At 37.2% G+C, this 72,089-nt stretch overlaps 2 protein-coding genes across 7 annotated transcripts; one reads left to right on the forward strand and one right to left on the reverse strand.

Moving 5' to 3' along the window:
• Nucleotides 1-23,154: 23,154 nt before the first annotated feature.
• LOC143735461 (CD48 antigen-like) lies at nucleotides 23,155-27,041 on the reverse strand. The gene is made up of 4 exons (XM_077225646.1): nucleotides 26,845-27,041; nucleotides 26,403-26,711; nucleotides 23,609-23,911; nucleotides 23,155-23,489 (listed from the first exon to the last, which is right to left on the reverse strand). The coding sequence occupies exons 1-4, from the start codon at nucleotides 26,885-26,887 to the stop codon at nucleotides 23,311-23,313; spliced, it is 834 nt and encodes a 277-aa protein (XP_077081761.1). The 5' UTR covers nucleotides 26,888-27,041; the 3' UTR covers nucleotides 23,155-23,310.
• A 1,514-nt stretch (nucleotides 27,042-28,555) lies between these two features.
• Nucleotides 28,556-54,851, forward strand: LOC143735425 (T-lymphocyte surface antigen Ly-9-like). Of its 6 annotated transcripts, XR_013203172.1 has the most exons (9): nucleotides 28,556-28,706; nucleotides 30,528-30,830; nucleotides 37,893-38,204; nucleotides 40,220-40,543; nucleotides 46,389-46,700; nucleotides 50,365-50,505; nucleotides 53,084-53,163; nucleotides 53,248-53,278; nucleotides 54,045-54,851. XR_013203172.1 is itself a non-coding variant. In XM_077225574.1 (8 exons), the coding sequence occupies exons 1-7, from the start codon at nucleotides 28,658-28,660 to the stop codon at nucleotides 53,140-53,142; spliced, it is 1,500 nt and encodes a 499-aa protein (XP_077081689.1). In that variant the 5' UTR covers nucleotides 28,556-28,657; the 3' UTR covers nucleotides 53,143-53,163; nucleotides 54,045-54,851. The 6 variants fall into 6 exon arrangements, 5 of the variants coding, with proteins under 5 accessions (XP_077081689.1, XP_077081690.1, XP_077081691.1 ...); XM_077225574.1 differs by lacking the exon at nucleotides 53,248-53,278; XM_077225575.1 differs by lacking the exon at nucleotides 53,084-53,163.
• Nucleotides 54,852-72,089: the final 17,238 nt, after the last annotated feature.

Here is a 72,089-nt window from a genome sequence, read left to right on the forward strand (position 1 = left end):
AGAAGATTACTGTTATGATTTTGTTTAATGGTGCTCTAAAGTATAATGTTTATTAATATAGTCATAGCCATAATGATTTTTGTACTGTAACAGCATATTCTATCCCGTACACCTAAACACGACCATCAAAGAAAATTGTATCTTTACATTGTTTTTTACATACTGTTTTACTCTCACACACACACACTAACCCGGCTCCATAAAATTAACCATTCTCTATTTTTAAATTAAATGATTATAAATAAAGTATATAACTCAATGAATATTAACAAGTATGTTACTAAAATGAATTAAAACAATTTAAACATAGTTTTAGCTAAATGAATTTATATAAAAAAGTATATAAAATTACCTTACATTTCCACAGTGCTGAAGATGTAGTTCTTTATGCAATGATAAAAACAATCCAAAGTCATAAACAAAGCCCTCCTGGTTCCTTCAGTGATAAACTACAGGGTGAAATGAATGCATGACCCTCGAGATACAGGACAGATGAGCCTCTGGGACACAATTTCATAGCATATGTAAAGTTAGTCTGCTTTCCAAAGTTTTATTCATACTAAATTCATTTCAAAATCTTAAAAGCTTAAATTAGATCTTTTAAAATTAAAAGACTGTTTAAATCAAAGCTTTAACGTTTTATTAAAATTGTATCTTCTATTTATTTTCTTAGAAGACTTATGTATGATATAAATGATTTTACATAAATTTAACCTAAGCTATTATTTTTACTAAAGCGTCTGTTCAAAAAATAAAGCAAAAACCGTACTTTGGTATCTTAGACAAAAATATTTCAAACAGTATTTTTTGTCCATGCCGCATGAAACATGTTGTCACAATGTTTTTGTTGTTTTAAAAGAAATCCCAGGACTCTACATTGCTCTTATTTAGATTAAATTGTATCATTTAGAAAATCACCGCACATGTTCAGAGACGCGATGTGCCTCTGTGGTCCATGAGTAATAAGTAAAGTTTGTCTTGAGCGAATATATAATTTTACTCGTCTTAATTCAAAGCATGATCTTACTTTTTCTACGGTAGCTATGATCTATTGTACGTATAAGATCATTTTTACTTTTCTTGTATCTCCCAAACTATCCTTATTCATTGTGGAAACACACAGGGTGAACCCCTTTACTGAGAGTATACTATCGGTTATCTACTCAAAATATATGTAGAATTTTAAAATGTTAGCCTTTGTTGATGCGACAGGCCACATGAACAGACTTTGGAGAGAGCTGATGATACTATAGCGGGAAGCATGCCCCTTTGACCTCCTCCATTTTTGTAGGCTTTTTGTTAAATACCCTATAGCTTAGTCCTTAATGGTACGCTGTGTAGAAATTTCCCCATCTAGCGGTGATATTGTATTTTGCATTCAAACGCATAGTGCTCTCTAGCGCTTCGCTTTTTCAAATGCGTATTGCAACTACGGTAACCGCTATGTGCCAAGAAGCTACGCCCTGTCGTCCAATTGCACTTCATCGAGTTTAACTATACACGTTTTACCGTTATGTTGCCTATGTAATGAATTACACAACCACGGAATGAAAAAGCTTGTAATTTAGACCATAACACTGACTTAACTGTCGAGGAGAAAGCAGGACTTCGGTGTCCCTTTCAAAGTCTTTTCTCCTTCATTAGCTCTATCCACCTGGGAAAAGCCACCCCCATATTTACCCTCGTTTTAAATTTGCCGGTCGCGTTTCCTTTTAGATTACATTTTTAAGCTTTATCATGGCTACGAGGATTGCATTATGAAGTGCCGTGCAATCTTTCAAGCGCCTCTCACTGACCGCTTCAGTGGTTTCAGTCAGCCGGCTCTGAACGAAAAGGTTGGCTAGTTGAGGCAGGCTAGTGCTTTTTGTCCCTCTCTGCTATTATAGTTTTTCAAGATGGCGGAACGACATGGAGGCCTCCATGGACTTACCCGTACCATGTAAATAAAGATAAGAAATTCTTTGCTTACGAGGATAAGTCAGTTCGTTGGCAAAGGTAATTTTACACCAACGAGAAAATATTTATGAATAAAGACATTGATTTTAGCTAATACAATACTTTATAAAAAAACTACCATAAGTTTAATTTCAGATGTGTAAATTACGAAACTCAATTTTTTAACCGAGTGAATCTACGCATGAGAGATCTTCATAAGTCATAACTTCAAACCAAAAGATTAAAAACCAAAGATTAAGCTAAATGACACTAGGTTCCAGCGTACCTAAAAAGTTAAAAAGTTAAAATCATGCATACGTGTTGTGTTCTGACACAAGGCCATTAGCTGATTCTTTTTGTTTTATAAATTTACTTTACTGATTTCTACAAATATCAGCCTGATAATATGTACTTAATACACGATGAAAACAAGATAATCATGCTACCAATTACGTCTGACACAATGTTTTTAAGAAAAGTAGAGTTTTAAAATGCAACTAAACCAGATGATTTTTCTTTTGACAAACCTACAGAAATGCATGTCGATTACTAAGTTTCAGGCATAGTGCAAACATGCAATGTTCGAGAAAGTGTAATCTTTGCGAGGTCTCACCCACAAACGCAAAACTTTGTGTTGGGAAAATATTATGGAAGTAATTTTCAAACCGTAATTATATCACATTTATATTTTATTACTATTATGGTTTCATGTTGATTTAAAGTATTTGTTATTAATTAATACCTTTATTTTTATCTAACAATTCAATATCCAGCTCAAAATTTTGTTCAAAAATTGATCTCTGATCCCAAATAATTAGATAATGCAATGCTCACAAGCCACAGATATTCTCCTGCATAGTATGTGTGTAAATAGTAGTGCTTAAATCTTTGGCTGTATTTTGTCACCCTCATGCTGATCCATGCATAGCTTTTTACTAAAAGAAAATGGAAGTCATTATCAAACTTGAATTAAACCATATTTTATTTATTAATATTAGGCTTTCGTGCTGATTTCAAGTTTTTTATTTGTTATTAACTAATACCTTTTTTTTTTTTTTTTTTTTTACATCCACCACAAATTTTTTTTTCAAAAATTGTTCTCTGACCCCAAATAAACAGATAATGGAATCTTCACAAGCTACAGTTAGATATTATTCTGCTTAGTATGTGTGTAAATAGTTGTGCTTAAATGTTTCGATGTATTTTTACACGCCAACACATTCTGTCACACCGTAGTGATGTAAAGTTCCACACTCTTGTAAAGACTATGGTCTAACTTTAAAACATAATCTTTATACATGAATTCAAAAGACCAAATCACTAAGAAAAGTACCGTTTAAAATAATAAATACACAAAAGTTCACAAATGATGGTTTTATTACTATTACTATTCAGATAGCAGACGACACTGGTTCACATTTTGAATGTGTGTCTGTTTTAGGTGAAGACTTTTCTTTGAGAGCCGTCGACATTCATTGTTTATAGGAATAAATGACCATTGATAATTTAAGTGATTGTACTCTGAAGTATTTCTGTTTGAGAATGTTTGACTAAATTGCAACTTTCCCTCTATCTACGATGTGGAATCACACAAAGTATTAACGCAAAAAGTATGTGCATGCTGTTTTACACGTTACAACAGAATCACATATGACTATTGCACTGAGAGAGGCGTATTCATTAAGACTGTTAAACAAATCGGTTTAAACCTGCAGATAACATTGCACAAAGTAAATTCTAGTGATCAACTTTCTAAAAAGCAAATACAACATGAGCCATACAGAAAAGCCACTTGTGATCAGTTTTGTATGTTTGTAATTGACATCATGTTTCTTTTTGTACAGTTTGCAAAAACTATAGTCTCCGAGCGTGGTCAAACATATAGGAATTTATGAAAAACATGAACAGATATTTCTACATGAGATATTTATTTTAGAACGTCTTTCAGCTATGTCTACGAAACATCGACACGAAAGATGAGTATTGCTGTTTTTCTGTCACCTATAAAACTATTATACTTCAAACTCGTCTAGCTATTGCCCATTTCACAGCACAGTCGGTTATTTTTTCTACGTGGCTAAACAACGGTTAAGCTAATGAATTACCGTTGAAAGGCGGGATGATTCATTTTTTATTCCGTCTACACCGATACTTTGACACAAGAGTTTTAGTCAGGGGGTCTTTTAGGCCTGATCCAGAAAACAGACATTGTGTTTTATGTCTTAATAATCGTTCTTCTTTTTATGAAAAGTAAGCAGTTTTTGGCCTCATCATCAAAAATGTTTAAACATATTGTAAATATCAATTGTTATATAAATTATATGTGAAACACGCTCAGTCGCATTAGAGTCGGATTTTTGTTTATATTGAAGTTTGTTATTGAACCGCTAGTGTTCTTAAATTGTTTACCACGGTTTCATTTTTAACAACACAATCGTAACACTTTTCGTATTTTGTACGATGTTTTCTTTACACTCTCACCCCATGGATATCGGTTTCCTACAGTTAGCTGTAATGTTGGTGAACTCTAGGCCTTCTCTTTTTCATATACGACAGTATTTGCATGAATTGGCTTGATTTAATAAAATGATGGTTTAAACCACATTATATTATTATACCATTTTTAAATTGCGCTTAAATGTATATTTTATATTTTAACCCTTTATGCAAATATAGAATAGGCCTACCGCACAAGGATCTCTGAAATATTTTTTTCGTGTAAAACATCTATGTAGATCTATGTTTTTAAAAATACAAAGACATCTTTCTACCAGCGGCCCTCAAAATCTGGGCATACAACAAAACACAGTGCATCCGTGTAGCTACGATGATTGATCAGAAAATTACTTTTGTCGCTTTGTTTGAAGAAACACTTTAATCAGCTGGTGCTTGATAACTATTAAACAACCCTCAATTCGGTAATGATGCGATATTGATATCGCGTTTTAATTTCAACTCAATGCGCTAAAGGTCTATAACTGAACTTTAACGTCTTAATATTTGGTTAAAGTTAACTTAAAGCCTTACTTTCTAAACGCTTTTTACGGAACTTGTTGCGAACATTCACTCAGCCATATGTTTAAAAAATATATATATTGGTGTAATTAATAGAATTCTCTCTGGCGGTATATGCATAACTTCTCCATGACTTATGATTCAATGAGGCTTTAATCCTACGTAACAGTTTACGATCTCATGACGATGACACCCCTATACAACTCCTCCTACGGGCGGGTGAGCACTATCAGTTGTCCTGATAAACTCTACACAGAGCCCAGCCTCAGTTATCGCACGCAAGCCGGTTTCTCCTAACTGTTTGTGTGTGTGTGTGGTGGTAACGCTGCTAAACCTGGTTTCGACGCTACAGACGGTTGCTTCAAATGGATTCAAAATCGTAAAAACGCTGACTGTTGGGTCTACTGCTACATCTCATTAATCAGAAGTTGAAGGAACATTTGGAAGGAACCGTGGTAAACATTTGGTTGGCCTGCTAAAGCTTGCTTCGACATTCCTGTTTGTTTGAACCTACCGCAAACTAGTCTTCTACGACTCATCATAGCATTTGTCCTAAACAGGTGCGGGTTAAAATCACAGCCTGAGACTATTCAAGGAACACTCGGGGCTATTCTGCGCGAATTAAAAGACGAGCCATTCATCGGTACTAAACTACAAGAAATCAGAGACGAGCTTTTGGACAAATCCAGCAAGGAGATCGTCTCCGACGTCGTCGACCTCTGGCGAGGTTTCTCAATCGTGAATGGAGAGTGACCAAACCCCCACCAGCATGGCTGCTGCCTTTAGCCGAAAGAGTTACATGGAATTCATGTTTAAAGGACATTACAGAACCCAGCTGATTTCATTAATGGAAAGAGTCATCGAGTATTCAAGTGAATCGGATGATGATGATGATGATGATGACGACGTTAATGTTGAAACCAAGCGTGTAAGAAATCTCAAGAAACATATGAGATTGATAAGAGGTACGCCTGATTCTTGGGGTGAATTATCAAACATATGTGTCAACGGTATTGAGCCGCCGTCTGTACTTGTAAAAGATGCTCTGGTTATGATGCTTGAATGCAGCTGTGAGTTAGAAATCCCCGATGTACTCTGTATGTGTACGTATGTGGCCGATGTATGTAAGCTAATGATACCAAAACTAAAAGACAATGACGAGGATGACACGTCCAGAGTTATCAAAATGTTTGTCAATTACATCATAGATCGTAACATGATGGATTGCAGAAATTTCATCTACTGGTTAGACTATCAATGATGTTATTGTTACCCCTTTTTTCACTAGCCTCTAATGTCATTATATCATTTAGAGTTTTGTACGACCATTATTTATTTTATTAATTCTTTTATTATATTACTTATAACATGTAGTCATTATCTATCCTGTTTTTACTGATTATAATATTAGATGTGTCATTTTAATAAAAAGGTTGAACCACTATGCATGTGTGTGTGTGTGTGTGTTATTTCTTTTACAGAGGTCGAAACGAGAACATGTCGGAGCTTTTGAAAAAGCTTATTATAGACCGTCTAACCCTGAGTCTTTAGGCGGTTAAAAACGTTTAAAAGACGCAGTCTTAAAGGATAATGGAGTTCGACTAAGTGATAAGAGGTTTCGGATCGGTTGTCTTCAGGAATTCTATTAATTACACCAATATATATATTTTTTAAACATATGGCTGAGTGAATGTTCGCAACAAGTTCCGTAAAAAGCGTTTAGAAAGTAAGGCTTTAAGTTAACTTTTACCAAATATTAAGACGTTAAAGTTCAGTTATAGACCTTTAGAATCAGAATCAGAATCAGAATCAGAAAGAGCTTTATTGCCAAGTGTGCTTGTACACACAAGGAATTTGTTTTGGTACTGAGGCTTCCAGTGGACATATACAAATACAACATTAAACATAATACTACAAATTATAAGAATAAAAAATAAAAATATAAATATATGAGAATAAAACTATCACAGTTGGGTTTAGTCAGAATAGACATTTTCAGATTTACAGATTATGAACCTATTTACAGTGTTTTGAATATTATAAATAAATAAATCTACATATAAGTATCACCTGAGTTGTGGGATATTGCACTAAACAGTGGGAGTATTGCACTTACAGGCATATGCCTTGGGAGGAGTGTTAACTGTTCAGGAGGGAAATGGCCTGTGGGAAGAAACTGTTCCTGTGCCGAGATGTTCTTGTGGACAGTGATCTGAGTCTCCGTCTTGACGGTAACAATTCAAACAGGTGGTGTCCAGGGTGAGTGGAGTCTGTGATGATTTTACCTGCTCTCTTCCTCACTCTGGAAGAGTACAGGTCCTGGAGGTTTGGCAGGGGGGCACCAATAATCCTCTCCGCAGTCCGGACTGTCCGTTGTAGTCTCCTGATGTCTGATTTGGTAGCTGAACCAAACCAGACAGTGATGGAAGCGCACAAGACAGACTCAATGACGGCTGAGTAGAACTGAATCAGCAGATCCTGTGGCAGGTTGAACTTCCTCAGCTGGCGAAGGAAGTACAGTCTCTGCTGGGCCTTTTTCACAGTGGAGTCAATGTGATTGTCCCACTTCAGGTCCTGAGAGATGATAGTGCCCAGGAACCTGAATGACTCCACTGCTTCCACAGTGCTGTTCATGATGGTGAGTGGGAGGAGTGCTGAGCTGTTCCTCCTGAAGTCCACGATCATCTCCACTGTTTTGAGCGTGTTCAGCTCAAGGTTGTTATAACTGCACCAGGCAGCCAGCTGTTCAACCTCCAGTCTGTAAGCAGACTCGTCACCGTTTCGGATGAGACCGATGACAGTGGTGTCGTCTGCAAATTTCAGGAGCTTGACAGTGGGGTCTTTAGAAGTGCAGTCATTAGTGTACAGGGAGAAGAGCAGTGGGGAGAGAACGCACCCTTGGGGAGCACCAGTGCTGATTGTGAGTGTCTTGGATGTGTGTTTCCCCAGTCTCACTCGCTGCTGCCGGTCTGTCAGGAAGCTGGTGATCCACTGACAGATCGAGGATGGTATGGAGAGCTGGGTCAGTTTGGCTGTGAGAAGACCAGGCATGATGGTATTGAAGGCCGAACTGAAGTCCACAAAGAGGATCCTTGCATAAGTCCCTGGTCTGTCGAGATGTTGCAGGATATAATGCAGTCCCATGTTGACTGCATCATCCACAGACCTGTTTGCTCTGTAAGCAAACTGAAAGGGATCCAGCAGGGGTCCAGTGATGTCCTTCAGGTGGGCCAGCACCAGTCTTTCAAACGACTTCATGACCACAGACGTGAGAGCGACAGGTCTGTAGTCATTAAGTCCAGTGATTTTGGGTTTTTTGGGGACAGGAATGATAGTGGAGCGTTTGAAGCAGCAGGGAACTTCACACTGCTCCAATGATCTGTTGAAGATCTGCGTGAAGACCGGGGCCAGTTGGTCAGCGCAGGCTTTTAAACAAGCAGATGAGATGCCGTCTGGGCCTGAGGCTTTCCTAGTCTTCTGTTTTTTGAAGACTCGGCTCACGTCCTCCACACAGACCTTAAGCTCAGGTTGGATGGCAGGAGGGGGGAGTGATAATTGGAGAACAGGAGGTGATGCTGAATGTGTGAAGTGCAGATCAGACCGGGTGTGTGGTGTGAATGAGGGCTTTTCAAACCGGCAGTAAAATGAATTTAAATCGTCAGCCAGGTGTTGATTGTCCACAGATCGAGGGGATGGTGACTTGTAGTTGGTAATGTTTCTCAGGCCATTCCAGACTGATGATGGGTCGTTGGATGAAAACTGGTTTTTCAGTTTATCAGAGTAGTTCCTTTTAGCAACTCTGATCTCCTTTGTTAATCTGTTTCTGGCCTGGTTATACAAGATTTTATCCCCACTTCTGTAAGCATCCTCTTTGGCATGACGAAGGTGTTTGAGTTTCCCAGTAAACCATGGTTTATCATTAGTGAATGATAAGAATGTCCTGGTAGGAATGCATGTATCCTCACAGAAACTTATATATGATGTTACAGTATCTGTGAGCTCATCCAGATCATTGGTAGCAGCTTCAAAAACAGTCCAATCAGTGCAATCAAAGCAGGCCTGTAGATTCTGCTCTGCTTCATTAGTCCATCTTTTCACAGTCCTTATTCCAGGTTTAGCTGATTTCAGTTTCTGCCTGTAGGTCGGTATGAGATGAACCAAACAGTGATCAGAGAGCCCCAAAGCTGCCCGTGGGACGGAGTGATATGCATTTCTTATTGTGGTGTAACAGTGGTCCAGTATATTACTGTCTCTGGTGGGACATGTAACGTGCTGTCTGTATTTTGGTAGTTCACGGGAAAGATTTGCTTTGTTAAAATCCCCAAGAATGATTAAAAGAGAGTCTGGGTACCTTTGTTCCGTTTCAGATATTTGTTCAGCCAGCTGTTGTAGCGCCGCGCTCGCGCACGCGTCTGGAGGGATGTAAACATTCACGAGAATGAAAGAGGAAAATTCCCGAGGCGAGTAGAAGGGTTTACAGTTTATGAAATGTGCCTCTAAATTAGGAGAGCACATCTTCTTCAGTGTTGTTACATCTGAACACCAACTTTCGTTAATGTAGAAACACAATCCACCACCTCTCGTTTTCCCCGTTAGCTCCGCGATGCGATCCGCTCGGAACAGCTGGAAGCCCGGCAGATGTATTGCGTTGTCCGGTATGGCTTCACTCAGCCAGGTTTCAGTGAAGCACAAAGCAGCAGAGTTTAAAAAATCCTTGTTAGTGTGGGTGAGGAGAAGAAGTTCATCCGTTTTGTTAGGAAGAGATCGGAGATTCGCGAGATGAATGCTGGGGAGTGCAGTGCGCAGGCCGCGCTCGCGGAGTTTAACCAGCGCGCCGGCTCGCTTCCCGCGTTTGCGTCTGAACGCGCGTTTGAACAACAACGCTGCCCCTCCGACGAGAATGTCCAGCAAAACGTCCGAATAATCAAAAACTGTAGAAAAGGTTTCTGGTGTGTGTTTCCTAATGTCCAGTAGTTCGTCTTTGGTGAAACTGATAGGAAAAGAATGACTAAACGCAGAACAAACGAACAAAAACAACACAATAGCTGGAGAGCTCCACACCGAGGCAGCCATCCGCGGCGCCATCTTGGATCTTAGCGCATTGAGTTGAAATTAAAACGCGATATCAATATCGCATCATTACCGAATTGAGGGTTGTTTAATAGTTATCAAGCACCAGCTGATTAAAGTGTTTCTTCAAACAAAGCGACAAAAGTAATTTTCTGATCAATCATCGTAGCTACACGGATGCACTGTGTTTTGTTGTATGCCCAGATTTTGAGGGCCGCTGGTAGAAAGATGTCTTTGTATTTTTAAAAACATAGATCTACATAGATGTTTTACACGAAAAAAATATTTCAGAGATCCTTGTGCGGTAGGCCTATTCTATATTTGCATAAAGGGTTAAAATATAAAATATACATTTAAGCGCAATTTAAAAATGGTATAATAATATAATGTGGTTTAAACCATCATTTTATTAAATCAAGCCAATTCATGCAAATACTGTCGTATATGAAAAAGAGAAGGCCTAGAGTTCACCAACATTACAGCTAACTGTAGGAAACCGATATCCATGGGGTGAGAGTGTAAAGAAAACATCGTACAAAATACGAAAAGTGTTACGATTGTGTTGTTAAAAATGAAACCGTGGTAAACAATTTAAGAACACTAGCGGTTCAATAACAAACTTCAATATAAACAAAAATCCGACTCTAATGCGACTGAGCGTGTTTCACATATAATTTATATAACAATTGATATTTACAATATGTTTAAACATTTTTGATGATGAGGCCAAAAACTGCTTACTTTTCATAAAAAGAAGAACGATTATTAAGACATAAAACACAATGTCTGTTTTCTGGATCAGGCCTAAAAGACCCCCTGACTAAAACTCTTGTGTCAAAGTATCGGTGTAGACGGAATAAAAAATGAATCATCCCGCCTTTCAACGGTAATTCATTAGCTTAACCGTTGTTTAGCCACGTAGAAAAAATAACCGACTGTGCTGTGAAATGGGCAATAGCTAGACGAGTTTGAAGTATAATAGTTTTATAGGTGACAGAAAAACAGCAATACTCATCTTTCGTGTCGATGTTTCGTAGACATAGCTGAAAGACGTTCTAAAATAAATATCTCATGTAGAAATATCTGTTCATGTTTTTCATAAATTCCTATATGTTTGACCACGCTCGGAGACTATAGTTTTTGCAAACTGTACAAAAAGAAACATGATGTCAATTACAAACATACAAAACTGATCACAAGTGGCTTTTCTGTATGGCTCATGTTGTATTTGCTTTTTAGAAAGTTGATCACTAGAATTTACTTTGTGCAATGTTATCTGCAGGTTTAAACCGATTTGTTTAACAGTCTTAATGAATACGCCTCTCTCAGTGCAATAGTCATATGTGATTCTGTTGTAACGTGTAAAACAGCATGCACATACTTTTTGCGTTAATACTTTGTGTGATTCCACATCGTAGATAGAGGGAAAGTTGCAATTTAGTCAAACATTCTCAAACAGAAATACTTCAGAGTACAATCACTTAAATTATCAATGGTCATTTATTCCTATAAACAATGAATGTCGACGGCTCTCAAAGAAAAGTCTTCACCTAAAACAGACACACATTCAAAATGTGAACCAGTGTCGTCTGCTATCTGAATAGTAATAGTAATAAAACCATCATTTGTGAACTTTTGTGTATTTATTATTTTAAACGGTACTTTTCTTAGTGATTTGGTCTTTTGAATTCATGTATAAAGATTATGTTTTAAAGTTAGACCATAGTCTTTACAAGAGTGTGGAACTTTACATCACTACGGTGTGACAGAATGTGTTGGCGTGTAAAAATACATCGAAACATTTAAGCACAACTATTTACACACATACTAAGCAGAATAATATCTAACTGTAGCTTGTGAAGATTCCATTATCTGTTTATTTGGGGTCAGAGAACAATTTTTGAAAAAAAATTTGTGGTGGATTTAAAAAAAAAAAAAAAAAAAAAGGTATTAGTTAATAACAAATAAAAAACTTTAAATCAGCACGAAAGCCTAATATTAATAAATAAAATATGGTTTAATTCAAGTTTGATAATGACTTCCATTTTCTTTTAGTAAAAAGCTATGCATGGATCAGCATGAGGGTGACAAAATACAGCCAAAGATTTAAGCACTACTATTTACACACATACTATGCAGGAGAATATCTGTGGCTTGTGAGCATTGCATTATCTAATTATTTGGGATCAGAGATCAATTTTTGAACAAAATTTTGAGCTGGATATTGAATTGTTAGATAAAAATAAAGGTATTAATTAATAACAAATACTTTAAATCAACATGAAACCATAATAGTAATAAAATATAAATGTGATATAATTACGGTTTGAAAATTACTTCCATAATATTTTCCCAACACAAAGTTTTGCGTTTGTGGGTGAGACCTCGCAAAGATTACACTTTCTCGAACATTGCATGTTTGCACTATTCCTGAAACTTAGTAATCGACATGCATTTCTGTAGGTTTGTCAAAAGAAAAATCATCTGGTTTAGTTGCATTTTAAAACTCTACTTTTCTTAAAAACATTGTGTCAGACGTAATTGGTAGCATGATTATCTTGTTTTCATCGTGTATTAAGTACATATTATCAGGCTGATATTTGTAGAAATCAGTAAAGTAAATTTATAAAACAAAAAGAATCAGCTAATGGCCTTGTGTCAGAACACAACACGTATGCATGATTTTAACTTTTTAACTTTTTAGGTACGCTGGAACCTAGTGTCATTTAGCTTAATCTTTGGTTTTTAATCTTTTGGTTTGAAGTTATGACTTATGAAGATCTCTCATGCGTAGATTCACTCGGTTAAAAAATTGAGTTTCGTAATTTACACATCTGAAATTAAACTTATGGTAGTTTTTTTATAAAGTATTGTATTAGCTAAAATCAATGTCTTTATTCATAAATATTTTCTCGTTGGTGTAAAATTACCTTTGCCAACGAACTGACTTATCCTCGTAAGCAAAGAATTTCTTATCTTTATTTACATGGTACGGGTAAGTCCATGGAGGCCTCCATGTCGTTCCGCCATCTTGAAAAACTATAATAGCAGAGAGGGACAAAAAGCACTAGCCTGCCTCAACTAGCCAACCTTTTCGTTCAGAGCCGGCTGACTGAAACCACTGAAGCGGTCAGTGAGAGGCGCTTGAAAGATTGCACGGCACTTCATAATGCAATCCTCGTAGCCATGATAAAGCTTAAAAATGTAATCTAAAAGGAAACGCGACCGGCAAATTTAAAACGAGGGTAAATATGGGGGTGGCTTTTCCCAGGTGGATAGAGCTAATGAAGGAGAAAAGACTTTGAAAGGGACACCGAAGTCCTGCTTTCTCCTCGACAGTTAAGTCAGTGTTATGGTCTAAATTACAAGCTTTTTCATTCCGTGGTTGTGTAATTCATTACATAGGCAACATAACGGTAAAACGTGTATAGTTAAACTCGATGAAGTGCAATTGGACGACAGGGCGTAGCTTCTTGGCACATAGTGGTTACCGTAGTTGCAATACGCATTTGAAAAAGCGAAGCGCTAGAGAGCACTATGCGTTTGAATGCAAAATACAATATCACCGCTAGATGGGGAAATTTCTACACAGCGTACCATTAAGGACTAAGCTATAGGGTATTTAACAAAAAGCCTACAAAAATGGAGGAGGTCAAAGGGGCATGCTTCCCGCTATAGTATCATCAGCTCTCTCCAAAGTCTGTTCATGTGGCCTGTCGCATCAACAAAGGCTAACATTTTAAAATTCTACATATATTTTGAGTAGATAACCGATAGTATACTCTCAGTAAAGGGGTTCACCCTGTGTGTTTCCACAATGAATAAGGATAGTTTGGGAGATACAAGAAAAGTAAAAATGATCTTATACGTACAATAGATCATAGCTACCGTAGAAAAAGTAAGATCATGCTTTGAATTAAGACGAGTAAAATTATATATTCGCTCAAGACAAACTTTACTTATTACTCATGGACCACAGAGGCACATCGCGTCTCTGAACATGTGCGGTGATTTTCTAAATGATACAATTTAATCTAAATAAGAGCAATGTAGAGTCCTGGGATTTCTTTTAAAACAACAAAAACATTGTGACAACATGTTTCATGCGGCATGGACAAAAAATACTGTTTGAAATATTTTTGTCTAAGATACCAAAGTACGGTTTTTGCTTTATTTTTTGAACAGACGCTTTAGTAAAAATAATAGCTTAGGTTAAATTTATGTAAAATCATTTATATCATACATAAGTCTTCTAAGAAAATAAATAGAAGATACAATTTTAATAAAACGTTAAAGCTTTGATTTAAACAGTCTTTTAATTTTAAAAGATCTAATTTAAGCTTTTAAGATTTTGAAATGAATTTAGTATGAATAAAACTTTGGAAAGCAGACTAACTTTACATATGCTATGAAATTGTGTCCCAGAGGCTCATCTGTCCTGTATCTCGAGGGTCATGCATTCATTTCACCCTGTAGTTTATCACTGAAGGAACCAGGAGGGCTTTGTTTATGACTTTGGATTGTTTTTATCATTGCATAAAGAACTACATCTTCAGCACTGTGGAAATGTAAGGTAATTTTATATACTTTTTTATATAAATTCATTTAGCTAAAACTATGTTTAAATTGTTTGAATTCATTTTAGTAACATACTTGTTAATATTCATTGAGTTATATACTTTATTTATAATCATTTAATTTAAAAATAGAGAATGGTTAATTTTATGGAGCCGGGTTAGTGTGTGTGTGTGAGAGTAAAACAGTATGTAAAAAACAATGTAAAGATACAATTTTCTTTGATGGTCGTGTTTAGGTGTACGGGATAGAATATGCTGTTACAGTACAAAAATCATTATGGCTATGACTATATTAATAAACATTATACTTTAGAGCACCATTAAACAAAATCATAACAGTAATCTTCTAAAAGATAAATAGAAGATACGACTGTATTACAACGTTTTATTAAGACTTTAAATAATTAATTGAATTGAATTTAAATTATCTTTTATTTTTAAACTTTTAAGATTAACTTTTAAGATTAACACTAACAAAACATCCTCAACGTCTCATACTGCTGCTGGCCTGACACACACACACACGCGCACGCACACACATGACGCACACACACACGCGCACGCACACCCACACACACACACACACACACACACATTCCTCCTCCACTCTGAATCACAGAGTGTCAAAATGACCGGTGTGGGAGAAAAACACTCGGGGATATTTTGTATCAAAACTTTAAACTTATTGCATCTTTGTAAATACATTCATACGTTATATGGACAATGATGTGTTGGGATTTACTTCTTCAACTCTCTAAAATGTAAGATGATTTTATTTTTGTTTTTAAAAGATTTTTTATAATCATTTATATACTTTTTAAAGAACAGAATGTGTTCAACTTTAGTGTAAGATATTTGTAAATGACTAAAATTTATAACCATTTTAAAGATCAATGTTTTTCAACTCTAGTGTAAAATATGTGAAATTATTAGAAAAACTTTTTCTCACTATACCCATTTATATAGCGTGCTCAGGAATGCCAGGATATCGGATGTCACTCACAGACAGATGCACACACACACACACACAGTGCGGAGACTGTCAGATGCAAGGGGTGTGAGAGAAACGCACATGGGGAACTTTTCAACTTTTCAACTTTAACCCAATTCTCTGAAACAGTAAGATGATTTTATTTTTGTAAACCCATTCATAACCTGTATGTATCTCTAAAACATGGAGGATGATTTTTATTTTGAAAAAAAATATTTTCTATACTTTTAAAGAATAGAATGTGTTTCAACTTTAGTGTAAGATATTTGTGAATGACTAAATGTACATTTCATTTATATACTTTTAAAGAACAGTATGATTTTTCAACTTTAGTTAGTATGAAAAATATTATATTTCTAAATGTAGGCTACATGTTTTTCAACTTTAGTGTAAGGTATTTGGCATTATTAGAAAAAATATATTTTTCTCACTATACCCATTTATATAGCATACCCAGGAATGCCAGGATATCGCGTGTCACACAGACACACATTTAGCTCAAAGACTGTCAAAATGCAAGGGGTGTGAGAGAAACGCACATGGGGGCTTTTTTCACCATAGTGAAACGGTGAGATGATTTTATTTTTTAAATACTTGGATCAGTAAGATATTTATTTTAAAGGAATGAATGTTTTTCAAATCTACTTTAGTGTAAGGTATTTGTAAATGACTAAATGTACATTTCATTTATATACTTTTAAAGAACAGAATGTGTTTCAACTTTAGTTACTGGGAGATATTTTCTCACTATCCCCATTTATATAGCGTGCTCAGGAATGCCAGGATATCGGATGACTGTCAACTTTAATCCAATTCTTCACCATAGTGAAACGGTAAGATGATTTTACTTTTGTAATTCTAATCTATTCTAATCTATATGCGACATTAGAAAAATTATTTTCTCACCCCCGACACGGAGGGGATTTCCCACACCAAGAAGTTATTTCCCCCCGGGGTCAATAGGTCAAAATCAATGGGGCAAAGACAACTGGCAAAGACAACTGGCAACTTCATATATCATACAAAGGTCAATAGGGTAAAGACAACTTTCAACTTGATCGATCGATAGGTCAAAGGTTAATCCCTACATTAAAGGACCTCCGGAACATCCTCCGGAATGTACTGTCAACTTGATCGATCGATAGGTCAAAGGTTAATCCCTAAATTAAGCGACCTCCGGAACAACCCCTCCGGAAGGTCAAAGGTTAATCCCTACATCAAAGGACCTCCGGAACACCCTCCGGAAGGTCAAAGGTTAGCCCCGCCCACCTGTCAATCATAGGGTCATAAATCATTTTGACATAAGCCGAATGGTTATAACTACTTATCTTTATTTAACTCAAAGGTAAGTATGCAGGGTTTCGGGAGTTCAACGGTGATCTCGAAGAGGATATATGTGGCAGGAATGCATCCAGTTGAGTGAATCCTCTTCTTAAGGAATAACGTGGCGGGTAACACAGATCAATAACTTGAGTTTTTCTCTCTTTTCAGATCGTTCGTGGATAGGCGTGATTCAGGAAGGATTCCAGGTGAGTAGATCCTTTGAAGTGCACTTGACAATGAGCTCACCAGTTCAGTGATACTTTCCCTTTCTCTTGCAGCTCATCCAGTGGGAAACGGGACTCGTGGCGGATTCCAGGAAACGGAGAACATGAGTCATGGAGCGGATCCTGGGAACATCAGAACAAGGACAACAAGGTTAGTTTCTTTCAGGTAAGTATACTTTACGTCCGTTGCTGAAGGATGGCTCAGAGTGAGACAAGTGGTGACTGGTAAGGGTCGTTCCTTTTGGAGGCTTGACAATGACTGGGAGTGAATCGGGTGCTTTTGTGCTGGCTGGGAAGTGAGTGCTGAGTGGAAACAGGTGCAGGTGATCAGTAATCTGGGGACAGTGATCTTTGCGTGGTGACATGTGAGGGATCTGATTGGCTCCTGACAGTACCCCCCCCCTCCAGAGTCCGCGCCAGCGGACCTTGGACCTCGACGTCGTGGGGGTCTGCCTCTGGGTCGTGGTGCAGGTTTCTCGGGATGCTGAGCATGGAATTCTAGGAGCAGACTGGGATCAAGAACATCATTACGAGGTACCCAACTTCTCTCTTCTGGCCCATATCCCTCCCAATCGATGAGGTATTCTAACTGACCTCCCCGATGTCGAGAGTCCAAGATCTCCTTGAGGTAGATGGGCTCGGGTTCAACGGGTGGTATCGGGGGGTTTTCTTCGGGTTCGACCTCGTTGACTGACTGGGGAATCTGTGGATGATGGGGTTTCAGAAGTGAGACGTGAAACGTGGGATGGATACGGTATTCTGGGGGCAACCGGAGCTGGTAAGTGACTGGGTTGACTTGCTTGACAATTGGAAAGGGTCCGATGTACTTGGGATTTAATTTCTTACATGACTGGCGCAGTTTGATATCTCGAGTGGAAAGCCAGACTAGTTGCTCAGGTTGGTATTCTGGCGTGGATCTTCAGCGGGTGTCAGCGAACTGCTGTTGTCTATTCACAGCTTGTCGGATGTGCTGATGAGTTTGGTTCCAGACCTGTTCGCTCTCCTCAAACCATTTGTTAACCGCGGGCACTTCTGAAGGTTCACCGGACCATGGGAATAACGGAGGTTGGTAACCAAGGATACATTGGAATGGAGTCAATTGAGTGGATGCTTGTCGGAGGGAATTCTGTGCATATTCTGCCCAGATGAGGTACCTACTCCAGATGTTCTGGTTGGAGTGGCAGAATGTGCGCAAGAACCGACCTAGATCCTGGATCTTTCTCTCGGTTTGTCCATTGGTTTGTGGATGATACCCGGAAGACAGACTCACTGTCACATTCATGAGAGTGAAAAATGATCGCCAGACTCGGGAAATGAACTGTGGCCCTCGATCGGAGACAATGTCCTCTGGCAGACCGAAATTTCGAAAGACATGTTCCATGAGAAGCTCAGCAGTATCAAAGGCGGTTGGAAGTCCCTTTAATGGAATGAACTTGCATGCCTTCGCGAACCGATCGATGGCTACTAGGATGCAAGTATTTCCGTCAGAAATCGGAAGGTCAGTAACAAAGTCCACTCCGATGTGGGACCAAGGTCTATTTGGAATAGGCAAAGGGGACCAGTTTCCCCACTGGCAGATTTCTTGGGACCTTGGAGATGGCACATGGGATGCAACCTTGAATGAACTGAGTGATATCTTGGCGCATGTGAGCCCACCAATACTTCTCCTGAAGTGTGGCTAAGGTCTTGGTTATACCTGGGTGTCCAGTGGCCACTGAAGAATGAGCTGAGGAAATCAAGGCGTTGCGAAATTCTTCAGGGACATGAATCTTCCCGGGAGTACATCCGGGAACTCTGGGTTGCTGATGAGCCAATTCTTGAAGCTGTTCGTTTATTTCCCACTGGATAGGATTTACGAATAACCTCTCGGGTAGAATGGTCTCAGGTTGATCAACAGGGCTCTCAGGGGCATGGATACGGGAAAGAGCGTCTGCACGGGTATTCTTGGATCCTGGACGATAGGCAATCTTGAAATGAAAGCGTGTAAAGAATAACGCCCATCGGGCCTGACGTGGATTTAACCGCTTGGCATCTCTCAGGTATTGGAGATTCTTATGATCGGTTAGGACTAGAAATGGGTGTTTGGCTCCCTCTAGCCAATGTCGCCATTCTTCCAAGGCAAGTTTTACTGCGAGAAGTTCTCGATTTCCAATATCGTAGTTTGCCTCTGCTGGAGAAAACTTTTTGGAGAAGAATGCACAAGGGAGTGGCTTTGAGGAGAACTCGGAACATTGGGACAGGATTCCTCCAACCCCGGTGGTGGAGGCATCGACTTCCACCATGAATGGTTTTTCAGGGTCTGGATGGTGAAGCAAAGGGGCACTGGTGAAGGCAGATTTCAGAGCGTGAAAAGCTTTCTCAGCCTCGGGGTTCCACTGCAGGATCTTAGGTTTTCCTTTTAGCAAGGAGGTCAATGGAGAAGTGAGAAGACTGTACTGGTTGATAAATCTCCTATAGAAGTTGGCGAACCCGAGAAATCTCTGAAGCTCCTTCACGGACTTGGGAGTTGGCCAGGACAGGACGGTCTCGGTCTTTTGTTGGTCCATCTCCACTCCTCGATCGCTGAGTATGTATCCCAGGAAGTCGATGGTGCTTTGATGAAAGGTACACTTCTCAGCTTTCAGGAACAGAGTGAATTCTCTGAGACGTTGTAGGACTAGAGACACATGTCTCTGGTGTTCGATTGGATTCTTGGAATAGATCAAGATGTCATCGATATAGACCAGAACAAACTTCCCTAGAAAGTCTCTGAGGATCTCATCCATGAAACTTTGGAAAACGGAAGGAGCGTTGACCAAACCATATGGCATGACAAGATATTCGTAGTGGCCAGCAGGGGTTATGAAAGCAGTCTTCCACTCATCTCCTCCTTTGATACGGATTAGATTGTACGCACTCCGTAAGTCAAGCTTGGTGAACATCTTTGCCTCTCTGAGTTGTTCGAGAGCAGCAGGTATGAGAGGCAAAGGGTAGCTAAACTTCACAGTGACTTGATTCAAGGCTCTGTAATCAATGCATGGTCTTAAACCACCGTCTTTCTTGGCCACGAAGAAGAAACTTGCGGCGGCAGGAGATGTGGAAGGTCGGATGTAACCCTGATCTAAAGCTTCGTGGATATATTTCTTCATGGATTCTTGCTCTGGAATGGACAAGGAGTAAATCCGACCCTTGGGGAGACGTGCATCAGGGATCAGGTCTATAGCACAATCCCATGGTCGATGAGGGGGTAACTTGGAAGCAGTGACAGGATTGAAGACGTCAGAGAACTTAGAATAACAGGCTGGGATATTAGTTGACAAGTTTTCCGTGGGACTCTCTATGGACGTGGAGTTAACTTTGAGCACTTGGGTCCTTGGGTTACTGGATGAACGGGATACTGGATCGTTGATCTCTGGACATTGACATCCCCATTGCAGGATTTTCCCAGACGTCCAATCAATGGTGGGTTGGTGATGGACGAGCCATGGCCGACCAAGGATGAGATCTGTTTGGCTGTTTAGCAACACAAATGGTTCAAACCACTCTTGGTGCGTCTCTCCCACACACAATTGAATAGGACCAATCTGGGTAGTAACGTTCGTCTTGTTAATTAACTCACCCGTTACAGCGTAGATGGCGTAAGACTTGGGAGTGTTGATCTCTCGCAGACTGAGCCTCTTACAGAGTTCTCCAGAAATGAAGTTTCCCGCGGACCCTGAGTCGATGATAGCTGTTACAGAGATGTGTTTTTCTTGAATCTTTAATATCACAGGAATCGTGAGTGGTGCTGAGACAATGGGTTGATAAAAGACTGAGCTTACCATCATTTTCCCCGGTCGAATTGGGCAGTTAAGTCGGAAGTGACCCTTGGTACCACAGTACATACATAACTTCATCTCTCTTCGACGAACACGTTCAGCCTGAGAAATTTTTGAAGTGTCGACTTGCATCTCTTCAACTTGATTTTCTGGATTGAGATTCTTGGGATTCTGAAAAGGCACAGGATGGTGATGAGACTGATCAGCGTAACAACTCAAAGATCGTTGATGGACTCGCTTGGCTTGATGAATGAATTTCTCAATTCCTCAGCTGTCATCATAGATCACCAGTTGGAGGCGCAAAGCTGGGTTTAAACCTCGACGGAAAACAGAAATCAGAGCTCTCTCATTCCATCCACTATTTGATGCAAGTGTGCGAAATTCCACAGAATACTCAGTCAATGACTTCTTTCCTTGACGTAATTGTAGGAGCTGTTCTCCAAATGAGGAATCATCCGAGTTGCTGAATGATAAATGCCACTTTCGATCTCTCATTGGGATAGAGCTGAACTTGCTGTTCCAGAGCTAGCGAACACTGGAGTAAAAATCCGTTGCAGTCCTCCGCCCGGCCAGAGAAGGGCGCTGGGCGCGACGGGGGAGTTGCAAAGCAGGTAATCGAAGAAGCGGCGCTCGCGGAAGTTCTCACTGGAGTAAACATGGGTTCTGTCGGAGGATCGGTGGTAGGTGTGGAGCTGGTAGCAACAGCGGGCTGTCCGGAATCCATCTCTCACCTCTTTCTGTTGTTAGGTCAAGCCTTCTGTCAGGATTCAGGCTCGGAGACAGAGGTAAGTGATAAACATAAATGTATCTTTATTTAACTCAAAGGTAAGTATGCAGGGTTTCGGGAGTTCAACGGTGATCTCGAAGAGGATATATGTGGCAGGAATGCATCCAGGTGAGTGAATCCTCTTCTTAAGGAATAACGTGGCGGGTAACACAGATCAATAACTTGAGTTTTTCTCTCTTTTCAGATCGTTCGTGGATAGGCGTGATTCAGGAAGGATTCCAGGTGAGTAGATCCTTTGAAGTGCACTTGACAATGAGCTCACCAGTTCAGTGATACTTTCCCTTTCTCTTGCAGCTCATCCAGTGGGAAACGGGACTCGTGGCGGATTCCAGGAAACGGAGAACATGAGTCATGGAGCGGATCCTGGGAACATCAGAACAAGGACAACAAGGTTAGTTTCTTTCAGGTAAGTATACTTTACGTCCGTTGCTGAAGGATGGCTCAGAGTGAGACAAGTGGTGACTGGTAAGGGTCGTTCCTGTAGGAGGCTTGACAATGACTGGGAGTGAATCGGGTGCTTTTGTGCTGGCTGGGAAGTGAGTGCTGAGTGGAAACAGGTGCAGGTGATCAGTAATCTGGGGACAGTGATCTTTGCGTGGTGACATGTGAGGGATCTGATTGGCTCCTGACAATCTTAGTTAAATATCTTACAGTGTATGGGCTAACACCTCAGAGTGTGAAAACTAGATATGTTTTTGTCTTGTGTGTCTGCTTCGATGCATGAAAAGAGGAACATATCTCTCGTCCGATAAGCAACTGTATAATAGTGAGATCAATTTCTGTACAGGTCAGTCTATCCTTTGGACTCAGACCTTGCTCCTTCACAACCTGTCTTTTCAAAGAGACCAACTTTAATTATCTTTAGGCTAAGAGTATTATACTCCGAGTGTGTTAATCATATTTTACTTAGAAATATTAGAAGTAATTTTAACTGTTGATTTTATGTTTCTTTATTAAACTTTTAATCCTGATTATGAATGAATTTATTCTACTCTTCATTTATTATTTGATTGTCTGCTGTTAAGAAATACAATTTGACTTAATCATGTGACTGGATCTCCTCCTTGCATCATATAGTAAACAATTATAAATTTACATAATTTAACATAGTTTGTGTGTACAGTACCTAGTATAAACTATTAACTGATAGTTGATGGAGACCAGTCAGTATCAGATATCAGACACCTAGGGAGTGAGAACAGGTTGATTTTTTTTTTTTTTTAAATGGGAAATATGGGAACAAACTTGCCCATCACCAAGTTGGGACAGGTGCTCATCAATGTCTGTTTTAAAATCAAGTTTTACTTCTCTGTACGGTTTCATTAGAGCTATAGAGCTGCAGGTGAACTTAATTTCTAATTTGCCCAAAGAAAACACAAAATTACTTTGTGCATTTTTAAAATAAAAACAAAATAAAAAATCATACACAAAAATCTGAAGTCAGTATTTTATTTTAAGCACAGCAATTTCTGTTCCAATATTGGTATATTGAACATAGCATTTAAAAAACACTGCATCCATTCTTTTATATTTTTGTCATCATGCAATATGAAAAATTTCACACACATTTAATACAAGTAAAAAAGACAGCTTATTCTTGTTTTAGAGTATCAGATCCATCATTGAGGGTCTGATGTCTCTCTTGTTCAGCTCTTCTGGATCTGATGTCATAAACCAGCACAATAAAAGCAGCCGCAGCAGCCAAACCCATCAGAGCAGTGACGACCAATCGGATCACAGCTTCAGTGCTTTCACAAAAACTGACGTCATCTGAGGAAAGAAATTAAGCACAGAAAACTTTTTTTTTTACTCAGTAAATATACTGTAGACTAATGTACCTGACACAGACTGGTTCAGTAAATAAATGATAACATCACAGCTATACGTACCTGAACACAACCGACAGAGATCGGTAATGCAGACGTGTTTGGTTTGGTTGCTGATGGGATTGTTGACCACACAGCTGTAAGTGTTGTTATCCTGATATTCCACCTCCAGAGGTAGAGAGAGACTGATGCTGAGATCAGACACACTGATGCTGGACAATACACTGATTCCTTTGTACCAGGAGAGATTAACCCTGAACACATCCATCACTGAACACAGCAGCACACATGTTGGGCTTGATGAACTTTCTGATGATCGAGAACACTGTGAAATGACACTGGTAATGACAGGAATGGGTACTGGAGCTGCAAAACATGAAATAAAACTAAATGCAGGGGTATTCAAACTATGGAGGGTTAACTAAATATTCCTGGAGGCTCACAAAACAGCACATCTTCATTCTTCATTAATGCATCAGCTGCTTAGTAAAGTTCTCCATGACTAGAACTGGGTGTTTCGAATAAGCCCAGAAGTATCCAGTTTCAGACTAGCAGTTTTAGGCCAGCAGCCACAGGCCAAAAGTGAGTTGCGAGGCTTATACTGTCTTAATAGAGTAGCACTACATACACACGTAGTTTTGTTTCATTAGATGAGCTATTTTCACATTTTAAATGGATTGACATTTACAATATTAGACGACATTACTTTGTATGATGAACAGATTGAATTTAGGCTTTTACTCATCAACATAGATCAGTTATGATAAACGGAAGCTCAAGCATGTTGCAGTAATTGTTGCAGTAATTACAATAAAGTATGAATTTGTGTAGTATGAACCTAATCCAGATGTATAGTTCGTATCGCACCTCAAGCAGGTTCGGTTGAGCTTCTGTGTGTTTTCCCTTCCCTGATCAATAAAATTTTAGCTATATGTGTCGAACAATGAGGCTATTTTTATCATGACAGAAATATTACAGAAAGTAAAGAAATATTATTGTTTGGGTTAGTTACACCTAATTCTGCTTTACTTTTTTGAATGCCATTGATCGATTACTCGTAGTATTGCCAAGTAGAGCTGAGCATCTTTCTGTATTTGATAACCCTATCATAAACAATAATAGATAGTATACCGGTTTTATGCAGATAAACACCTAATTCATAAATTAGTTCAACACATCATGACAGAAATATTACAGACATCTCACAGTATTCTTCATCAAGCTTCTGGCATGAGGCTGGTGCTGCGGGTCTGCAGCTGATAAAACTGGATACCTAATTCCTGCGGTGCGACTGCAAACATGCCAAAAAGCGGGTACTTCAACCAATAGTAGGAATTATAAAAACGTTCCTCCAGTGCAAAAGACCCTTATGTCTCCAAGCGAGACAAGTGAATGACTGTCGTAAACGGGTTCATTACGCAAAGCTTTTCAATACGGTGTACGTTGTGGCCATCTGGGGTTCAAATAATGAATATTACCTTCGTTGCTGCCCAACTAAAATGAAACAATTGTTTTAGAAGTACAGGTAGATAGGGCTGGACTGGCCACCGGGCATACCGAGCACTTTCCCGGTGGGCCGACGTGCTTTTTGAACCGATACAGATCATTCTTTAAACAAAATAAAAAAAAATTTTGTCTGAACGGCCCATAATACTCGTACATCGGCGGCCCATTCGTTTAGTTTTGCTTAATTGGCGGCGCCGGGATCTTTGTGCCGGTGTATTGCATTGGACCCGGCCCATGAAACACGTAGATCAGCGGCCCATTGGTTCTTTTCTTGATTAACACTGGGCTGGTCCAATCACATCTTTAAACTCCTCCCCCTTTGGGCTCTGAGCGAGCGTGCCGTGTCAGTGTGTATCTGTCAAAATAGTCAGAGATGGAGAAGAAACGCAAGGAATGTGCAGAGAAATAGCGTGAAAAAAAGAAACTGGCCCTTCAAGTGTCTGATGAGGATATTGAGGAGGATCAGGAGAGAACGAGTGAGTTTAGAGAACTGTGGTAAGCAGAACTAGGCTACTTTCAAAACACTGAGGCGATGAGTGTAGGAACCCGTTACCCAGTTACGCATTATTTACACATCTGCATAGTTGACGATTACGCATTTTACTAGAATTGTAATGAGACGCGTTTGTAAACCACGTTTTCCGCAAAAATAAAATATCATGTCTTTATCTTTCTCAAACATAGAAATTAGTACAAAACTATTTATGCAAGTTGCTTGTATTTTTCAGTGCATTTGTTTTACAATATATGGCTATTACTGTCATAGGATTAATATTATAACTATTATTATGTAGTAGTGTAATGCAGACAGCCACTATATCACAGCTAAAAGAGTTTTTCTTTGTTCAATTTGCACACTTATTATGGGTTGGAGCTCTTAATTTTTAACTCTCAAAGTGCACCAGATTGATGAATTTAACATTAAAAAGCACAAATGTTTCTTATGGGGGTTTCTCCCCTGAACCCCCCTAAAGGGCCAGAGGTCCACCCACCACACTGGTATTGCTATGCCAATGCAGCTTATAGCTTGTTTTAGGATTCATCATTGTGGAGGCTTCGACAGTAGTGATTTCATCTAGGCTATTAACTCTTACTCATTACTCATTAATTACATGGCATTAGTGGTTTTAATAGGAGTTGTTAGAATACATATTCAGGGGCGTGAAAAGATCGGTTGTGTTTATGATTATATAGTGGGCCAGTCTGGGCCAAAATGCCCGGGCCGATTTTTAGTCCAGCCCTGCAGGTAGCCTGAAAAGTATGTAGATGTGAATGCCTAATATAAAAACAATTACAATATGAATATTTACAATATGAAAAGAATATTAGGCTATATTAATATTACACCTACCATAAACAGTAACACTGAACGTCTTTATTGACTCCTCGTTGTTTATAATAGTCCTAAATTTATAGACTCCAGTGTCTGTGGTTCTGGTGTCGTTGATGGTAAGAACTCCGTTACTCTCCAGCTTCAGTCTGTCTCTGAATCTCTCATCGGCATACTTTGGATTGCCCTTAATTGTGTAAGCTATGCGACTGTTGTTAAACCTCCACTCGATCTCATCCGTCAACTGTATTTCTGAAACATTCGAGTCCAGAGTGACAGAGTCTCCCAGCATTACTGAGTGAACTTCATGTGATTCAACCTGAAAAACACCTGCAGAACGAGATTACACGGCTTAAATATTTAAATGTAAGTGTCAGTAGGTTTAAACCGTTGTGTGTAGTAGCCTATGTTATTAGGCTACCGTGATAACACTATTGTCATGAAAAATAGATTTGTAACTTACCAACTAGACACAACAAAACGAGCAAAACAAATGTGTGATTCATTTCCGTAGGTAGCCTACTCAGATCGTCACATTACAAGTCCGACAATGTGATATTATTTTATAATGCATATGTTCGTATGGCTATATATTTTGTTACACTGATGTCTAAGAGCACCGCTTCATACTCCAGCACTCTGCACGCCACCGTTATGTGCGCGCGCCTGTGGGCGTGAACTAGTGTACAACACATGGTGACGTGACATCTGTTCCACCAATGAGAATTTTAGAGAGGCTGGGCGGTCCGGTTCTTCTTAAAGAAATCCACCCAGTTCATTCAACTTCTTTTAGTTATTAACACGTAGGTCAATAACCTGACATTACAATAAAGTTTGCAACTTGTGCAGCATAAGCTGTTAATACAGGACACTTTCTAGTTATAAATAAATATCTATAATAATAAAAATATTAAGCAAAAACCTGTGTGCAACAATTCTGGTTTTCCAAAAAGTAAGCTCTTGATGATCAACTGTTGTAAGTGGAAATCTACGGGAAAATAATTCCCATGTTATTCTGTTTCTTGCTGTTTTGAAGGGAAGTCAAACCATGAGATTCATAGATGAAGAAAGACGCCCTTACTAAATATGCAAACCCACACATCCTGTGAAAATTCACAAAAAAATGTGTTATTGTGTGTGTGTTGGTGAGGTCTTTTTCAGTTCTTCATTTTACTTCTATTTTCACACTTTTTTAATCACTTTAGGTTCTTCTAATAGTCAAAAAGAGACATGTAATCATGTTTAGAGCTGTTTTAAGATAAAGATTCTGTACCCATTGGATGTAAATAATCTTAAACTGATATCTGTTCTCTGATCTGAAGCTAATGTTTGCAGATGGTCTCAGTTCTTGTGGTTTATTTTCAGCATCTTCTCTTCTCTGAGGTTATAGGCCCTATCTCGAGAATAACAGAGATACTCTCCCTCATTTCCAAACCTCACAAAAGAAGGTCAATGGACAGAGGAACTGTCTTGACTCAAGTTTACACTTTAATTCTGTTGTGTGGTTATTTTCTCTTCTCATTTCATTTTGACTGAACTTTAGTTTTGTCATTTTGAGTTATCATAGACCATGTTCTGTGGGTGTTTGACAGTAGATCTGTATCAGCAGACACAAACTGATGTTTTTAGAGTTATTTAAACACTGCTTTATTTTGGTATTTAATTGCATACTAGTATTGAAATCATATATTTGTTGTGACATTCTGAATGATTTTTCTTCCATCCATCCATCAATTCTCCAAAACACTCCTATAGGGTCACATTAGGGTTTATGCAGGATCTTGGGCCGTAGGCGAACACCCGTCACAAGTGGCCAGTCATAGCAGGACTACGTTTTTCTTGTTTATGGTAATTACAGTATTAAACTAAATATAGGCCTAAAAATTTTTTTTTTAAACTGGACATGGTTTGTAACTTAATTTATTGTGGGACACCACTTTTGTGTATTTTTGGTGTATTGTTATGTCTTATTAGGTTACAACATAATTCAGCCTTTTTAATAATTTCAAAGCCTATTTAAACATACCATCATCAGTGACGTACTGATGTTGACCTCACAACTGCAGTAACGCTGACCAAAGCAGAGGCGACCACTTTATTTCTTTCTTTTCCTTTGGACACTTTTCAATAGACTGTTTGGACCACTTTGAAATAGTATGACGTAACTCACTCTTTCGCAGAAATCACGTGACCTGGTCGGTTTGCTGCATACCCATCATCAATATCCTGCATCACTTTCATCATTCCGTTTGGATGCGGCCAGAAGCAACATCAGTATGAGGAACATTTTCTTCTTATTTTTAGGGTCTTTATTGCTCGTGGTCGGTGAGTCACATTTATTTTCATTAATTCAACACTTTCGGTTTCAATAAACCGGAAACAGAAAATGCGCTTTTGCTCTTGTCATCTAATTTGCTTGTAGCTTATCACTATTGTTTCTTAAATTTTTTTTTTTTTTAACTTTTCTACAAGTAGACGTTTTGATAAATCATAGTGTGAAAGTGACAACGCCATTATAACGGTATTTTGGGGTAGTTTGTTGTGCGTGTGTGTGTTTGTCTGGTAGTGAACACAAGAGGGCGCCGACGAACTGTAGGCTACTAATATTCTGCAAAACACTTTATTTTTTATTTTTGTGTGAATGATAATATTGATAATAACAACAACAATAAGCTCATGAATATTGGCTACTGTTTTAGCGGAATACAAAATTAAAATCACAAGTAAATCGGCATAAAAGTGTCTGTGTCTCTTTTCTGTCGGTCGGTTATGGGTGTGGCTCATAATCGACCGACAGCAGCTGCACATTAATAACTTCTTATCATTTATCTAGTCAGATGTCCCTGAAACCTTTATTAATATGGATTACTTAAAAAAAAAACGTTTTCGTTATTAATTAATTTTAGGTATTCTGTGTCATAGTCTACACCAGAAATAGAAAACTAGTTGCATTTAATCATCAAATTCATAATTATCACTATTTGCCTCAAAAGTAGAACGAGCTCTGTTGTTTCAACTCCTGTAACCGCTGGGGTTAGTTTAAATTATTGTGCTATGTTTTCCTTTCTAAATATTATGCAATACAAACTCCACCTTTATTTCATATAAAATAGTTTGATCTTAAAAAATGTAAACAAATGGTAAAATTTTAAATTCGAAACACTACAATTTGTAACAAATATATAACAAATAGACTGTGATGGAAACAAGAATGAGATCGGAGATAAAATTAGCCTAAATGTTATGCTATTGTTTTTTCACCTGCAAAACATTTGCAGATCTATTTTTGAGCCATTCCTGACATTTTAGTTTTACCTCAAACCTGTTTTTTTATTCTGTAAATTCTTTAAGCTATATTTTTTGTGACTCACATCTTACTGTCATCTGAGGATGCTGGTGCTCATGCATGACTGTGATTTAACTCTGTTCTTCATTTCTAAGTTAAACTGATGGTGTTTGAACTCCCAATTTACAACACTCGCTGGTCTCCCCTATCTGTGAAGAACTTTAAAACATTCATTATGGATATATATTATCTGAATAATGCTATTCAATTATAAGGAACATTTAACGTTTTAAGAATAACAATTTATTTTGGTTCATTGCATTCTTTTAGTCCAGTGCTTCCAGGCTGCACTTTTAATTTTATTTAATTATTTATTTTGTGTGTTTTGTTTGAGTGTTGCATGTGATCTTCCACATACAGCCACATACGTTTTATGTTGAAATTACAAGTGAAGTCACATCAGGATAATTTTCAGGAGACACTGATGTAAGAGTGAAATGGATGTAGGCTACATTTAAAACAATATCCTCACATGAGGCTAGTCACTAGTGTATAAAATGTAAAGTGTGGTTTTATGGTAAATAGTTTTTTGAAATGGGTATTGGGGAAATTAACTTTTCAGAGTAGGCAAAAGCTTCAAACTATATTTAGAAAACTAAATAACAGCAGAGTCACGGCACAGCAGAGACAGACTCAGTTCTGGATTCTCCATCTCTCTGTTTCAGCCGTAGAGAGCACTTCAGTACAATAATGAAAAAACTCTTTGTAACAGGGTAAATTCACTGTAACATTTGCTGCACTGCTAAAAATGCCAAGATTGATCAAGAATTAACATCTTTTGATTATGTTTCCCCCACCAGATGTGTTTGGTGTTGATGTGTCAGTGATGGAGGGAGATTCTGTCACTCTAAAACCTGATACTGCTATACTAGAAGATGATTCAGCTCAGTGGTTTTTTGATGGTAAAATCATAGCACAAAAAAAAGCAAATGAACTCTTCTCTACAACTAATCTTGCTGATGAGAAATTCAAAGACTGTCTGAATCTGGACAAGCCGGTTGGATCTCTGAACATCACAAACATCAGAACTGACCATAATGGAACCTATAGACTATTTTCGAGCAATGCTGGGACTTCCAAAATATTCAATGTTAGTGTGCGTGGTGAGTAACTCAAGTCTTACAATCTGATAACTGGATTAAAATCTAGATTAATTTTCTGAGAACAGTTTAGATGATGTGGAATAATCAGAGGTTTATTCTTCAAAACCTGTTGTTGTTTTAGTAAATTAAAAAAGCAGCAATGAGTGTAAGTTAAAAGTGAAATATTTGTGTAAAGGAAATATTATCTATTGACAGAACTATAACATTGATTCTTCAGAGCTTTACAGCAAAGAGCAATCTAGAGTTATTTTATTGTGTTAAATGATGTTTTGTTGAATCTGATCATGTCTTCCTTTTACATTACTTTCTTTTATATATTTAATATTCCTGTATCCACATGATATGAAGGCGATGGTAAACAAGAGCAACAAAGCTCACACAGATTATAGTTATTGTTATAGGGTGACACTGCTTATTAAGATTTAATGCAGTGTTTTATGAGACACATTAATTAAGAAATATAGTGCAGATTCTGAAATAGTTTTCATGCATTTTACATCATAAAACACATTCTTTATTTCCAGTGTCATGATCCAAGTTTGGGATCAATATAAGGAGTCATTCAGAAAGATACAAACAGTTTCAATGGCCAGAGGGAAAAAGGAAGAAACTTTACAGTGATAAAAGTAGGAAAAACACAACAAAGATTATAAATATATGCAAAAACAAAACAATTACAGGTGAGCGTATAATTTAAGTATAACTATTAAAGAGTTAGCAAACTTCATAACTCTAAAAATAACAATAAAGGTCAACAACCCTTAGATAGGCAGAGGTTCAGATATCAATTCAACATTCAACAAAAAGAGAGAGAAAAGGAAAAGCAAGAGGAGCACATCTAAAGAATCTGAGTCAAAGATTTTCAGCATCTCTGACTTCTAGACGTGTAGCATTATTAGCTTGATCTGTTTTAATCTGTTTCTGTTTGTTCTCCTCGTGTTTGTTACTGTGACAGATGTTGTGAAGTCAGTATCAGTGATGAAGGGAGATACTGTCACTCTACACACTGGTGTTACTGGTATACAGAGAGATGTACAGTGGAAGTTTGAAGATCATGTCATCCCCACTGATCGCTTAACCTGTTAACAGTCGCCCCCACTAGTTGAGCTTAAACCCAAACCTGACATATACAGACTAAACCAGTCACAGTTCATGAACCCTCTGGACTACAGCAATAACCGAGGACTCTTTAGAAAGATGATAGATGTGGCTTTGTCATTCAAGTAAAATAATCTGTTATATCATTATAGACTAAAAGTGAGAGAGGCTTAAATATTTTGTAAAGAAATGATCAATTTATTTAAATAAAATATATTTAAAAAATAAATATATTAAACTGTGCTACGATCAACTCAAAAATCAATCAATTCAAAGCCACAAGTCTGAATAAGTTATAATTTAAATTTGATTGTAAAGCCACTAAAAATAAGGTTCATGAAACATTTTCTTCTTATAGAATGTAAATATTGAAAAATGGCACTTGTGTACACCAAAATGGCAACTGGTAATTAATTTGAGATGAAAAACAATATGAAATTATTTACAACTAATCATAATTGTTGTATCTTTAAATTATAAACATTTAAATAGTTGAACTTTGTCTGAAACAGTCATCCGTTGACAGTACAGCGGTAAAAGTTACAAACATAACTTTAGGTTTATGTTGCCATTGCTTTAGTTCATCATTCCCGTTTTTCCGTTGTCAGTTATTTCTCAAACGTTACACTCACTTTTTAAAACTGTTTTTTTTTTCATCTACTCTTACTATGTTGACACTTTTACATCATGACAGATATACAGCAAACTGTCCATCCTGTCATCTCTCTGTCTCTACTACCGACATACACTATCTCTCTCTCCACTTCTCATATTTACTCTGCCCCATATTCTGTAATAACTGCCAATAATATACCAATCATCTGACTTTAATCTGTACACATTTACCTCAGTGCAGAACTTTTGCCTAAGCAATTTATCTGTCAATATATCTCTATATGTCTCCAGTCTGCAAACATTTATATATTTGTCTCTGTATCAAACTTTTAGTAGTTCAATACATGTTGAACAATTAAGATTGTAGCAAAAAAAAAAAAAAAAAAATTCTGTTGGCTGCCAGCATGTATAGGGAATGTAGTGTAGCTTTAGTACAGTAGATTTCTCACTTCTCATCTTCTTATCAAATAACCATCTTGCCTGATCTGTTTGTTTGAGTATCTAGATCAGTCTGTATAGCAACACTGGCTCAACCAATGGAGGGATTTTGGGGCGGGACAATCAGTTTCTCAAGACCAGGGGACAAGACGGGCCCTGTGTCCAAATAAATCTACTTCCCTACTATATAGCATGTAAAAACAGCACATCAAATGCCCAAACACAGTACTCATTAAGCAATAGCCCGAAAAATACCTGGATGACCCAGTACTTCCTACAAGATTATAGAATTCACAATGGTTGATCACTTTAATATCCCATAAGTTTAGGGGAAAGAATTAGTAGATATCAGGGAACAGGGACACAATTGCCATCATAGGTCATATGAAAATACTAACATGGCAGATGTATTATGTCTAGATTGTATTCATAATACACACATGCATGCTTTTTAGAACATACATTTTAACATTCAAGAAGCAAGTTCTTCATAAACTGTTTGACCTGTTCTGACTGTACATGATCTCGGACATCTCTAGTCAGCGGCAGACAAAGCAATCGTTCAGGAAACTTTTTTTTTAATACAGTCATTATTTTCTCAGTTCTGTTTGGTAATGCTAGTGACACATAAATTACAGTATGCACATTTGTTAAGAATACAAATATTAAGATTCCTAAATAGAAACTGTTATGCTTGAACACCTGCACAAGGCTGATTGAGGAATATAAACTATCCTTAAAATCTCTGTAATCATCTCTTTGTTGACCATATTTCTCTTCCATCAAAACTTTAGATTGTCTGTCTAGACAAGACTTTAGAGTGCTGTGCTATGAATTTTGTAGGTTATGTATATTTGGACATCCCAACAGCCGGTGGCGCTGTTAGAATGTTTTCAATGACTGACCAATCACAGCAGCACAGATAAAGCAGGGGGCGGGGTTAATCTGTATGCAAAACTCTAGCAAACATGATCATATTGTTGTATTACTAAAATACCTCATAGGCTACATCATTTATTGAAACATATACAAGAATTGTAATTCTCTGAGAAGAAATGTTACGCAAGCAAAAAAAAAAAAATCAATCTTAAATTACCACTTTTTGGACTAAAAAGTCGAACTGATTTTGTGTTCTGGATAATTATCATGAACTCTACGCCGATGTTTGCATGATTAAATTTATCTCTCATCTTCACTGGACAAACACAGGCCAGAACTCCCCGTTTTAATGTTGTGTGTTTTGTTGAGAACACTACGAATTCAAATAATGCTATCACTGTGACATTACGATCAGAAATATCAAAGCGTGAGCCTTTAAACTTTTGAATGACACATTGTTTGTTGATATTAATTAAAGATTTGTTGGTAAAATCATGCCGTAAATGTAAAGAAACAAACATCGGAACCAGCGGTGGTTTCAAGCAAGTTAATGGGTTAAACGGCCCCGATGACAAGAAAACCGAAAAGAATAAACAAACCGGAGATCTCACCATCAGAAACATCCGAACAGATAAGTCTGGAGAATATAAATTGGAGATCAACACCAGCAGTATGATCATACACAGGATATTACTTATTAATATTAGTGGTGAGTAGCTCAAACTTTCTATAAATTTGTATTCTGTTAGATTCTATAATTATCATATTTAGATTCTGTGACCACTAGTGAACAATTAATGCTCAAATTAACACTAAAGTTCACACTAAATTCATTATAATTTGAATGTTCAAGATGGGCAAGTCCTTATTTAATTATTTTCTGGGGCAGATTTCCATTTAAGTAGGCGTAGATGCCAGTCCTATGTTAACAATGTTTATTCTATTGGTGTACAAATATCTCCAGTAAGACTAATATCATTCTCATACTTGAATGTTGCTCAATGTAATGCGTCGATCTGAGAGGAGGAGAAACTTTGTACCCCATAGAAAACACATGACTAAAGTACCAAACTGGAGCTGAGGAGGGCAGTAAAGTTTGGGCTGGTTTACTGTTAACTATTGTAAAATGGATATTACTTTTGATATGCTATAGCAAGAGGTGATGTACAGACAGCAGAGATGAGAATAATGTAAGTAAAGAAATAAGCAACATTATTTGCCCATGGGATTATATTGAGATTATATTGGTTTAAAATAGAAATTGCACAGGGATAAATGTTACATTATTGTATAGTAAACTCATTGAATCCTTCAGATTTAAGACACAGGTTTCCCTTTCTTGAAGCGAGTTCGCCGTCCATTTATTTTAGCTCACACATTCCCTTACATTTTCAGATTTTTCTGCATCATGTGTATCTACACCGAAATATTACTTTGTTTTATGCAAGGTCATGTACAACCGAATGTGTAAAACATAATCCAAATTAATTAACATGCATTATAATAAAAACTCAATGATACATACAAAATGATTGAAATTACAGAGTTTTCATTTCAGTTCAACTTCCTAATTGGAATTGAAGGAATTGAAATTCCTACAAGACTTTTTCCACAAGCAGTCCATTTACACATAAAACAGCCTATTGCACTTACTGTACATATTTTACACAATATAGCTACACAAATGCAAATTAGACTCGTCCATAATATGAACTGCAAAGCTAAACAGTTAAGTCACAATCATGCAAATGTTAAACATATTGTGAAAAGATTGGTTACAAAAAGCTTTGTAGAGCTTTTTATTTATTTATTTTATTCGTCATTTTATTCAATTGTATTTCAAAAATACGAAACTAGTATGTTCTCAAGACATTTAACGAACAATGCTGCAATAACTACATAAAACAATTAAAATAAATAAAAATGAAAAGGAATCACAAACAATAAATTAATTTAGCACCTCTGACGTCATCATCTGATGTCATGCGGAGGACAGTAGAAATTCGGCTCAACACCGGCTACAATGTTCATCCAAAAGCCGCTTGCAGTTTTGTTTTTTAACCGCTAGAGCTCTAAAAGTTACATAGTGTACCTTTACAAATTTGCTGTTACGGAGTTCCAGTTGTTTATTAGGTGCCAATCCTTGGAATTAATACATTAAAATTATTATTATTTTAATGTAAAAAATGTCTCAGATAATTCTAATACTGTTCTTATAATAATGTTTCTCAATAGAGCATTTTGGTGTTTGTAAACAGAGGTGTGTTTTGTGGGCGGAGCCTACTGGATGGCAAATAGACAGTTACAATCTATGGCTCGTTTCTGTCACAAAAAAAGAAGGAAAATGTGACACAGAAACTCACAATTGTCAGAAAATCAGTCAAAAAATCAAAATGATATTTTTCTTTCTTTATATTTTTTATACCGTGGCAGGAACAAGCTTCATAGCAGTCAGATATGAGCCTCAATATTTACAACAGAAATCATCCGTTTTCCTTCTGCAATTATTTGAATGTTTTGCCAGCAGAAGACAAGATGACTTACACTAATTATAGCAATAATCACCACTTAGCAATGATGTGATGTTTTCTGACCCGTACTCACTGTCAGGTCTATTGGTCAAGGATTGAACTACTGTAAATTGCCAAAATTACAGTGACCGGACATCTTCGTATTCCTTGTGGAAAAACTCAATATTGACACAATTTTGTATCCATTTTCCTACACTTGTTACCACAGTTTTTCTGCCACCATACATCTGCAACTGCAGTGATGAAACTGTCACATCTACTTTAATGGCCTGCATAATTAGTATTTTTTTTAAAGGGTTTCTGCACAGTTTTTAATATTTGATGCTATTAAAGACCTTTTTAAGCAACAACATTTACCTATTATAACACTATGTAAAATATCATGTCGGGACTGTGTGCATTAATGGGTTTATTTTAATTAAAATGTACAAAATGTCAAAATTGATTTAAGAAGATGAAACTCAAACACTTTTGCAAGAGGTGAGAACAAACAATAGGATATGCAGTGCTTAACCAGAGTTCATCACTCTCATCTTTACACTTGAAAAAGCAGAGAGCATACGTATATCTCCAAGATGTCTGGTAAAGAGCGCTTCGTCTGATAAAAATCTGTTGTTACAGACGTCTTATAAACATTTTAAAAAAAGGGTTTTTACGTGCATTCTAAATCATAATCACTGTTCATTTTTTCACTTATGACAGTAAACATCTTAAGGCAAGCTCTCACTACACACTTTTGGCCAGATTTTGCTGGTGCATTGCACCCATATCAAATAGTCACATAATTCGTTCATTTTAAAATGTCAGTTCTTTTTTTCGGCTGACCTTATTGCATATGCAGTTGTAGAAGTTACTTTCAGTTGCAAAATGTATAGCAGGAGAGTATTTGAATAAATCATGCAATGTTATTTATAAAGTTTTGAGGCAGTCATTAATTACTGACTATTATTTAATGCCCAAAAAGCCTGTCCTAACCCAATCCTGTTCCTGGAGACATACCCACTGTAATGATCAAGTGCTCCTGAAGATCTTCATGTACCGCTTCAGGTGTTTGATCAGGGTTGGAGCTGAACATTGCAGGAAGATCTCCAGGAACAGGACTGGGCATCCCTGCTTTAACCAGTTCTGCACTTGACATGCTGTAATATTTGCTGCTAGAGACGCTGTGGAGAACAGAGAGCTTGTGAGAGAAGGAGAGAATTTTCTCCACTTGTGATCGTTCATTTGAAATGACAGAGGAAGACGTTATCCGTACATATTGTTTGCCGATCCATGTTATTTTTAATTTGCTGCTCCTGTGTTTTCAGTAGATCTCTCGTCTGCAACTCTATACGAGTTTATTCTGCTCTTAGATTGTGTTGTCATAATGGAAATGAGCTGCTGCGTCTGTGTTCTTTAATTTTCAGTAGTTTCAACCGCAGAACACTTAACTGTGATTAAAAAAAATTATTATTCATATGTGTAATCATATGTTCTTCATATGTGCTTGTTGCTGTTACAGATGAAATTACGACAGTATCAGTGAAGAAGGGAGAATTTGTCACTCTACGCACTGGTCTTTTTGAAATGCAGGGACATGATCTGATATTGTGGAAGTTTGGAGACCAGCTCATTGCTGAAATCAATAAAGAGACCAATCAGAATTCATTATATGACACCAGAGACAAGAGATTCAAAGGCAGACTGCAGCTAATTGAGAAATCTGGATCTCTCACTATCAGTGACTCTGAAACCACAGACTCTGGAGATTATCATCTGTACATGAACAACAGCACATACACCGTTCAGAGGAACATCAGTGTTACTGTCAGTGGTGAGTAGATCAGATCTTTCAGTATCAATATCTTATTTACATCTGTGTTCTGTGAACAATTTAGACATGAAATCAACATACATATACTGTACATCTAACTGATGAAGTACATCTGACAAACAAAGCATGTTAAACAAGACATTGTTTGCAAGAAATTAGAAATTTGTAGAGGAAATTTACATTATTTCACATATTGTCTCATGGAAAATATTTTTTCATTAGAGAAACAGGTTTTAAATATTTCAGTGAGAACAGAATCTGTCACAGAAAAGCTTTTGTGTTTTTGTTATGTTGGCATGTATGATTCTCTCTGAATGAGCTTATATTACTAATAAATATAGGGTTTCACTACAGTGGTTCATGCTGTATGTGATTCTTTTTTTGTCTGTTACCACCCTTTGCTTTTTTATTGACAGAAGTAACTGCAGTTATAGATCAGACACATTCACACTAATGTCTGTCTTTATCATTACAGTATCAGATCTTCACTCAGGTTATATAGTGTTGATGTTTATAGTGTGTGTTATAGATCAGACACACTCACACTAATGTCTGTCTTTATCATTACAGTATCAGATCTACACTCAGGTTATATAGTGCTGATGTTTATAGTGTGTGTGTTATAGATCAGACACACTCACACTAATATCTGTCTTTATCATTACAGTATCAGATCTTCACTCAGGTTATATAGTGCTGATGTTTATATTGTGTGTTATAGATCAGACACATTCACACTAATGTCTGTCTTTATCATTACAGTATCAGATCTACACTCAGGTTATATAGTGCTGATGTTTATAGTGTGTGTTATAGATCAGACACATTCACACTAATGTCTGTCTTTATCATTACAGTATCAGATCTACACTCAGGTTATATAGTGCATATGTTTATAGTGTGTGTTATAGATCAGACACATTCATACTAATGTCTGTCTTTATCATTACAGTATCAGATCTACACTCAGGTTATATAGTGCTGATGTTTATAGTGTGTGTTATAGATCAGACACATTCACACTAATGTCTGTCTTTATCATTACAGTATCAGATCTACACTCAGGTTATATAGTGCTGATGTTTATAGTGTGTGTTATAGATCAGACACACTCACACTAATGTCTGTCTTTATCATTACAGTATCAGATCTACACTCAGGTTATATAGTGCTGATGTTTATAGTGTGTGTGTTATAGATCAGACACACTCACACTAATATCTGTCTTTATCATTACAGTATCAGATCTACACTCAGGTTATATAGTGCTGATGTTTATAGTGTGTGTTATAGATCAGACACATTCATACTAATGTCTGTCTTTATCATTACAGTATCAGATCTACACTCAGGTTATATAGTGCTGATGTTTATAGTGTGTGTGTTATAGATCAGACACACTCACACTAATATCTGTCTTTATCATTACAGTATCAGATCTACACTCAGGTTATATAGTGCTGATGTTTATAGTGTGTGTTATAGATCAGACACATTCATACTAATGTCTGTCTTTATCATTACAGTATCAGATCTACACTCAGGTTATATAGTGCTGATGTTTATAGTGTGTGTGTTATAGATCAGACACACTCACACTAATATCTGTCTTTATCATTACAGTATCAGATCTTCACTCAGGTTATATAGTGCTGATGTGTATAGTGTGTGTTATAGATCAGACACACTCACACTAATGTCAGTCTTCATCATTACAGTATCAGATCTTCACTCAGGTTATATAGTGTTGATGTTTATAGTGTGTGTTATAGATCAGACACACTCACACTAATGTCTGTCTTCATCATTACAGTATCAGATCTACACTCAGGTTATATAGTGCTGATGTTTATAGTGTGTGTGTTATAGATCAGACACACTCACACTAATATGTGAATAGGTGAATTAGACAAAGAAGGCCATACAAATAGGCTGTGTTCCACAGGAAAGAAAGGGAGAGATTTTAAAAGAGTAAATGTACATTTTAAACACAATTTCAACCCCCTCTTAAACAGGTGAGTCTGGTGATAAGGAAGTTGAAGTGTCAGTGATGGAGGGAGATTCTGTCACTCTAAAGTCTGATGCTGCTGAAGAACCGAGGGATGGTGATATCCGGTGGAAGTTCAATAACTCTATCATAGTTAAAATAAACACAACTCAACACGTAATATATACATCTGAAGGTACTGGAAGATTCAGAGACAGACTGAAGCTGGATAATCAGACTGGATCTCTGACCATCACAAACATCAGACGAACCACAGACTCTGGAGATTACGAACTCAAGATCATGAACACCGAGAAGGATATAATCAAGAAATTCAGTGTTAATGTCCGTGGTGAGTAAGTCTTCAATGTTATAATGGATCAAAATCTGGAGTAATAGTCTGAGAACCCATTTAGATTAGTAATCACAAGTTTTATCCTTAAACATGTTGTTTGTTGTTTCTTTTTTTTTTTTTGTAACTTGAATAGTTAAAGGCAGCAATTAAGTTAAAAGTATGTTGTGTAAAATGAGAAATATGTGTAAAGTATAATCTGTAAGTATTGTAATCAGAACAGTAACAGATGCTTTACAAGATTTTGCAGCAAAGAGTTATACAGAGTTATTATCATGTCTACTTTAAGAAAAATACATTCGAGACAAATCAGAGACAAAGTGGATTAGCTTACTTGGAAACTCCATCGTGGCTACTGGTAATTAAGTTGAGGTAAAACACAATATATCATTATATACAACTAGACATTATTGTTACATCTGTAAATTATGAATATTTAAACAGTTTAACTTTGTCTGAAACAGTCATGTGTTGACAGTACAGTGGTAACAGTTACAAACATGACTCTAGGTTTATGGTGGCAGTGCTTTAGTTCATCATTCCCAGCTTTCCATTGTCTCTTAATTCTCAAATATTTTACACAAATTTTCAAAACTGTGTTTCCAGACAGTTCATTTTTGTCATGTACTTTTCACATATTGACAATTTTACATTATGACTGACAGATATACAGCAAACAGCCCATCCTGTCATCTCTCTGTCATCTCTCTGTCTCTACTACTGACATCCAGTATCTCTCTCTCTCCACTTCTCAAATCTTTTTACTCTACATTATATTCTGTAATATACTGCCATTTATTTATCCAATCATCTGACTTTAATCTGTACACATTTACCCCAGTGCAGAACTCTTCCCTAAACAATATATCTGTCAATATATGTCTATATATCTCCAGTATGCAAACATTTACATATTTGTCTCTGTATCAAACTTTTAGTAGTTCTATACATGTTGAACAATTAAGATTGTAGCATATGTATAGGCAATGTAGTGTAGCTTTAGTACAGCACACTTATCTTCTTATCAAATAACTATCTTGCCTGATGTTTGTTTATCTAGATCAGTCTGATATAGCAACACTGGCTCAACCAATGGAGTGATTTTGGGGCGGGACAATCAGTTTTGCTAGGCCAGGGGGACAAGACAGGCCCTGTGTCCAAATAAATCTACATCCTGACTGTATAGCATGTGAAAAACAGCACATCAAATGTCCAAATACACAGTATTCATTAAACAATAGCCCGAGAAATACCTGGATGACCCAGTACTTCCAAAGAGATTATAGAATTCACAATGGATGAAAACTTTAATATCCCATTAATTTAGGGGAAAGAATTAGTAGATATCAGGGAACAGGGACACAATTGCCATCATAGGTAATATGAAAATACTAAGATGGCAGATGTAGTATGTCTAAATTGTATTTATAATACACACATGCATGCTTTTTAGAACATACATTTTAACATTTAAGAAGCAAGTTCTTCATAAACGTTTTGACCCGCTCTGACTGTACATGATCTCGGACACCGTCATAATTTTCTCAGTTCTGTTTGGTAATGCTAGTGATACATAAATTACAGTATGCACATTTGTTAAGAATACAAATATTAAGATTCCTAAATATAAACTTGTATGCTTGAACACCTGCACAAGGCTGATTGAGGAATACTAACTATCCTAAAAATCTCTGTAATCATCTCTGTGTTGACTACACTTTTCTTCTATCAAAACTTTACATTATCTGTCTGAGTGCTGTGCTATGAGTTTTGCAGGTTGTGTATATTTGGACATCCCAACAGCCGGTGGCGCTGTTAGAATGTTTTAAATGACTGACCAATCACAGCAGAACAGATAAAGCAGGGGGCGGGGTTAATCTGTATGCAAAACTCTAGCAAACATGGTCATATTGCGTGCGTTGCATTACTAAAAAACCTCCTAGACTACATAATTTATTGAAACATTTACAAGAATTGTAATTCTCTGAGAAGAAATGTTACGCAAACAGAGAAAAATGACTTGATATTCATCTTAAATTACCACTTTTTGGACTAAAAAGTCAAACTGATTTTGTGTTCTGGATAATTATCATGAACTCTACGCCGATGTTTGCATGATTAAATTTATCTCTCATCTTCACTGGACAAACACAGGCCAGAACTCCCCGTTTTAATGTTGTGTGTTTTGTTGAGAACACTACGAATTCAAATAATGCTATCACTGTGACATTACGATCAGAAATATCAAAGCGTGAGCCTTTAAACTTTTGAATGACACATTGTTTGTTGATATTAATTAAAGATTTGTTGGTAAAATCATGCCGTAAATGTAAAGAAACAAACATCGGAACCAGCGGTGGTTTCAAGCAAGTTAATGGGTTAAACGGCCCCGATGACAAGAAAACCGAAAAGAATAAACAAACCGGAGATCTCACCATCAGAAACATCCGAACAGATAAGTCTGGAGAATATAAATTGGAGATCAACACCAGCAGTATGATCATACACAGGATATTACTTATTAATATTAGTGGTGAGTAGCTCAAACTTTCTATAAATTTGTATTCTGTTAGATTCTATAATTATCATATTTAGATTCTGTGACCACTAGTGAACAATTAATGCTCAAATTAACACTAAAGTTCACACTAAATTCATTATAATTTGAATGTTCAAGATGGGCAAGTCCTTATTTAATTATTTTCTGGGGCAGATTTCCATTTAAGTAGGCGTAGATGCCAGTCCTATGTTAACAATGTTTATTCTATTGGTGTACAAATATCTCCAGTAAGACTAATATCATTCTCATACTTGAATGTTGCTCAATGTAATGCGTCGATCTGAGAGGAGGAGAAACTTTGTACCCCATAGAAAACACATGACTAAAGTACCAAACTGGAGCTGAGGAGGGCAGTAAAGTTTGGGCTGGTTTACTGTTAACTATTGTAAAATGGATATTACTTTTGATATGCTATAGCAAGAGGTGATGTACAGACAGCAGAGATGAGAATAATGTAAGTAAAGAAATAAGCAACATTATTTGCCCATGGGATTATATTGAGATTATATTGGTTTAAAATAGAAATTGCACAGGGATAAATGTTACATTATTGTATAGTAAACTCATTGAATCCTTCAGATTTAAGACACAGGTTTCCCTTTCTTGAAGCGAGTTCGCCGTCCATTTATTTTAGCTCACACATTCCCTTACATTTTCAGATTTTTCTGCATCATGTGTATCTACACCGAAATATTACTTTGTTTTATGCAAGGTCATGTACAACCGAATGTGTAAAACATAATCCAAATTAATTAACATGCATTATAATAAAAACTCAATGATACATACAAAATGATTGAAATTACAGAGTTTTCATTTCAGTTCAACTTCCTAATTGGAATTGAAGGAATTGAAATTCCTACAAGACTTTTTCCACAAGCAGTCCATTTACACATAAAACAGCCTATTGCACTTACTGTACATATTTTACACAATATAGCTACACAAATGCAAATTAGACTCGTCCATAATATGAACTGCAACACTAAACAGTTAAGTCACAATCATGCAAATGTTAAACATATTGTGAAAAGATTGGTTACAAAAAGCTTTGTAGAGCTTTTTATTTATTTATTTTATTCGTCATTTTATTCAATTGTATTTCAAAAATACGAAACTAGTATGTTCTCAAGACATTTAACGAACAATGCTGCAATAACTACATAAAACAATTAAAATAAATAAAAATGAAAAGGAATCACAAACAATAAATTAATTTAGCACCTCTGACGTCATCATCTGATGTCATGCGGAGGACAGTAGAAATTCGGCTCAACACCGGCTACAATGTTCTTCCAAAAGCCGCTTGCAGTTTTGTTTTTTAACCGCTAGAGCTCTAAAAGTTACATAGTGTACCTTTACAAATTTGCTGTTACGGAGTTCCAGTTGTTTATTAGGTGCCAATCCTTGGAATTAATACATTAAAATTATTATTATTTTAATGTAAAAAATGTCTCAGATAATTCTAATACTGTTCTTATAATAATGTTTCTCAATAGAGCATTTTGGTGTTTGTAAACAGAGGTGTGTTTTGTGGGCGGAGCCTACTGGATGGCAAATAGACAGTTACAATCTATGGCTTGTTTCTGTCACAAAAAAAGAAGGAAATTGTGACACAGAAACTCACAATTGCCGGAAAATCAGTCAAAAAATCAAAATGATATTTTTCTTTCTTTATATTTTTTATACCGTGGCAGGAACAAGCTTCATAGCAGTCAGATATGAGCCTCAATATTTACAACAGAAATCATCCGTTTTCCTTCTGCAATTATTTGAATGTTTTGCCAGCAGAAGACAAGATGACTTACACTAATTATAGCAATAATCACCACTTAGCAATGATGTGATGTTTTCTGACCCGTACTCACTGTCAGGTCTATTGGTCAAGGATTGAACTACTGTAAATTGCCAAAATTACAGTGACCGGACATCTTCGTATTCCTTGTGGAAAAACTCAATATTGACACAATTTTGTATCCATTTTCCTACACTTGTTACCACAGTTTTTCTGCCACCATACATCTGCAACTGCAGTGATGAAACTGTCACATCTACTTTAATGGCCTGCATAATTAGTATTTTTTTTAAAGGGTTTCTGCACAGTTTTTAATATTTGATGCTATTAAAGACCTTTTTAAGCAACAACATTTACCTATTATAACACTATGTAAAATATCATGTCGGGACTGTGTGCATTAATGGGTTTATTTTAATTAAAATGTACAAAATGTCAAAATTGATTTAAGAAGATGAAACTCAAACACTTTTGCAAGAGGTGAGAACAAACAATAGGATATGCAGTGCTTAACCAGAGTTCATCACTCTCATCCTTACACTTGAAAAAGCAGAGAGCATACGTATATCTCCAAGATGTCTGGTAAAGAGCGCTTCATCTGATAAAAATCTGTTGTTACAGACGTCTTATAAACATTTTAAAAAAAGGGTTTTTACGTGCATTCTAAATCATAATCACTGTTCATTTTTTCACTTATGACAGTAAACATCTTAAGGCAAGCTCTCACTACACACTTTTGGCCAGATTTTGCTGGTGCATTGCACCCATATCAAATAGTCACATAATTCGTTCATTTTAAAATGTCAGTTCTTTTTTTCGGCTGACCTTATTGCATATGCAGTTGTAGAAGTTACTTTCAGTTGCAAAATGTATAGCAGGAGAGTATTTGAATAAATCATGCAATGTTATTTATAAAGTTTTGAGGCAGTCATTAATTACTGACTATTATTTAATGCCCAAAAAGCCTGTCCTAACCCAATCCTGTTCCTGGAGACATACCCACTGTAATGATCAAGTGCTCCTGAAGATCTTCATGAACCGCTTCAGGTGTTTGATCAGGGTTGGAGCTGAACATTGCAGGAAGATCTCCAGGAACAGGACTGGGCATCCCTGCTTTAACCAGTTCTGCACTTGACATGCTGTAATATTTGCTGCTAGAGACGCTGTGGAGAACAGAGAGCTTGTGAGAGAAGGAGAGAAGTTTCTCCACTTGTGATCGTTTATTTGACATGACAGAGGAAGACGTTATCCGAACGCTGATCCATGTTATTTTTAATTTGCTGCTCCTGTGTTTTTAGTAGATCTCTCTTGTTTGTGACTCTATGCGAATTTGTGCTGCTCTTGGTAGATTGCATTGTCATTATGGAAATGAGCTGTGTTCTTTAATTTTCTCATTTTCAGTAGTAGATTAACCGCAAAACACTTAACTGCGTGATTAAAAGTATTATTCATATGTGTAATCATATGTTCTTCATATGTTGCTGTGACAGGTAAAATGACGACAGTATCAGTGAAGGAGGGAGAATCCATTACTCTAGACACTGGTCTTATTGGAGCAAAGGGATATGATCTGATAATGTGGAAGTTTAAAGATCATCGCATTGCTAAACTCAATAAAGGGACCGTTGAGTCCTCAACACATGACACCAGTGACGAGAGATTCAAAGGCAGACTGAAGCTAGGTCAAACAACGGTATCTCTCATCATCAGCAACTCCAGAATCACAGACTCTGGAGATTATCATCTGATCATGATCAGCAGTTCACACACCGTTCAGAGGACCATCAATGTTACTGTCAGTGGTAAGTAGATTAGATCTTTCAGTATCAATATCTTATTTACATCTGTGTTCTGTGAACAATTTAGATATCAAATCAATACATATACATATATATCTTGTCTCATGGATCCTTAGATTAGTGTTTCAAATATTTGTCATTAGAAACAGGTTTTACATATTTCAGTGAGAACAGAATCTGTCACAGAAAAGCTTCAGTTTTTTTTATATGTTGGCATGTATGATATCTCTGAATCAGATTAATATTACCAATACATATAGGGTAGATTCGCTATAGTGGTTCATGCTGTAGGTGATGCATTTTTGTCTGTTACCACCCTTTGCTACTAATAACTCACACTAATGTCTGTCTTCATCATTACAGTATCAGATCTACACTCAGGTTATATAGTGCTGATGTGTATAGTGTGTGTTATAGATCAGACACATTCACACTAATGACTGTCTTCATCATTACAGTATCAGATCTACACTCAGGTTATATAGTGCTGATTTGTATAGTGTGTGTTATAGATCAGACACATTCACACTAATGTCTGTCTTTATCATTACAGTATCAGATCTACACTCAGGTTATATAGTGCTGACGTTTATAGTGTGTGTTATAGATCAGACACATTCACACTAATGTCTGTCTTTATCATTACAGTATCAGATCTTCACTCAGGTTATATAGTGCTGATGTTTATAGTGTGTGTTATTATAGATCAGACACTCTAATGTCTGTCTTTATCCTTTTTCTTTAATACATCAGAAAAGTTTATTATACTCTTTTCGATGTTTTATGTATTTCATTTAAAATGCAAAACTTCTTACCTAAAATATCTGGGATTTTAACGGATTTTATTTTCCCACTCATCTTTTTAATCATTGACCAAATGTCATCCAAAACTATTTCTCTACCAATTGACCTGCATTCCTCTTTGATGAATTTATTATTTTCCATGCCATAGCTCCCTTTATTTGGTAATCAATCAGACAGTTTCAGTATTATTTGTTTTTCAGATATTCCTCTTTAAAAGAAAAAAGTATCAGCTGTATGAAAAGTGACACTAATTTTGTTTTTGACCACTGAAAACATGTACAATTTATGAATTTTCTCATGGAGCCACATTGAGATCCCCATATCTCTGGAAATTAACTGTTGGGCCTGAAGATACTAAAAGAAAAGTTTAAGAACCAGAATCTAAAAGGATATTAAGATATATTTAATACTTCTTGAGTTACAGGCACGCAAACTTGAGGTAAAAAAACACAACATTTCCTATTTTTGAGCGGTCACCATTGGCCTATAATGCAGCAAAGACTGTGAAAGTCAACAGATTTTACTAATAGACATATTTTATTTTTACACAGAGATAATGCTGCCATCTTTCTAAAGTCATGTTTACCTCCCTGTAATTTATAGAGCGTATAATATGAAAAAATTATTTGACTTTGAATTGTGGAAAGTGTAATCTAACAAAATTGAAAATTATGTGGACTTTAAAATAGTTCTGAATTACATTTTTTTATATGTAAATTGAACATTTGAAATTTAACAAATTGAAATGTTTTTATGGCTGAATTTTATAGACATTTATTTTCAAACAGGTGTTTTTTTTTCCATCTGAATACTGAAAATACAGATTTCAAGTTTTCAAGAAGAAGAAATTCGGAATTTAAATTCAGTTTTCTAAAACATTCAAGATGCGAAAATTCAGATCGTACAGAAGGTATGTCACAGGTCATCCACAGGGAAGAGTAGAGGATCTCAGAAAAGATCAACGGAGCATTTTGGCCAATTATAGAGCTGCACTGCATTAGTCATGTTAATGGTTCAATTAAATTTTAGTAATCAAAAAGCAATTGTAATTAATTGAAATCATGAAACGTATACAATTTAACAATAATTTATTAAAAATTTTAAATAAATTACATTTTTAGGGCAGTATGCAATATCTTTATTTATTTTAACCAAATTCTTTTCTTTTTCTTTTTTTCGATTACATTTTAATGGTTTATATTGTAATGACCAATTATTTAAAATTTAGGCCTAATGATTTAAGCAAAACTTTCTTCAAATGTTAAACCAATCTTTTATTTTGACGGGTTGCCGTGTAGACCTTTGAGTGTTTTTATGATATGACAAATGATTATTTCTCAAATCAAGCTAAAATGCTGCTAAAGTGACTCTCAGAGCAGCTGTGTAGAGGAAGTTCATCCATTAATGTCCTCATATAGGTTTGAAACACCGAAAGTCATGCCTGCGAGCGTCAGTGTGTGTGTGAGTGTGTGGTAAATGAATACGCGCATGTGTGCCTTTTTTAAATTGAGCCAAAACCAAAATATGTTAGGTTGTACCCCACTCTCCCCCAATTATCAGTTGTATTTCCAATTATAGCTTGAGCTTTAGAAATGCTTGGGAAATTGTAGCATGTGTGGACGCTAGCGCACTACTTGATCAAAAAAAAAAGAGCTTCTCTACTGAAAAGCTATTTGATTCAGAAAACAACGACGCTACCACCACGCTACTGAGAAATGTATTGAAAATTATGTGGAATTTACACAAAACCAAAATGTGTTAGGTTGTGCCCCATAAGCTTTAAACAATTGTTTTTAAATACATAAAGTGTTGTATAACTTAATTCCCTTATTACTTCACAAAACAAATTTTTTTTATTTTTTATTTACAAAATTGTATTTTTTTTTTTAATGGACATGAAATTAAATATTTTTAAATTACTTGAAACCAATTAGTCGTCATGGCCCTTCACACAAAGAAGAAATACGCAAACGAAATACATTTAAAACCACAAGTTGACCAACATGATCATAATAAAACAGTTCTTAAAAACACAGACACTGATGAATTTTCACCACATCATTCATTACCAGACAAACATGTCCAAACAAGTGAGTCCAACAAATTTCTGGTCAAAAATGGAGAACAATTCAGCTCCAGAATGCTGTTCCATCACAGGATGCAAAGAGTGGCTAGAAATATTGAAAAGAACAAAGAGGACAATATTGGATGTATTACAAAAACATAATGATGCAGTCAGAGATAGAGGGATGACAGATACAGTTAGAGACAGATAGAGATATTACTTAACAATTAGTTAATAGTCATGTGCCTCAACAAGTAAAGTCTTAACATAATGATACATTTGCAAATCTAATGATTAATTAAAGCAGATAACTGGAAGTTGAAGTTCATTGGTTTGACCAACTGTGGTAATTAACACATTAATTTACACTTTTAGTTAATAAAATAAGTTAATATTTTTTATGTTATTTTATTAAGGAATTAATACATTATGAAACATTTAATTAATAACAATTTATATATTACTTCTTCACGAGTCATACACTAACACATGATTATCTGTGAATTAGTTAAGCATGAATTAATGCTTATAAGTGCACCAGTATTGTAAAGTGTTTGTTATGTTATGTTGTTTATCTTGTTTTATGTTTGCTTGTGGTTAGTGTAACATGTTGGTAGTTCATGTGATTTTTTTTTCACCTGTGGTTTCCCTGCTAGGACACATGTGTGAACTTAGAGATCTGACTTCATACATCCACACAATCTTCATAGATCCAGAAATCTTTTGTGGAAAAACGGTGCAGAATTCAGAATGGCAGGAACAGTTACTCTAATTAATGTCTCTCTTTAACTATTCCAGAGCTTTCCAAACCTTCAGAGCCTTTAGTGTCTTCAGACTGGACAACAGCTACAATAGTGTTGTTGGTTTTCCTGATCCTGATCCTGATCCTGATCCTGATCTTTGTGAGGATCAAGTGTCAGAAAAAAGTATCCAGGCCAAGTAAGTGACATGAATGTAAAAGGAATTCAATTAAATTATGAAAGTATATTTTAGAACTACACTAATGGTTTCATTAAGTGTAATTATTCTCCTTGAAATCGGGTGAAATAGCAGGCATTGCAGCACCGTCGCAAGGAGAGGAGGAATCACTACCAGGCGAGGATGTGACGTGCGCAGCGGGCCGTTGAAGCGCCGCGGTTGTAGCACTGTCAGTTTTGGATTTAAGAGGCATTTTGGTCGGCAATAGTCAAATAAGAAGTGTTAAATATAACTAACACTAAGAAAAATATCACGAATATGTGCCAGTGAACTTAATTTTGAAGCTAATTGCAGGAGCTCCGAGAGTTGCGTCCTACTCCATAGATCGTTAAGCCGGAAGTTCCATTAAGTGTAATTATTGTAATAATCTTTGTTTTATTATAAATTAATCTTGTTGTAAAAATACTCCAGACTGATGAGAAAATAAGTAAAATACCTTTGGCTGAGTAAGATCCTGCTATTTTACTTATCACATCTGATATCTGAACTCTAAGAACAGATAGGACAGTTTAAACAGTGTTTGGTCTCAGAATAATTGTGTATGATGTGACTTCATTCAGACATCAAACACCATTCCAAAGAAACACCATTATAAATATTTAAAGTCCCTGTGAATTTACTTTATGAACACAGTTCTCCTCTGTGTTGATGTATTACAGTGGAGTAGATGATATATTACTACTTTATCAATTCATCATTATTTGTTATTTTATTATTTATTAAAAAACAGAATCTCAGGAGCGTGACATCATATCCTGTTCGCTTTGTTCACAACTAGTAATAATAATGTAGTGGGAGTGAGGGGTCGTTCTCGATCTAGAAAGCATGTGATTTGACAACATTTCTCCAGTGCTTGTGAATCATTTGTTTCTTCTAGAATCTAGATCCATGTTCCCTGAATAGAGCGACTGTATATTTCCAATGCTTCTAAAGTAAATTTTGTTTATATTTGGAATTATGCTAACAGGGCCTTGCACAGAAATTTTGATGGGCAGGTGCTCAAGCTGAAAAAGGGCACCCCTCTCATAATTACTATAAATATTATATAAAAAAAATGAAGTTAGTTAGATTTTGGAACTATAATCATTGGTCAAATAGAGCAAAATGAGCAAAATTAAAAATTGACATTATTGTGTTTAAAAGTTTAAATTGCAATCTTGCTGATATCGGAAAAACATCACTATTCTTAACCCTATCATTTGAGATAAAAAACTAAATCTTGTACATTGACAATTTATATTTTGAATTTTTGAAGCCATTTCTATTCATTTTGGTGTCATTTCTGAACCTGCATGCTCTTTTACGCCAATGCCAGATCGCTTGCTTGTTGTTGAGCTTAATGGATGGCCTAAGTTAGGTTGGCTCTATGTTGATATTTAAATCATGGTTTAATTTGACAACAGTGACAAACAATGCTGAAGCTTAGGGTAAACACTATTGTTACCTCGCTGTCACCATCTGTGCACACCTGGGCCCAGTTTTTCAAAAGTAATCCAGTGGGATTTCGGATCACGGATTGGATCAAATCTTGGAAATGGGTTTTTCAAAAGCAAAAGAGAGATTCTGAACTAAGATCAGAGCATGTAATCCAATCTTACATTTGATCTGGATCAAACCTGCCCTTTGGGTTTTTCAGAACTTTGAACTGGGTTTGGCATCTATTTAATCCAAAAAAAACAGGATTATCCTGATCCCATCAGAAGGGTGGATTCAGTTGTGATTTTTCGAACCAACTAAAACCAGAGTTTTTTTTTTTAAGTGAATGATTACAAAATCAATGTTTACTGATGATACATTTCTTCATATTTGAAGCATATATGAAGCATGTCACATCTAATGAGATATGGTAAAACAAAAAATCTACAATGTAACATTATAACAAAATAAGGAAAGTAAAATATTTCTGTTTATTACAGTGTTTCTGTTTCTTAAAATTAAAATAAACAATGGTTATTTGTGGCCACCGGTATTTTGCCTACTGTTGTTCTTGGCGAAGCCAGTAGGCTACACTGGTGGTTCCATTTAAGGCTCTAGTAAACAGGATTTGGTAATCCTGAAATTTGGTATTTGGATCACAGTGATCCAATCCAAGGTTCCTTTAAAAAACTGGCATAAAAGTAAAATGGATCAGGTGATCCTGGATAGCAAAACATGGGATTTCCAAATCCAGATCAATTTGATCCAGATTACATTTTTTGAAAAACTGGGCCCTGTATACTACTAACATACCAGATTTAACCATCTATAGGCACATTTATACTGCAAATATAGTGTGAAGTTGTCTATTCTTGTGCACTTCAGCCGAAAGCAAGACTCATGCTCAGTGTCATGACAATGACGTTAACATAGTCTCTAAGTGAATGTGATTCATGTTCATATAGAACAGATACATTCCATCCGAACCAACAAAATAAAAAATCATATTAAGATATATAAGGAGGGAAATACTATATTCATCTAGAAAACTTAAAGAAAAAAACTTCAAGAAAAATAAATAAAAACTGTTTTTAAAGTTCTTCTTCTGATTGTACCTATCCAGACAGGTGTTTTTATCAGTCCATCTGTTTAATGAGACAGCAAACACTCTTCAGGAAATAATTATTGGATTTATTTTCAAAGGTGGGTGGTGGTTCTTGTCTTAGTGGGGTTTTGTCTGCCCTTGATAATGAAATATTTAAAATAAAAATCTGTGTTTGCTTCCAGCACGGCGATTAAGCTGCGCATGGACAAAACTGTAAGATTTGGGAGATATGAATTCATTCCTCTAGTTCCTTCTGACAACATTACATTATTAACCCAATCACAAAAACCGCATTAATACTTACAGAAAGACAGAGTAAACCTTGTATTGATCTCTAATATATATATATGTATATATATATATATCTGTCTAATATATGTCTGTTTTTTTCTGTCTTCACTACTCTTAATGAGAAGCCTTATTAATACTGTTCTCTATAACACACTAGCCTACATTCAGATATTAGCCTTGTAATATTTTTTGAGAACCGTTTATGTTGCTATGGAAAATAATGGTGCAAGTGAGCAAATCTAGTTCTGAACCCAGTACTGTACATAAATAACTGAATTTTAAAAGATAGACACATTGACTAGTTTTACCAACAGATATTTCACTGAATTATTGTAATTAAATATTTTGCATTATTCACTTTCCTTTTTGAGTGGATTCTTCCCTGTTTGTAACACTATGGAAAACCAGGAGTGATGTTAGAGACTCACTCCTGTCAAATAAGAGGGTACATTTTGTTTAATAAATTAAAGTAAATTAAGTTTACTAAAATTGTGTAATTGTTACAGCAGGAACCTGAGTCAGTGTGTGCGATAACACTCCGTTTTTAATGTTTATGTTACTAAGGCTCTATTAGTAAATTTATTAAACACCATTAATCCAGTAATTTTGAAAACAATGCTGCATATTCAGATCTAAGACTGTTTTTTCTCTTTTTAACCTATTTGACTCTTTCTGTTTTCTCTGACAGCGGTTCCGTGGAACGATTCAGCACTTGAAATACTAAAAACACAGGATTGAGACACCAGAAATGTGTAATTATTTATAGTTTATATACAACTAACAGTGTTTGAAGTCAACCCGTGTGCTTTTGAGATGTGAAACTAATAAGTGAAGACTTGAGTTTGATTTGGCATAAACAGGGAAACATGCTTTTGTTCATTATGAAGTTAATGTAATATTGTCATCCGCACTTATGCTGATCAGATTGTTCTTGTATTAAATGTCAGTTTGGAAGATTTAGTGTAATTTAGTTTGTTACACTCTGTAAGAAGGCTTGATTATTGTTACACTTTTACAGAATATTGCAGAAATATTATCAGACTGAACATGATGTTCATATGCTTTATTCTTGATTGCTTGTTTTTTTTTATCTGATGCTCTTGCACTGTCACATTGCACTGTTACATTTTTTTATTCAATTATTTATGCTTAAATAATACTTAAAATTGCCTCCTTGAAAACCTCGTAAGAATATAGACAAAATATTTGTTTTTGTTTGTTTTCCTTTCATGTAAATCCATCTCTCTGTCCCCTAATAAGATGTGGATGTGAATATCTTAAATGTAAAGTGAGTGTATTCATGAGGACTGAAGTGTTATGCTCTTAGCGTCTCTCTGGTATTCTGTGTTTATGCAGGAGTTAAAGATGATTTACTGCCTGAACATTTTATTCATTCAGCTTGTGCCTCTTTATAAAGATTCTAACACGCACAGCATTTTTCTTCAGTTCCCGTTGTGGATGAGTATTATGAAAATAAATGCTTGTTTTGCCATAATTTTTTTGCATCTTTGTTCAAAATAGATGTATAATAATGGATTTAAATAATTCAGTATTTGAATCTGAGAGATGTACTGACTTAAATTGACTTAAAACTCTTTATTACAGCCCAAGCACAGATGGTGCGAGAACCCTTTTGGAATTGCTCTGTTTATTAGGGGCCAAGCACCTGTTGTATCCCTTAATTATTATTCCGCTCTGGAAGTCTATGGCAGCTCATAGAACTGCTTGTGGGACACTTATGAAATTTGGCACATAGATAAAGGACAGGCTGAACTGTCACAATAGCAAATTTGGAGTCTCTAACTCCCTCTAAAATCCCTCTAGCGCCACCAACTGTCCAAAGTTGCACTCATGTTTATTCTAATAACTTTTGAACCGTGAATTTTTTTTTTATTCATTATTTTTTATTTTCAAAAAAACTTTTTCGAACTCCTCCTAGACAATTTGTCTGATTTTCATGAAATCGAATCTGATCTTCAAATTATGAAGGCAAAAATGTATTAAAAGCTTTTTGATAAACATAACCATTATCGAATTAAATGCAAATGAAATTAACGTATAGCACCCCAAATTGGACACACGGTTATTAATGCAATGAAATAGGAATTTGCTGTAACTCAGGCATGCAATGTTCAATCTGCCCCAAGCATAAAACATGCTAGCAACACTTAGCTAAGTGTTAAAGTTATGCAATGAAACAGTTGCTGTAAGGCAATGTCCAATCTGCCCCAAACTTCACACGTTTGATAAGAGGGAGGCAGGACCCTGAACACATCTACATGCCAAAACTTGGTTATAGTCCTAGCGCCACCAGCTGGCAGCAGGAAGTGTGCTAAATTCAGATGACTTTGACATAGTCCTCCTATATTTACCTACTTAAATGCAAATTGCCCATCGTGCTCTTTTTTCCTAAAGCCACCGGGTGGCGGTGGCACGGGTGCGAGGGCCCTTTCATCGCTGCTTGCAGCTTTAATTTAATTATTGCACGCATCGATGAAGTGATCTTGACGTAGTGATCTTTCATCTGTGTGCTACACATTCCTTGTTTATATGAGTTTCTTAGGATTTAATAAATAGAGAAAATATTTTGTTCTGACCAAAGTGTATATTGATATCAGTCTTGTTGGCGCAACCATTTTTGTGAATTATAACCGGTTATTTTAGTAAGTTATACGGAGGAAAAACACACAGACATCACTCGGCATTCTGTTGGACCAAAACATCTTTTATTAGCATATTCCCATTTATGGATATCACATACACGTGACACACGTGAGCAGTATGAGGGCACACTTTACAAACTTTAACAAGTCTAAAGGAATCCAAAAGCATGATTTAATTCAACAAATGTAAATTGTATTTTATTTGCAAGAGTAATACAGTGTAAAACACAAATGCCAACACATAATGATAAGTATAATTTGTTAAGAAACAGAACCACAGAGAGTTTGTTTATTGTTCTGCGGTGAAACATTTATAAACCACCTCCGTTATTTCAGATTTTTGTAAGAAACTCAAACAAAAGGTTCGATGCAAAAACTGCAGGAGCTCAAAATTAATAAATGAGATAGATTTGCTGCAAATTCATCAATGGATAAAGGTTATTAGTCAGTGTTTCTCACACTGAATGATGGTCTTGTGTTTGTATATAATCGAGAGTCTCTGTCTTTTACGTTCTTGGGACTATTATTATGAAATTTTAGAAGACAAGAGCAGCTTTAATAACAGTGACAGAGAAATAAAAGCAATTGGACTGTGGAAACAAAACATATTCAACATCAGATATCAGGACAAGAGCCAATTGGGTAAATACAAACAAGTCAGAAATGAAGCACAGGAAGCTGATTATATATTTATAATGGAATAACAGCTCTGAATAGCAACGTCAGTCCTGGAGGTCCACTTTCCTGAGTTTCGCTTCAACCAAACTCTCCTGCCTGTTTCTAGTAATCCTGAAGACATTGTTTAGCTTGTTCAGCTGTTTTTGATCAGGGTTGGAACTGAATTCTGCAGGACAGCGGCACTACTGGACGGACGCTGCCTAACACTATGAGAGAAGGAGACTGTGAAGCAAAAGACTGAAAAGGGGGTTCTGATGTAGGATGTGTCCTGGAAATGTAACGACAAAAGTGACTGTTATTAGTGTAAGTTTGATCTACAACAACAGACAGAGATTAACTTTGTAAATACTGTAAATGCTATTATGACCATTGACATACCAGAGCATATTATCTGACAGAGTTCAGTGATGTTAGGATGTTCAGTCTGGTGTCTGATGAATTTAAGACTTTTTTTTTCTGTCACTATGGCCCCATTATGTTATAGCTAACCTTGTGGCTTTGGCCTAAAACCGTTTCACTTTACAAGAATATGAAAAGGACAGTAAAAATACACTAATTCTCTACTCACCATCAACAGTAACATTGAATCTCTTGATAAACTCCTTATTCCTGATAATGGTTCTTAGTTGATAAAGTCCAGAGTCTGTGGTTCTGATGTCACTGATGGTCAGAGATCCAGTCTGATCCAGTTTCAGTCTGTCTCTGAATCTCTCATCATTATAATAAAATGTAGAAAAAGTTAAGCTTGCTTTAGCTATGTGAATTTTTTCAAACCTCCACTCAATATCATCATCTCTCTGTTTCAGTAGCCTAACATCAGGTTTAGAGTGTATCACCATCTCATCTATATCACCAAACACACCAGAAACACAATATTAATGACAAATAGTTACTGTTGTCGTTATAAATACTTTTCTTGTGATCAACTTTTTATTAGAAATTGCAATTATATGTATTATAAGACATACATCAATATAAATAAAGTGCATTTAAACTGAACTCTTTTTGATTTTACATGCCATCCCACACACGCACAGCAACTGAAACCCCCTTCTCTCCCTCCACTCTCCCTCTAAATCACATTAGGCACAATCATAGACAATCTACATAAAAATAAATAAAATTCCACAATACAAGTACAGTATAAAGACATTTAAACATGTCTTTTTTACAGCAAGTTCTACATTTTTAGAAATGGCCTTTAACCATTCTGAAATAGTTTTTTGACAGGGCCCCGTGTCACCTTGCCATTGATGCTTCATGTTCGCAATGTCCAGGAAAGAATCCAGTGTGACCAAGCTAAAGTTTGTGAAGGTTGCCAACGTAAGACAATCATTTTCTTAGTTGCAGTGAATCCAGAGAACAATAACTTTTTCTGAGACAGAGAGAAACTGTAAGACGAGTCATCATTTAAATGCAGAAGTTTAGGGCAGCATGTCAGTTTCCAGAATGTCCTTCAGAGCAGTAGAAAGCGGTCTCCGAAAATTACAAACAACTCAGTCAAACAAAACAGTTGGAGGAAAGCTTCATTAAATAACTTTTCTAGGGGTGAGACACCTATTAATCAGTTTGTAGCGAATTAATCGATGGTTAGGTTTTTTTTATATACAAGTTTAAGATTAGCCCATATTGAATCCCAATAGATATCGTCATTATCTTCTATTTCCGCACCATATCTCTGAACCAGATGTCTAAAATTAGTAACTGCTTATAAGAAGCTTCCAAGAACAAGCAGAACGAAGATACTATGCCATACACTCATACTTTCATTCATTATCAACACTTTGTGCATAATAAATAATCTTCTAAAATAATTGAATATTATTTTCTCATTAGGCCTAGTTGCTCAATACAAATTCCTGAAGTTTTACCAGTTTTATTTTAGGAACATTATCTTGTTGTATGGCATAGACAATATGGTCAGCATGTTTATGAAGCACATGACTAAAGTTCACACATTTGTTGGTGTGATCGAGTGAAGCGCTGTTTCATGTATTCTAGTTTCTGAACCGTATCATTTCACACTGAATAAACATTTGTCATTTTAAGCTCAATGTGCCTCAACTTCCTACAGAAATGTTTGACTATCATTTCCAGCAGAAACAACCTCATCATAATTATTTTTTAAGTAATTTTAAAATGACAGTACAGCGATGGAATCAGATAGCATGGTGTAGTGATATATAGACTACTATGGCATTTACATGGCAATACCAGTGCAGTATGTTCTGCAATGGCCTACTGAATGTTAGACATTCTCTCTTTTTTTTTTCTTTTCTCACTTCTCATTTCTTTCAGAAGCAACATCCTGTAGAGCATTTTGACAGTGTCTATTTCCGTAGAAAACACCCTGTATATGCTGGTCTTATTTGGAGCTGATAAAAACTGATCTCCCAGCTTCCAAAACCATAAACAACACCAGCAGAACTAAAACACCATAGACTGGATTTGTCAGCAGGGTAGTAAATATATTTTATAAATGTGTTTGATCAAATTTTCTATAGCCTACTCTGGGGTGTATGCATATGCTTTGCATACTGTGCTCTCAGATCATCTTCTAGGGTGGATATAGGCGAATAGGCGACAAAAATAATCAAATTATTACACAATTTTTTTTGTATAAAAATCCTCTGAGGCTTATTAAAAGGCATCATCATCATCATCATCATCATCATCATCATCATCATCATCGCCCCCTAGTGTCCTGATGTGAGTAATGTGTAATGTGACTGACTAATAGTGACATCACAACAGCAGCCACGCCCACTACAGCAGAGACAACCAATCAGAACAGTGAAAAACATCCCAATACTGTAAAAGAACTGTTCAAAATCTTTCAAACAGTTTTCAATAGTTTTGGCCTTGCTTCACAGACTAAAATACTAGTTTGAAGTTGAACAAAGCAGGATCAGAGTGTCTCGTAGTTTGTCTTAAGAGCTCAGATTGTTCGCTGATGTTCTAGAGCAGAAGAAGATCCTGCAGCGCCTCCTAGTGACTGAACATGAAAACACACTTTCTGCAATGCTATTTTAATGTAGCCTACATATTTAATCATACATGTGAGCATACTGGTTTAACACAAAGCAGGTTGTATACTAATTAATAAATGCGTTTTTGAGAATCACTATACTCTCCCTCTCTCTCTATTTCTACTTTTACTTAAAATCACTGAATTTTTTTATTTTATTTTAAGCGTTTTACAGATATTTACGTGTTGTTCTTTATTTAGTTTGTATCTACATTGTAATATGTAGTGGCCTAATATTTAGAACACTGGATTTGGTTATCTGTAAAATAAGTTCTACAGATCAGTATTTAAATCAGGGTAATCAATCTAATATTGCTGATGTAACCCTCTGGAAACCTCGTCTTTAATTAAACACTGTCGTCTAAGTTGGTATTATGGCTTAGCTATGTTCAGACATGTGTCATTATAATATTCAATAAAATAGTCATTATAATATAACATTTTATGAAAATAAAACTTAAATTGAGTTACGAGTTACTAGAACATGTTTACCTGCACAGCTCTTACTAGCTGGCCCCCATTACACTCACCCTCCTAAACCTCACTCCTATCCGGGTCACGACACCAATATTACCCCTCTGGGTTCTACTCAAGCCGACTTCTACTCTAATCAAACCAGTGTCTCCAGCATGGGAGGTGGGTGCCCTAACAAGTAAAATGGATTCCCTGATCCTCAACATGATGGGCCAGTAAGGTAAACTGATTGGATATTGGTTATCGGATTGGATCAATTCTTGAAAATAGGTTGTTCAAAAGGGAAAGGAATCTGAAATCAGATTAGATCACAGAATCCAATTCTAGTTTTAATCTGGATCAAACCTTCAGTTTGTGTTGTTCAATACTTGTCAGTAGGATTTGGATAACTTTGATCTAAAAAGGTAGGATTTCAAGGTGGATTGGTCAACTAATACATTTGTATCATTTAGTGTATATACTTTTATTTATATTTTGCACTTGTAACAGTGATAAAGTATAAAGTAGACATAGGCTACCAATTAAGCTATCCGGTATAGTAAAGTAAAAATAAAATAAAAATAAAAACAGATACTGGCAGAGTTGACCAAACTGCAGCAAACCAAAGCAAAACTTCAGATCCGCCTCATAAAAGCAGGGCTTGGAAATACTGGTCTCTCCTCCTCAGATGAAGAAGGACCCTGAACAATCTTTATTTTGTTAACTATTGGACATTTAGCCATTTTTTAAGACATTTTCAAATTATCCACAATGTATTTGTTAATGTCTATTTGTTTTTTATTTGTTGAGGCTCAGATGAGGGGTCATAAAAGAAATTATGAATGGAAGTGGATGTTTGTTATTTTTGTGTTTTGTCTCAAAAAAAGAAACACAGTGACCCCATGTTGGCTCTTCTACCTGTTCTTTACATAGCTGGTATAGGCCACATTGTGATATGTTGTCCCATTTAGAGCACTGGCAATCCGGATTTGCTAATCTTGAAAACTGTGTATCTGGATCAGGATGATCCAGTCCAATATTGCTTTAAAAAAAAACGTCATAAAGGTAAGACGGATTACCTGATCCTGAATAAGAAAAAATGGGATTTCCAAATCTGGATCATTTTGATCCAGATTAAATGTTTTGAACAACTGGCCCGCTATGCCTATTTGCAAATCCGGATCATTCTGAAATATACATATTGTGTCTATGCTTGGAGTGTCTGATGTCTATGTACATAAATGCCACTGACCCTCGGGAAATCCTCCAAAGCACGCTTCTGTGAGTCCATTATAATACACTCGACCATACCGACTTGACCATACTGAATTGTGAAACCGGATAAGTGAGGTAGCCTATATTTTCGCTTTGAAATAATTATATAAAATTAAATTAAAATTAAAATATAATCAAAGCTAAATAAAAAGCAAAATGGCTGATTAAAAGGTGGCAAAAATTCTCGTTTTAGACTTCTAATTCGTGGCCGGTGTTTTGGTTTGCTCTATCCTCTGCGCTTCCACGTTCATCAATGCGTCATGTGTCAGGTCAGAGGTCAGAAGCCATTGATTATGTAGTTTAGAAAGTTATAAATATGGATATTGTTCTTAAAAACTCACTTTGCTTCAGAAAACCTTTATTGACCTCCTTGAGCTGTATCGATTACTTTTATGATGGATTTTATCTCTGGTTGTGTTTGACTGAAAGAAAGTTTTATACACCTAGTATGGCTTGAGGGTGACTCAACATTTTTGGGAGAACTATCCCTTTAAACCCTATTTATGAGGAAACTTATCCCAGAGAATTTGATTAAGGTCTCGTGAAGACACCTGCGTACACCACATCTTCCTCCTGTTTAACAGTCAAGTCAAGTATGATAAAAATAGTCATGACATCAAAAGACAACCAGGAAAACTCAAAAACTTCGAAGATCAAGGTAAATTTTACTTTTCCAGGAAACATGTAAGTACCTTCTGTTGTTGAAAAGTTTACACCCCCTAGTTCTTAATGCATCATGTTTCCTTCTAGAGCATTAGTGAATGCTTGAACCTTTTTTAATATTTGTGTTTGAGTGCCTCAATTGTCCTCACTGTGAAAAGATGGATCATACAGTCACTGCTGGAAAGGGTTCAAATATGCAAAAGAGAACCAAAGAATTTGCAGGACCTGGAGGATTTTTTTCTGAAGAACAGCTTTACAGATTTTCAGTTTAACTGGGACTTAAAGTGATGATACACAAGGAACGCAGCCCCAGTCCAAAATTGTCATGCCCTTCACTCGCTAACTTCCCTCCGTCTTGCTCACTCCGATGTACGTCATTGCTTAGGTTGCACAAGCAATGGGCTGAACTGGAACGTCCTAAGCCCTTGATCACTTGGAATCAGCTGTGGATTTGATTTATTTATTTATTTATTTTTCCCTTTAATAATTTGTTTAATGCAGCATCCAAATGTTTAGGTGTGTTTGGGTTGTTTTAAATAAATAAAAAAATAGAATTAATATATCATAGAGTTGATTGTTGTGGTAGTGATTAGATGAGATCTGTGGGGATGTCACAAGCGTACTGCATTGTGGGACATATTGGTGCCTGAAGTGTACATATGAAGTAGACTCGGGACTCGCACCCTCGGTCAAAATCGAGGGAACGAGGGTCTGTCCATATAAACTTCCCTTGTCCACTTCACAAAGTGTAACACACTTCAAAATGGCGGCAGGGATTCCCCAGAGGGGAAGTGCTTAAGAGCAAGCAGAACAGCAGATCTGGGGACCAAGAATAACACACAGAAGTGCATTTCACTTAAAGTCAGCATTATTGTTCTTGTGCCATATATATCAGGGAACTACACTAACATTTTCCACTGGTGGCACTTGCGCTACTAACTTTTTCAGTTACTAGCGCAAAACATGATTTGGTCGCACAAATTATTTATATAGTAAGCCGCTCTGGATAATAATGACCAATAGTGAAACTGTATTGCATACAGATGTGCTTTTTATTTTACTCTCCATCTTTTAAAACACATGCCTTCTTGTTTTCTTTAAAAATGGTTGGGATAGATTTACTGCAATAGAAAATACAGTAGCCTACACAATAAAGTGCTAAATTAATTTCTTTTGGATTTCACCATGCTATGGTTGGCACAGATGGGCAGACTTCTGAACTCTTAAGGAAAAGTAAAATAAATATAATATGTCATTGTGAAGCTTCAATGATTCGTGTGTAGCCCCATGGGAAAAAAAAGTATTTCCATAAGCCAATATTTTATTTTGATTAGTTCATTGTAATATATATTCCACCTTTGATACAAGTGTTTATATTATGTTTATATGTGTTAATATATTTAGTTTGAAAATGCACTTACCTGTGAGAGATCCAATCATGAGTCAGGGTTAGAGGTCGAGAGGAACGCGAGAGGGGGGGAACGAAAAAAAAGGAAGAGAAGGAGAGACATGTGAAGATTGTGCTGTGAGAGATACGAGTAAAACGTTGGTAAAACACCAAGTTTAAGGTTCGTTACGATAAGTGACATTGTATACTGCGCGAAGAGTGAGTTACAGACACTTATATACGTTACAGTGTGATAGTTCATGTCGTGAACTTTGCGGTTATAGTTAGCACCACGAGGAGAAAGTGTGGACGGCTAATTACCACGAGCGAGCTAAAAGGACTTTGCCAGCGAGTAGCCTGCTCGGTTGCCGTGTGGAGTGCATCGCCTGAAAAGCTAATCGTCGAGGAGGAGACTGTGAAGGTTCGGAGGGATTCTTCCAGGTTGTCGAGCATTGGACGCATCGTGATCCGGAGCGGTGAAGGACGACCCGGTGACTCATCAGTTTGTTGCGTGAGTTTTGTTTTGTTTGTGGCGCCGAGGCGTGAAGCGACCATTGTGTTTTAGGTCTCAACGATCTCAAGCTACACAACAGGCCTGCTACGTATTCATCTGACTATCAGGGTATTCATTTTGTTTATTCATTTTGATGGCCATTTAGTCATTTGCCGGCATTAGATTTAGAATTTCAATTGGTTTAATTTGGGGAATTTAATGTGATTGAGAATTGTGATTATTTGAATTGTTTATTTGAATCTAATTGTGTTTGTGAATATTTTATATTTAAGTAAATTGTTCATAAATATTTCCTGTGAAGATATTTTTGGTTTTATATATATTTATACGAGTGATATATTTAAAGTAAATAATATAATTTAGTCTATAATAATTTGGTTTAGAGTGGACATCATTATTTGTGCTAAAGTAACATAATTCCTTTCCAGTTAAAGTAATAGTATACTTAGGGTAGTATTGTAATTTTAGTAGGTGTTATACTAAAACGGTTATTAAAGTGAGTGTTCATTTTAATTAGCATGTGAGATAGAGACATATAGTTAATATTTTACTTTATTTTAGCTATACAGACATTGTGTGGTTATTACAAATTAAGTAAAGTACTATTAGGAATAAAAATAAACATATAATAAGAAGTTAGTTATTTACATTGGTGCATTAATTAAAAACAGAAAGAGAGATCTTTCGCCAAATAGGAATTCGGGGAGCGCACTTCAATAAATTAGCTAAGACACGCTAAGGGGGGCGCTACATAAAATGGGGGCTCGTCCGGGATCTTTAATTAATGCAAGTAATTAATTAGTGATTTTTGCTAATAGTGTTAGCAAATAGAGAGAAGTTGTTAGTCTTCAGAAGAAATTAAACACTAATTACTGAAAAGCTAAAAACCTAATAGAAAATGCAAGCTAAGTGTAGTGCAGTGGAGTTAGTCCAAGAGCTCAAAGACTGGTGCAGAAGAGAAGAATTGGATGATGCCCATGCTCTCATGGTACTGATACCAGAAGATGTTGCAAATGCCCAGGTCGAAGACGCTCTAGGAACCATCAAAGCATTAGGGCGAGTACGAGTGAGAGGACGGACAATCAGTCTGAAGCTGGATAGCCACAGAGTGCTATGCGAGTCCAAAGAGATGGTGGACCCCACCAAAGTCCCTCCTGAGCTGTTGCCCGAAGGCAAAACGAAAAGTTGGAGGATTGTCGTTGCTTCGGAAAGTCATGCTCCTCCCAGCCCGTTGAAGAGCTTGTTGGAGGAAACACAAGAGAGTGGCTCGGCTGAGTCTATTATTCGTGCAGTAGGTGATTTGCTTACCAAGATGGGGAAACCGTCAGGGGAAAACAGTAGTTACCGTCGACTGAGAGTGTTCTCAGGAACTGTGCCAACGCCAGTGGGAGAAGAGTCTCTTGAACATTGGCTGGAACATGCACACCTAATGGTCGAGGAGAGCGAGTGTTCAAATAAGGAGCAACGACGACGCATCATGGAAAGTCTGAAAGGCCCTGCGCTAGCGGTTGTAAAGGCTGTGCGGAATGCGGATCCAGAGGTTTGTCCTGCTGTGTGCTTAGAAGCCATCGAGCGTGCTTTTGGTTCTGCTGAGACTGGCGAAGACCTGTATTTTGCCTTTAGATTGCTACAGCAGCAGCCAAAGGAGAAGATGTCTGACTTTCTAAGGCGCATAGAACTGTCATTGACCAAACTAGTGCGTCGGGGAGGTTTACCCACCAGTCGTACTGACCGTGCCCGAGTGGAGCAGCTGCTAAGAGGAGCTATCCACGCAGATATGATGCTTGTTCAGCTCAAACTCCGAGAGAGAAAGGAAAACCCTCCATCATTCTTGGAACTGCTGAGTGAGATCAGAAGTGAAGAAGAATACGAGTCATCAAGGATGAAGTTGAACACCTCTGTCCGAAGTGTCCACACAACTCCGACTACAGACAGTAGGCAGGATGATGTCGAGCGATTGAGAACCGAAATACAGGAACTCAAGTCAATGTTCACTGCCATGAGTGCTTTGCCTAGGCAGGGAGTAGCAGACCGCAAAAGACCTGAGGCTATGACAAAGATGCACACTCCAGAGATAAGTAACGAGAGTGAAGTAGCTGTGTTGAGAAAACAAGTGAACGACCTGCAAAAGCAACTAACTGGCCGGAAACTTAAGAACTCTGAATCCCCTATTTCAGTACTTAAAGTGGAGTCATCAATACCAACACCTAGTGATAGTAGAAGACAGTCCTATAACGACTCGGAGGGGAACTTCTGTTATCGATGTGGTGAGAGCGGCCATTACTCTGTCAAATGCCAGAACGCAGAGAATCAGGCCAAAGTGATACAAAAGCTGATACACGCTCTAAAGAGAGCTAAACAGAGTGATCCATCGTTGGAAACGGCAGGAGTTCGGCACACAATATGTTCAGCTAAGAAGAGCAAAGTAATCCCCCTTGAAAGAAGCATTCCTCAAGGATTGATTGGCCCTTGTTCAATCATACCAGTGAAGATAAATGGCCAGTACTGTGAAGCACTTCTGGATAGTGGCTCCCAAATCACCATTATCTTCGAGACCTGGTACAAACAGCACTTACCTGATATCCCAATTCAGCCAGTGTCAGGGTTGGCGATATGGGGGTTGAGCGACACAAGTTACCCCTACTTGGGATATGTGGTAGTGGAAATGGAGTTTCCAGAGAAGGTCACAGGCGCAAAGGAGACACTTTCCATCCTTGCTCTGATTTGTCCAAGTTCCAAAAGCCCTGAAAAGACACCTGTGATTCTAGGCACTAATGCCAATCTGTTCCAGCGATTGTCTATGCTCTGCCGAGAGACCACAGGAGTAGACCTTGCACAGACTCTTGGCATAAGAAACAAGAACTCCCATGTTCGGACCGACATACCAATCACCGAGAGTGATGAGGGCGAAGTGGCATCCGTGAAGTGGATGGGCCCAGGCTCACTAACCTTACCTCCAGGGGGTGAATGCTGCGCTATCTGCGACGTGGAGTTGAAGAAACCGCTGGGTAAAGACATGTGGATGGTGGATGCATCACCTGCTACGGCATTACCAGCCGGAGTACTGTTGCAGCCTATGGTGGTGCATGGCACTGCCGTGGACGGTCACATCACTGTACTTATCCAAAATGAGTCTCGGAGAGAAACAGTCATTCCAGTTGGAACTGTCTTAGGTCATCTGTGTCATGCTGATCCAGTCATTCCATCCATGAAGGTTGAAACTGAAACAGTGACTGTACCAGCAGAGTTAGACCCCCATCTGATCCAGTTTGGCGATTCACCCATATCACCACAATGGAAAACGCGACTCTGCCAAAAGCTGTGTGAGCGAGCAAACGTTTTCTCGTTGCATGAGTGGGATGTCGGCCTGGCAAAGGATGTGGAACATCATATCAGGATGACAGACGAAAAGCCATTCAGAGAGCGGTCAAGACGCTTAGCACCAGCAGACATTGATGATGTTCGTCAGCACTTGCAAGAGTTGTTAAAGGCTGGGATCATTAAGGAGTCACGGAGCCAGTATGCATCACCAATTGTGATAGCCAGAAAGAAGACGGGGCGTATCAGAATGTGCATTGACTACAGGACCCTTAATCAGCGTACCACTCCAGACCAGTACACGACTCCTCGCATAGACGACGCATTGGACTGTTTGACTGGGAGCAAATGGTTTTCTGTCCTTGACTTACGTAGTGGCTACTACCAGATCGCAATGGCGGAAGAGGATAAAGAGAAAACCGCCTTCATATGTCCGTTGGGATTCTTTCAATTTGAAAGGATGCCACAAGGAATAACTGGAGCACCAGCTACATTCCAAAGACTTATGGAGAAAGCTGTCGGTGATATGAATCTCCTTCAAGTGTTAGTCTATCTGGATGATCTCATAGTCTTTGGACGTTCACTGGAAGAACACGAAGAACGCCTCATGCGAGTGCTGGACAGACTCGAAGAGGTGGGACTAAAGTTATCACTGGACAAGTGTCAATTCTGTCAACCAAGAGTGAAGTATGTTGGTCACATAGTGTCCGCTGATGGTGTTGCTACTGATCCTGAAAAGCTAGAGGCAGTTTCGAGATGGCCTAAGCCCACCGACCTTAAGTCCTTGCGGTCTTTCCTGGGGTTCTGCGGGTATTATCGACGTTTCATAGCTAACTACTCTGCTATCGTTAGACCCCTAACGGAACTGACAAAGGGATATGCACCCACGCAGCGAGGGAAGAGACAAGTCACAGACAAGACCAAGATGTACTTTAAAGAATCAGAACCATTCAATGACCGATGGGATCAGTCCTGCACGGATGCATTCCACCATGTCATTCAGTGCTTGCTAAATGCACCTGTACTGGCATTTGCTGATGCTCATAAGCCATATGTGTTACACACGGACGCAAGTTTTAAAGGGCTCGGTGCAGTACTTTATCAGGAACATCCAGAAGGGTTAAGACCAGTGGCATTCGCAAGCAGAAGATTGAGTTCTCCTGAACAGCGATACCCTGTACACCAGCTAGAGTTCCTAGCCTTGAAATGGGCAGTCGTTGATAAGTTTCACGACTATCTCTACGGAGCCAAGTTCACTGTACGCACTGACAATAACCCGTTGACTTACGTACTCACAACGGCGAAACTAAACGCAACAGGTCATCGATGGCTTGCAGCCTTAGCCACCTATGATTTTGACGTCAAGTACAGGCCTGGAAGAGCAAACATTGACGCCGACTTGTTGTCTCGCAACTTACCTGAAGGAGAGGAGTGGGATGGCATGGCTCAGAGCATAGTGAAATCCATATGTCGGAGGGTGGAAGTGAATATAGAGCAGAATTCGTCCCCCAGATATGTGGAACAATTAGGAGCTTCACCAGACTGTATTCCCGAAGTGTATGCTTTCCCATCTCAGCTACATCTCAGTTCACCGGAGCAGCTATCTAAAGCAGATTTGATGAAAGCTCAGAGGATGGATGATGTGATTGGATGTGTGATGGATGCAGTGAAGCAGGGAGTCTGGCCGAGTACTAAAGACTTAAACCCAGAGACAAGGTTGATGAAAAGAGAAGTGGATAGACTGGTGATGAGAGATGGACTTCTGTACAGAGTAAGCAAGAGAGCTGCTGAGGAGGCACTACAGCTTGTGTTGCCTACTGAGTTCAGAGACACTGTGTTGCATTCCCTTCATGATGACATGGGACATTTAGGCGTGGAGAGAGTAACTCAACTCCTGAGAGCAAGATTCTACTGGCCCAAAATGGCTCATGACACAGAAGAATATGTGAGGAATTGTGGAATGTGTGTGACGCGCAAAACACCTGCCAAGAAAAGCGCTTCTCTACATCAAATCACAAGCAGTGGTCCTATGGATCTGGTGTGTATTGACTTCTTGTCGATGGAGCCCGATGCTGGAGGCATTGGTAATGTTCTGGTTGTGACGGACCACTATACCAGATACGCACAAGCTTTTCCTGCAAAGAATCAGAAAGCACTGACAGTGGCTAAGATCTTAGTTCAAAAGTACTTTGTTCACTATGGATTACCTGTTAGGATTCATTCGGATCAGGGAAGAGACTTTGAGTCGAAACTGATAAAGGAACTGTTGAAAACCTTAGGCATACGGAAGTCACGGACGACTCCGTATCACCCTCAAGGAGACCCACAGCCGGAGCGGTTTAACCGTACACTGCTCTCGATGTTGGCTACGCTAGGACAAGAGAAAAAAAGATCCTGGAGTCAACATGTAGCTTCGTTAGTACATGCGTACAACAGTACCCGAAGTGATGCCACAGGATACTCACCTTACTACTTGATGTTCGGTAGAGAGGCGAGACTGCCGGTAGACCTGTGTTTCGAAACGTCGAAAGATGGAGCTGACGAGAGGAAACATTTCCAGTATGTTGACTGTCTGAAACGTGATTTGCAAAGAGCGTATGAACTGGCTGGTCAAGCTGCAGACAAGACTCATCTGAAGAACAAGAGAGCCTATGATCAGAAGGTCAAGTTTCAGAAAATTCAGGAAGGAGACAGAGTTCTGTTGAAGAATCTAGGACTACAAGGGAAACTTAAGTTGGAAAGCCGATGGAGTTCCATACCTCATGTAGTGGTTGGACAGACGCCGAATTTACCTGTATTCCGGGTGAAACCTGAGGAAGGAAGAGGTAGGGAAAGAACCCTACATCGAGATCATATCTTACCAATTGGACAATCGGTGAGGATTCCAGTGGAACAAGGGTGTGAAGAAACCAGCGTGAGACCTAGAACACGTTCAAACAGAACAAGACAAAGTCAAAAGAACGTGAATAAAAGAGAGGAAATACCAGAGGTAACTGATTCATCATCTGAATTGGAGTATGAATATTCTAGTAGACCATACAAGGAGTATGTGGACCGTCTACTGAAGAGGAGAGAAACTCGTGATGGAATCTCAGTACGTTCGCAGTATGAAGAGGACAGAGAACCTAATGCTGTGCAATCAGCTGAAGAACTGGATTCTGACGAAGGAGATGATGAAAGTCAAGAAGCAGAGAGAGATTTGGATCCAGATGATTCCGAAATAGACCTGGATGCTGGAAGAAATTCTGTTAAAGCACCTGGAGAGAGTCTGAGCTCTAGGAAAGACGTTAGAGTACCTAGCACCAGGGTAACTGAGAAGAGAAAAATAAAACCAGTGTTGAGATTAACATATGATGAACCTGGAAAGGCCAGTGAGCAACCTATTACTATAGTTCATAGAGGAGTGACTATTACAATAGGCAAAAACTAGGTTTAGGAACTGGTAGTTCTACTTAGAACAAAAGTTAATCCATCGTCTAGGTGGGTTATGTGTTATGTCTTATGAGGACATGTAGACATTTAGTAAGGGGGGGATGTAGCCCCATGGGAAAAAAAAGTATTTCCATAAGCCAATATTTTATTTTGATTAGTTCATTGTAATATATATTCCACCTTTGATACAAGTGTTTATATTATGTTTATATGTGTTAATATATTTAGTTTGAAAATGCACTTACCTGTGAGAGATCCAATCATGAGTCAGGGTTAGAGGTCGAGAGGAACGCGAGAGGGGGGGAACGAAAAAAAAGGAAGAGAAGGAGAGACATGTGAAGATTGTGCTGTGAGAGATACGAGTAAAACGTTGGTAAAACACCAAGTTTAAGGTTCGTTACGATAAGTGACATTGTATACTGCGCGAAGAGTGAGTTACAGACACTTATATACGTTACAGTGTGATAGTTCATGTCGTGAACTTTGCGGTTATAGTTAGCACCACGAGGAGAAAGTGTGGACGGCTAATTACCACGAGCGAGCTAAAAGGACTTTGCCAGCGAGTAGCCTGCTCGGTTGCCGTGTGGAGTGCATCGCCTGAAAAGCTAATCGTCGAGGAGGAGACTGTGAAGGTTCGGAGGGATTCTTCCAGGTTGTCGAGCATTGGACGCATCGTGATCCGGAGCGGTGAAGGACGACCCGGTGACTCATCAGTTTGTTGCGTGAGTTTTGTTTTGTTTGTGGCGCCGAGGCGTGAAGCGACCGTTGTGTTTTAGGTCTCAACGATCTCAAGCTACACAACAGGCCTGCTACGTATTCATCTGACTATCAGGGTATTCATTTTGTTTATTCATTTTGATGGCCATTTAGTCATTTGCCGGCATTAGATTTAGAATTTCAATTGGTTTAATTTGGGGAATTTAATGTGATTGAGAATTGTGATTATTTGAATTGTTTATTTGAATCTAATTGTGTTTGTGAATATTTTATATTTAAGTAAATTGTTCATAAATATTTCCTGTGAAGATATTTTTGGTTTTATATATATTTATACGAGTGATATATTTAAAGTAAATAATATAATTTAGTCTATAATAATTTGGTTTAGAGTGGACATCATTATTTGTGCTAAAGTAACATAATTCCTTTCCAGTTAAAGTAATAGTATACTTAGGGTAGTATTGTAATTTTAGTAGGTGTTATACTAAAACGGTTATTAAAGTGAGTGTTCATTTTAATTAGCATGTGAGATAGAGACATATAGTTAATATTTTACTTTATTTTAGCTATACAGACATTGTGTGGTTATTACAAATTAAGTA

Source organism: Siphateles boraxobius, unplaced genomic scaffold, assembly GCF_051911475.1.
Source record: "Siphateles boraxobius isolate OS27281-9 unplaced genomic scaffold, OSU_SipBor_1 13, whole genome shotgun sequence".
In the NCBI taxonomy this organism is placed as follows: domain Eukaryota; kingdom Metazoa; phylum Chordata; class Actinopteri; order Cypriniformes; family Leuciscidae; genus Siphateles; species Siphateles boraxobius.

What these genes read in the sequence shown, in the direction of transcription:
- LOC143735425 (XM_077225574.1), top strand. Translation starts at nt 28,658, where the DNA reads ATGAGGAACATTTTCTTCTTATTTTTAGGGTCTTTATTGCTCGTGGTC. An exon ending in CATCAATGTTACTGTCAGTG is followed by an intron (nt 46,701 to 50,364) that starts GTAAGTAGATTA and finishes TAACTATTCCAG; the next exon opens with AGCTTTCCAAACCTTCAGAG. An exon ending in GAAAAAAGTATCCAGGCCAA is followed by an intron (nt 50,506 to 53,083) that starts GTAAGTGACATG and finishes GTACCTATCCAG; the next exon opens with ACAGGTGTTTTTATCAGTCC.
- LOC143735461 (XM_077225646.1), bottom strand. Translation starts at nt 26,887, where the DNA reads ATGAATCACACATTTGTTTTGCTCGTTTTGTTGTGTCTAGTTG. An exon ending in GTTCAGTGTTACTGTTTATG is followed by an intron (nt 23,912 to 26,402) that starts GTAGGTGTAATA and finishes CATGTTTTGCAG; the next exon opens with CTCCAGTACCCATTCCTGTC. An exon ending in TCTCTGTCGGTTGTGTTCAG is followed by an intron (nt 23,490 to 23,608) that starts GTACGTATAGCT and finishes TTCTTTCCTCAG; the next exon opens with ATGACGTCAGTTTTTGTGAA.